Consider the following 56,004-nt stretch of genomic DNA (forward strand, 5'->3'; position numbering starts at 1 on the left):
AGAGAGGAGTAGGATATCCCTACCTCGAAGTTTGAGCCAAAAAGGAGATGAAGACTCGAAGACCAACGTGCTCCAAACCCAAACTTTTTCCAATTAAGTCGAAGCTCTCAACGCCCTCTATCTTTTTAAGAAAGACCCTAGGCTAGATTCACACTCTAGGGAGATCAAATCTTAGAGAGAGTGTAAGTTTAAAGAGAGAGAGTCTCGGATCTAGGGTTTGAAAGAAAAAGAAAGTGAAAAACTGATGTTCAAAAACGCTACTGTCCGCTGATATAAAACACGCTCTCTCGAGTGAAGACTTTGTCGCTCGAGCGACCAGACACAGAAAAATCTCGCTCGAGCCGAAAACTCAGAAGTGCGCTCAAGCGAAAGAATGCTCGCTCGAGCCAACAACTCAAACCCTCAGGTCTGCAACCAGAAGCACGCTCGAGCGACAGACTTCTCGCTCGAGCGAAGAACAAACCAGACCGCTCGAGCGAAGAAAGCTCGCTCGAGCCAAGAAATGCAGCTCTCAGGTCCAGAACCAGACGCAATCGCTCGCTCGAGCGAAGCCACTCTGGCTCGATCCACCAGACACGAACTCAACTCTCGCTCGAGCGACCAACTCCTCGCTCGAGCGAAGGTCCAAAAATCTGGGCAGCAGCACTAGGCTCCCAAACACAACCAACCTGTAACAAACCTACCCAACACATCCTATAACTCAATATACAAAGTAGTAATAGATGTAAACAAGACAATAATCAATTACTATCATCCACGGACACATGTCCGGATCACTGTACAACAAGGGTAAAACCGGGATCGCTATAGCTGAGGTGAGTAAGGAGCGATGGTTTGATGAATTATTCCATGTTCTTTACAAAACTCACCAAAAGGTGATTCATATTCACCACTTCTATTACTTCTTAATTTTTTAATTTTCTTACCAAGTTGATTTTCAACTTCATTCTTATATTGAATGAAAGTTTCCAAAACTTCATCCTTGGTTTGAATTAAATAAACATAACTATATCTAGTATAGTCATCTATAAAAGTGATAAAATATTTTTTCTCACCTCTAGTTTGAATTGATTTAAAATCACAAATGTCACTATGAATTAATTCAAGTGGTTCCGTACTTCTTTCAATTGAATGAAAAGGAGTTTCGGATAATTTTGCCTCAACGCAAATTTCACATTTATGATTTGAATCAATGTCAAATTTAGGTAAACATTCATATTAATTAATCTACATAAAGATCTACAATTAACATGTCATAGTCTACCATGCCATAAATTTGAAGATTCAAGCAAGTAAGAAGAAGATGTATTTTCATTAATAACTGAGGGTACAACGGTCATTACATTCATCTTGAAAAGACCATCAGACATGCAACCTTTCCCTACATACATCCCATTCTTAGTAAGTACAAATTTATCACTCTCAAACACTAGCCTAAACCCATTCTTACTCAACAAAGATCTGAAAACAAGATTCTTGCGAATGTCCGATACATGCAACACATTGTTGAGAGTGAGTTCCTTCCCAAATGTCATCTTATGTACAATCTTTCCTTGTCCTTCAACTTTGGAAGTTGAGGAGTTGCCCATAAAAAGTTGTTCACCATTGTCCACTGTAGTATTAGATATAGCGATCCCGGTATTCCCTATTGTTGTATATCTATAATCTGGACTCAGTTCCGTAGATTCGTTGTTGTCTTATCCTCATTTCTATCCCTTACTCTTTGTTTTAAAGTTTTGGGTTGTGTTGGGCAAGTTGGGAATTAGTTGGTTGTGTTTTAAAGCTTTGAAAATTTTGCCCAGGTTTTGGTCTCTCCGCTCGAGCGGCGGTTTTACGCTCGAGCGGGCTTTTGTTGCTGCCTTTCCGCTCGAGCGGCGGTTTTACGCTCGAGCGGGCTTTTGTTGCTGCCTTTCCGCTCGAGCGGCAGTTTGGACGCTCGAGCGTGATTTTCCATCTCCCAGTACTTTACTCTGCAGTTAGTCCGCTCGAGCGGTAGTTTTTACGCTCGAGCGTGATCCTTTGATTTTGTCCATACGCTCGAGCGGGGAGTTTTACGCTCGGGCGGAGAGTAGACTGCAAAACTTCTGGAAGTGTGCAATCAGCGCTCGAGCGGCTCTTTTCACGCTCGAGCGTGAGTCTGTGTCTTACGCTCGAGCGGGGTTTTCTACGCTCGAGCGGAGAGTCGACTACATCAGTCTGTGATTTCACTTTTTGGATCACTTTTTGACCTACTTTTCCTCTCTTAACTTTTAAAAACCGCCCCTTGAGAGTTTCTCTCTCTACTCTTACCTTCTCTCTAAGTTTTGATCTATTCTCGGTGGTCTTCTACCCTAGTTCCTTTGGAAGAAAGGTAGAGCTTCGCGAGAGCTTTGTTTTAATCTGAGAAACTTGGGATTTGGAGCACATGGGTCTTTGGTCTTCATCTCCGTCTTCTCTATTCGAGGTAGGGATTCTCCTTGTTCTTTTTCAATACTTCGTCTATAGATAGACATGTGGTAATTTTGTATTGCATAAAAATCATATCCATGTTGGATTTGTTTGAAATCATGGGAAGGAACCTAGGGTTGGGTATTTGAAAATGGTTATGTTATCATTGAGAGTTGTTTTGGGCTAATTGGAGTGTAAATTAGCATGTTGTAGTTGATAAAGGAAAAAGGCCTAAATCATATTTTGATTGATAAATTAAAATGGAGAATAATGAACCTAAATTGTAACTCTCTATTGTTGATGTGAGTGGGTGAAGGTGTTAATGCCTAAGGGGTTAACTTTGGCTTTGAAATGGGTTTGAAATGTATGTAGTGTACTAATGTGAGTTATGGCTTCCTTATTGGTAGAAATCGGTTTTTGTAAAATAAAAGGGATGGGTTTGGTTTTGTGACAACTAAAGAGACGGAGTTGGTTTTGTTAAAACAAAGAGGGAAGTGGAACTTGTTTTGTGAAATGGGAAAAGTGTTTTGAAATACGTATGAAAATTGGATTATTGTTTCATGAGTGTTGAACACACACATGTGTGGAATTGTATCTTGAACTACCATGTTAATGTTGTTGTCGGGTTTGTGGTCTCATAGTAATTGAGTCTTTAATAGGTGTACTAAATATTTGCATCTAGAGGTTTTATCCTTGGTCATCGGTGGAGGATGACGTGGTTGTGTTGAATTGCTGTGTATGTAATACACCATTGTTGATTGAACATTATATGTAATGAAATGCTGAATTACATTATATTTGTATACTGGTTTGGGAGAAGAGAGGGGTTGTACTCCAGTGTGTGTGAGAAGATAGGGGATGGACTCCACACACTTATGTGTTCAGCGCTTATAATCAAAGGTATCATACCCTTCCAGCTAGCGCCTGGAGAACTGACGCGCTGATAATCTAAGGTACCATACCTTTCCAGCTAGCGCCTGGTAAACTGGTAGATTGTGGTGAGAAGTGTATCTTTGGCTTACTACGCATATAGCTAGTAGTGCAGTGTTGTTTTGTTATTGTTTCAGTGTATCTGGAAACATTGTGGATTGTATTTGTTACAGTGTTGGAGGGACGAGTTGACTCATTGATTGATTTTATGTATGTAGTTGAGTTGTTATCTTTTTTATAGAGGTGTGCATGGATAATTATGATATAATTGGAATTGCATTGAAATGCCAAATATGTTTTGAAAAGGCACATCTGTTGTATGTGTGGCAAATGGAAGAGTAATGGGCTTAGTGAATCTATGTTTCTAAGTAGTTGTTAATGTTATAAAAGATTGGGAACGGGGGTTAATGAAAGGAAAAAGGGAGGATAAATCGCTTATAGCGGTGAATTAAATGATTATTTTCAAGAAAAGTTCATATATATATTTATATATATATTTTGTATAAACTGTCACATTATTATTCTAGTATGAGAATGGGTGTTCATGATCATAGCTATCTGTAATGTTGTTATTGTTAAGGAGCATGTTGAGTTCCCTACTGGACTATATGTTCATCCCACGTTGTTGAATCTTGTTCAGGTGTTTAGCAGGGTGTGCTACAAGATTTGGATCTTCTTATATGTTGGCCACGGGGCCTTAGTTATGTTGGCGGAATCCCATTGTTGTAAAGGGTTACACCCTTCTTCTTGTACTTTTAATGATGTAAGCCCAAGGGCAATTTATTAAGTTAGTTCATGTAATGTTTACTTTGCATACGAATGAGAGTATTGTTAATCATTTCTACGGATTGAATGTATGAGTTTATTTCCGCATGTTATCTCTGAAATTGGATTAAGTTAAAGAATTTGGTAATGACTCCGAGTAATAAAAAGTGGGGCGTGACATTAGATGTGAACATCTTTTTGTCAGCACAGATATAGCGAGTAGCACCAGTGTCCACCCACCATTCTTTAGGATTTCCGACAAGATTTGCCTCGGAAACAACTGCAAAAAGATTGATGTCATCTACACCATTGGAAATATTGTCCACTTCGGTCATATGGGCTTGAGCAGGCTTCTTACTTGTTCTTCTTTTGCTTTTGCCTTTGCTACGACAATTTTTGACCCGATGTCCCTCTTTGTCACAGATATAACACTTGTCATTAAACTTGTACTTTTTAATTCCCCCTCCTTTAGAAACTTGTGATGAACTTTCTCTAGAAAACTTCTGTTTCTTTACTTTTGGAGCATGTTCCACCACATTTGTCTTAGACTCTATAGGATGCTTACCAGCCCGCTTCTCTGAATTGCAGTTGTCCTCCTCAATCCTCAAACGCACAACTAATTCTTCTAAAGACATTTCTTTGTGTTTGTGTTTAAAGTAGTTCTTGAAATCCTTCAAGCCTTGTGGTAATTTTTCAATTAAGGCTACAACTTGGAAGGATTCACTGAGAGACATGCCTTCTGCGTGAATGTCATGCAAAATGAGTTGGAAATCTTGAACTTGGCTGATCACAGTCTTAGAATCAACCATCACAAAGTCCAGGAATTTGCCAACCACAAATTTCTTTGAGCCAGCATCTTTCGTTTTGTACTTTTTCTCCAAAGACTCTCAAAGTTCCTTTGCTGTCTTGATAGGACTGTAGACGTTGTATGATGTGTTGTCAAGTCCGTTCAAGATGTAGTTCCGGCAAAGGAAATCAGCATGTTTCCAGGCATCAATCGCAGCAACCACTTGGTGGTCGGTTTCATCCTCTTTCAAAATAGGAGCATCCTCATGTAGAAAACGAGTCAGGTTCAGAGTTGTAAGATAGAACAACATTTTATGTTGCCATCTTTTAAAATTAGTTCCTGAGAACTTCTCTGGCTTCTCACTATGATTTACCGGTACTGTCACAACAGGAGAGGGGGTTGGCGCAATTGCAGCCACCACACTAGTACTTGTTTGGACATTAGTTTCAGTAGCCATGAATTCTAAATTATAAAACAAAATTATAATTAGAATTTTATACTACACTACTACAAGTTGGGTCTTGAATGACGAAATTTTTTTGTCTCCAAAGAGCTAATTTCGTCACTATAGATATTTGTGAGGAAATATTTTCGTCACCGGTTTCGTCATTGAATGTTTGTCACTAAAAACCACCGTGACGAAAAATAATTTCGTCACCAATAAAATTACTTCAGTGACGAAATTTTGTCACCAATAAAACAACATTTTGTCGCTAAAAATTTTCATTTTCGTCACCAAATAGTTATTCAATACCATATTTATGACTTTAGTTGACGAATAAATTTGTCACACATGTTGATCATTGATGAGGAAATAATTTCGTCACAATAAAATGTAAAAGTGACGAAATTTTTCGTCTTCAAAAGTCATAATTTTTTGTCACCGATAAAACAACATTTTGTCGCCAAAAATTCTTATTTTCGTCACCAAATAGTTGTTCAGTACCATATTTATAACTTTAGTTGACGAATAAATTTGTCACGCATGTTGATCATTGATGAGGAAATAATTTCATCACAATAAGATGTAAAGGTGACGAAATTTTTCGTCTTCAAAAGTCATACATGGGTAACGAAATATATTTTGTCACAAATATATATATACGTGACGAAATTTTTAGTCACCAAACAACAAAATAAATAAAAACTTTCATATATAAACTGCAGTAAATTTTGTCACAAAAAAAGTTTATTAGTGACGAATAATCACTTTGTCATAAAACAAGTACAAATGACGAAAAAATTCGTCACTAAACTTGTTCCATATTTTATATTCAATTTAAATTATTATTTCACAAATATCTCTACTCATACTCCAATAGCCTTTTAATTGTACTAAGAAATCCACTAGCTATTATACATCACTCCACAAAAAAATTCACTAAATGATTTATATTATAAATCAAAATATATCCATCAAACAATTTTAATAATAATCCATTAAGTATCACAAAAAATCGTCAAAGCAAATCCCAAAATGAACTAACGTGGAGTCCACAAAAAAAATAAATAAATAAAAATCAACACTCAATCTTGATTTGCAACTACAACTAAGCATCAGTTTAGGGAAAAAAATTCAACAGTTGATCTTTATTTGCAAGTATGCTTCTGAACGTCATCAAAATCAATCTGCAAAGAAAATAAACAAGGCAAATATTAATATATTATCAATTACATCTAAACTCATATATGAATAATTTTATTTTATAAACCAATTTAGTAGAAATTCATATAACAATTCGAAACTTCAAAGAGTTGAGGTGATCCTTGATGATAAAGTAACACGGATAACATAAGATGACAAAAGATCGCAAGAATACTATACATCACTATCACTAATGGCAGAATATATATAATAGCTCCAAAATATAACGTAGCATTGAGGTACATTTGATTCACGACAATGGGCCAATGACTTCTTCAATGAGGTAAATTTGATTGGTGGAATTCAACACAAGAACCTTGTAAGACAACACAAGAACCATGTAAGACTTTTGAGTTGTACCATTGAAGCCCCTCAATGCCTTCTTATTTATGACAATTTGCATCCATGTATAAAGTAAAACAAACCCCTCAATCCTAGTCATTACAACAAAGTTGACAATGATGGATGCATTTCAACTAAAACTTATATGAATATGAAAAACAAACCTCATGTTTACAGTGTATGCATTTTCAACAAAAAGTTGGGATTAGAGAACCCCAAAGAAAGGATTACTACTTGTGTTGTTGGACATGGGTATTACTTATAGGAATGGACGCGGAGGAAGGAGATGGAGAGGTATGAAAATCTAAGTTCTTGAATTCTTTGACCATATTTTGCATCTCTCCAAGAAATTTCTGGCCTGAAAAATAAAAACACAAACTAATTTAGAAATCGTTAGAAGCATATGAATAAACTAACTATTTCTAAAGATTGTTCTAGTCTTATAAAAGGTAAAGTCGAACATTTTCTCATCACACTGACTTTTCATCTCCTGCATCAATAGAAAAGGAATAACCATTTTGATTGTTACTAGTATAAATGTTTGGATTACCATATAGATATGACACGTGCATAGAATCAACAAATCTAAAATGAAAATCTTCAGTGCATGGCCAGATATTTTAAAGTCATAAAACCAAAATAAAAGCCAACTATTATTTAAATATAAAAAGAACAAAGAAAAATATATCACATGGCATTAGAAACGATATAAGCCCAAGCAATGCTTGTGTGTAAGTCTAAGCCTTAAGGAATGCTTGCAGAGGTGTGAAGTGATTCGATCATCTGCCCTTGTTCGTCAGCTCTCGCTAGTAAAGTGATCTTGACAAGAGAAAAAGAAGGGGAGGGGATGTTAGGTAAAAATATGAACCCTGTTGTGATGATATCAATTTGTTTCAAATCTCGAAGGAGTAAACAAGGCATAACTTTTCTTTTCTTTTTCTTTTTTTTTTTATTAGTACAGCTAAACATGCATAACTATTATTGAGATAAGACAGCAAAAATGTCGACAGAGCATTTTTATCCCTTTTACAGGTAATTTGCGAGTGTGACGAGGAATAAATCTACACATTAGAGAGACGATCATACTTTTCAACAAGATGCAAATCCTCTCAATTAAAGAGACAAGACAAACTCCCTGTATCACCATTTTTTAGTTTCTCCATCACATGCATAAACAATAAACCAGCAGCAACCTGCAAAAAAAAAAAAAAAAATAAAAAAAAAAAATTAATGATAATAACATAATTTATTATTAAAAAAACTTGTTAGTAGTTAATCTAAATTCATTTAACTTAAAACTTCAGACAATACTAAAAAATTAAAACTTGTGTGATCATAGGATAGGTAATTTTTATAGTTCAATACATCATAACTACAAAAGAATACTGTCTTTGGCATAGAAGTATCTAGAAAAGCAGTTTGCTATAAAGAAATAACACCTGAAGCTCTAATCCGTTTAATCCATAAGATACCTATAACCATCCAATCTTCTGCTTCTTCTGCTGCTTTTTCCTTTTTCTTTTTTTATTTTTTATTTTTCTTTTTCAAACATGCATCACAGAAAGGGGAAGAAACAGAAAAATGCAAAGGAAAGAAAGATCAGTTTTTAACTACAAAAACCACATCTTCCATTTTTAGCTTTTATTCTAATTCCCCAACTTCAAGAAAAAGAAAGAAAGTCCTTTAGCAAAGATAGCTTAAAAAATTTTATCTTGGAAAATGGAAAAGATCGAATATTCAACTAGCTGAGCATGTATGAAGGTTTTGGCTCAAATAGAAGATAGTAACTAACAGAAGTAGAAATGAAACTAAAAGAATAAATGTAGAACTGAGCAAAGTCCACTAAAAGCAGATATATGACAAGCAATTGTGACTCGGGAAAACTTTTCTTCTGCAAAAATGTAGTTATCACATAGGCCCAAAAGCATGTGTCGAATTGCACTAACCTAGTATGAGCTTCTTGTTTCCCTGTACAATATCGTTTCCTGCTACATTCACAAGGGAGAAGTTCAATTCCTTCCAACTTTTTTAAAAGGCATCTTGATGGGAGGTTTCGTTGCTTGCTTCCAGTTACTGATCCTGGGTAAACTTTGTCAAGAACTTCCAATATAACCCATCTGCATGTAAAAGGGATAAAAATCAAACAAAATTATCAGGCACTCAAAAATAGGCCATGGAAATTATAACCTCACCCTGTTCTGACATCCTCACACAGATTATTGACATATGAATTGATTCCAACACAGTTGATCCACAATCAGAAGCATCTCTCTTCCCTAGAAGTTTGAGCATCATCCGTCATCATCTCAGCAAAAGACATATTTTTGGGTTCCATGGATAAGCCATTACTGCATTAAGAAATTCACAAACTAATTACAAAGAAATCCATGGTGATACTTCATGAAAAAAGCCAACATATTCACAAGCAATTAGTTTAACCTCTGCTGGAATAGTTGAGCAACAAATGCCAGATTTAGATTTGTCGATCCCTCAACAATGTCCTTTGAAGTGACATATCTTTTGCAATCCATTCTCTCTGCATGCTCAAGAATCAAATTCCCTCTTTCAGTAGGATCCTTAGTATCCAATGTGCTGGCATTACCATGTTTTGGTGCAAGAGCATTAAGCAAGTGAGCATAGGCTTTACCAGTACACAAAGCCTACAAGGTCATTTCAGTGAAAAAAAGAAAAAGAAAAAAAGGCGACTACTAATTCTAAAAAAGAAGAAGTTATAAGATTATAATATTCCGAAGGTATGTTTTGGCTCATTAATTGATGATTGATCAGCTGTGAAAGTTTCTCCTTAAAAAAAAAAAAATCATGAAACAGAAAGCAAAAAAAGAATACAACACCAAAATCCAGTTTTGGTCAGTAGTTCTTCATTAAAAACTATTTCACTCTCTATAGAAACCTCTCGCATTACGCTAAAGAATGGAGTTGCTGCTATTAAATAAGCCATGGTGGTGAACTGATCATTCAAGGAAAATAGCATGGAAAAAAATTATATAGGATCTCAATTATCCACCACCACCCTATATATATCTCAAAAGTGACAAAGCCACTTTTTTTTTCTTTGACTGAACATTTTTTGCCTGACAATGGTTCAAATTAATCCAAATTGCAAAAAATAAATTTAACTATTAAATTGTGCAAAAATTCATGAATCATGATGCATGAAGTAGTAAAGAGCAGTCCATAATAAAAGAGCCAAAATATAAATGTTGACCATGCTTTTGGTTTGATTTTTCCCCCCTTTAGAGGTGAAAGGGATACCTCCCTAATTTTGCTCCAATACCATACGTAGGACAACAATATTTTGGGTAGTATCATCAAAAAGTGCATACAAATCCATTTACCTATAATTATGTATTCTGATAAACAAACCAATACTACTATATTTTAAACAAGAGTGCTTCGTCATAAAGAAACTGGTGAACTTTTTCTTACCTTCAGATCAGATGAGAAATTTGAAAGCTATTACTTGTATCCTGCTTTCTTCAATTGGAAATTCATCCATTTGAGTAAAACCTTTTCTGGGGGTAAACCCATTAGTTTCTCAACATCCTGCAAATTTCATTTATGCATTTGGTATAATAACAAAATGTAAAACATAACACTCTATTTTTCATTAAAGTAACAATGAAAGGTAATAAACAATCAACATCTTGTGACCTTGTCGTCATCCACCAATTCCAAAAGTTGAGGAGTTTTCCTTAGATTGAGATCAGCTAACAGTTGAATGTGATGTTTCCACCAAATGAAAATACAAAAAGATTGAGAACTTTGGTGATTAAGATCTAAATATCTCTAGAACATATCCATTGAACAAAGTAAAGGTACCTTAATCATTTGAGAAATCAACCCCATTACTAGATGCAACTACAATAAACAAACAAACAAACAAAATGAAGAGACTACAACAATTTTCATATCAACAACAAAAAATATTCAAGAACATTTCCTTTTTTCAAAATTTTGTTACAATTCGTACCTAAATGTTCGTTCTAAACTTCAGTTTGAACTCTCTTTGTTGGAAAATTTTGCTTTGTTAGGGAATTTTGCTAACTTACTAATATACATTTCGATATCATACTGATATTTAGCATTCATGGGTATAGTTTCAAAGTGATCAATTCCTAGCCATGTTGGGTTCTGATGCCAGTGACAAGTCAAGGGATCAAATATGCAATGGTTTGATTCGTTTACAAAAAAAGAAAAAAAAAAACTTTCTGATATCTTGAAAGCCTCTGCATCAAAAAAAAAAAAAAAAAACCCTAAATGTAGATCAAAAATCATAACACATTTACTCATTTCCCATAAATCAAACCCATACAACATCAAAACACAAAAACAAACAAATCTTGGAGCTAGAGTCAAATAGGGAAATAGAGAAAATGAGAGAGATAAAGAGAGACAGAGAGAGAGAGAGAGAGAGAGAGAGAGAGAAATAGAAAAACCTGATTTAAAATTAATGGGCCTGAGACGGTGTACCAATTGTGGCGATGAGATGATGAGCGACGGTGGCCGATGGTTAGTCGATGAGAGGAGACCGATGGGCAGTCGACGAGAGTCAGAGCAAGAGACTGGGGTTGATTGGTATTTCCCCTGTGTATGTATCATTCGATACATACAGAGAAATAAAAAAATAAATAAAATAAATAAAATTAAACATAAAATAAAATTAGGCGGTAAATATTCTTCTCAAAAATTTTTTATCACACTTATTTAGAAGTTGTGATTAAAAAAATTATATATAATTACACTTATTTAGAAGGTGAGATTAAAAATATATATATATAATCACACTTAATTGAAAAATGATATAAAAAATAAATATTATCACACTCGACCAAATTAAGTGTGATTAAAATATCAATCTAATTTTTTTTTATCACACTTCTAATAAAAGTGAGATATTTCATTTGTCAAAGTGTGATCTTTAACTGTTTTTGTAGTAGTGACTCAACCCTTGTGTTTTGTTTTGAGAGGGAGAGACAGATAGAGATACAAATTGATACAAAGACTGATCCCAAAAAAAAAAAGGAGGGAAAAATAAACTGATCAAAAAAAAAGGAGGAAAAAATAATAGACTATTTTTTTTCATTATTGCTTAATATGTCAAAATTCTTCTATCAAAATTAGTGACAAAATAATTTTCTCACTAAAAGGCCTAAAAATATTAAAAAATATTAGTGACGAAAATATATTTCTCACCAAATGGTCTTAAAATATTTAAAATCAATTTTTTCAAAAAAAAAAAAGATTATTGGTGACGCAAATATATTCCTCATTAATAATTTTTTAATTGTTGAAAAAAAAAATTCTCACCAAAAGTTTCAAAATTTTGGCACTATCAAAAAAAATTAGTGGGAAAAATTTAGGTGACGAAGCTTATTTTTTTTCTCACCTAAAAGTAAGTATTTATTGACGGAAATAAATTTCGTCACCTATTATTTTTATATTTTTATTATACGTGACAAAATTTATAATTCCCCATGGATTATTCTTATTTAGTGACGAAATTTGTTTTCTTCACTAATTTTCGTCACCATACCAATACAGAGAATAAGAGAAAGAGACGCCAGAAAAAGAGAAAAGAGAAATCACGTACCAAATCACCGAGTGAATAAGATGTGGCGGTTACCGGCAAGGCTACTAGTGGCGGCGACGATCGGCAAGGCTAATAGAGGTGACAATGGCGATCGGTGTGGTGGAGGAGCAAGAGGTACGACAAATTAATACCCTATTTCGAGAGAGAGAGATAGAGATGATAAACAGAAAATGGGTAAAAAAAAATTAATACCCTATGTTTTTTTTAATTGCCGCTCAATATATCAAAAATTTCCCACCAAAATTGGTGACAATATTATTTCCTCACCAAAAGATATCAAAAATATTAAAACGTTTTGGTGACGAAAATATATTCCTCACAAATAATTTTATAATTAGTGACAACTTTTTTTCTCACCAAAAGTCCCAAAATTTTGGCGCCACCAAAAAAAAGTAGCGGGAAAATTTTTGGTGACGAAACTTAATTTTTCCTCACTTAATATGAAGTATTTATTGATGAAAATAAATTTTGTCACCTATCATTTTCATTTTTTTATTATATGTGACAAAATTTATAAATTCCTCACGAATTATTTTTATTTAGTGACGAATCTTATTTTCTTCACTAGTTTTCATCACCATAGGTTACTTTTGTTGTAGTGCTACATAGAAAATTAATCAAAATTCACAGAATTAAATTCTGTAAAAATAAAAGAAAAATAATAATGTAACTTTTATTTTTCAATTAATTTGGAAATAAAAGAAAATTTTATTTAACCAAATTAATTCCACACAGAAAATTAAATTTTTGTAACACTTCAATAATTAAAAAAAAAAAGAATTTATTTTTTTAATTAATGAACACTCAGAAATAAATTAAGAAAACCAAAATTAATTTCTGACAAACTTCACAAATAAATATTCTGAATTGTTAATGACACCAGTATATTACTACTAATTGTCAAAGAAAATAGACAGTTTATTACTACTATCTGTCAAATAATATATTACTACTATTTGTTTTTCAACCAGAATATTATTTTGTAAAATCACAGAAAATAATTTCTGTAAGAAGAAGAAAGAAGAAAGGAAATAAACGAAAAATTCTGTAAACAGAATAATTCAAATCTGTCTTAAGATTGTTGGAACAATCTTCTGTGTACAATAAATAAATTGAAATAAATCAAACAAATAAAATAAATTACGTACCGAATTTATTTTTACTGAACCGAATGAATAATTAAAAACTAAGTCTAGTGTGTGACACTCTGCCCTTAAGACAGATTCGCCCCACTACGGTGCTTACGGTTAAGTGGCTTCTATCTCCCAGGATACAATGATCTTCACAAATTTGTAGTAGCACTCCAAACAAATTTGTCCGGCAAACTAGAACCTTGTGTTCTAATACTCTCTTTAATTTTCTCTAACACTAGAATGAAGAATAAAATGCAAAAGAGAAATATGGACTGCAAAAATGAATTTTTTCTGACTATTTTTTTTTGGATATCAAGACTGCTAGAACAGATCTGAATTTATAGGCAAAAATGCTGTCCCGAACAGGTACATACAAGAAGTGAACAAGTGTGAAACAGATTTGAACAGATGCAATTTGAATTCAAACAGATCTGTAGCCAATATTCTGAATCTGTTTGGCAGTTACAGATTTGTAGCTGCTGGGCAGTTATTAACATTGTTCAAACAATTTAAAAAGCAGAATTCGGACAGAAGAGGCATCAAACGTAGACAGAAAAATTTAAATTCAAATTTGGTTCCAAATTTGAATTTAAGTTCATTTAGATTTTCCTGGAAAAAATTCAAATAAATTTTGTCCAAAAAAATAATATTAGAACTGACTCGACCCACAACCCACACCCGCGCCCGGCATGGCCCAACCCGGCCTGCCCGCGCGTGTGGGGTGGTTTGAGCCAAGGTTCTATTTGTCCATAACTCCTCCCTTCTACAAACTTGGGGTACCCCTTGGGGCCCAACCCAAGTGTTGCAATCTAGAGCTTATATACTCAACAAAGCTCTTTTAAAGTTTCATTGTGGGACAACCCATTTCAAGGAAACCCACATTTAATTCTTTAAATGTCCATTCCATGAACCCGAAAACGACGTCAAGTTCCTATTCATTCATAAATGGTTTTGACGAACCGTCTTCACCATGTGACTTGCCATGCGAAAAGGAACATGTCACCTCTTCAGATCTACCCCAAAAGACATTTGGGGCCCACTCCATTTTGGGCTCAAAGTTGGCCCAAAATAAGCCTTATAAACCAAATTTTCCAACACTGCCAAAGTGATTTATCCCAAATTTTGTTTTTGGTACATCACAGTTTTATCTCGACGAGCTAAATGAATAAAAATAGATGTTGTTAGGATCAGTGAGACCACTTTCAAATTAATTTTAATGATTCAAACCGTTAATTTTATAAGAGTTATTGAAAAAATTATTTATAAAAAATTAAATTAATTCGACATTGGTAACTGTCTACCACAAGTGTTCTGGTGCCAAAATTCAAACATGACAAATGGGAGCTTGTTAGACTTTTCTCTAATTGAGGCTGCTAGTCATACCGACCACTTGAAACTCTATATTCGTGTTTAATTAAGGATGTATTTGAATCTTATATTTCAGTATACGTATTCAAAGAGAGACAAAAAGAAAATTATAAGGAAAAAGTAATAAAATTTTAATTTATATTATTGTGAATATTTGTCTCTTCTTTTTCTTTTCTCTTAAATCACTATTATATAATTCAAAATTTAAACACTGTTTAAATATAGCGAGTTACCCCAGTCCGGTTAAGCTCGGGCCCGAATCCAGCCCGGAAGCTTGAGCTTGAACCATCATTTTAAAATCTGACCAGGCTCGGCCAGACCATTGAAATATTGTGTTTGGATACATATCTTGATTGGTTTAGTGTGAATATGCAGAATTGGAGGAGAAGAAAAAAATAATTTTGCTGTTGAAAAGCCTATTCAATAGTCCTATAATAATAGATGTCTTAGCGAGTGGACATCAATAAATCCAAGGGTAAAGAAAACCTTTCATAATAGACAAAAATAAGATAAATTCAACAAATATATATATATATATATATTGTTCACTCACCCTTTATATATATATGGATGCATATGCATATGCATATGTATGTAGATAAAAAGAGTTATAAAAGCTTCTTGTTGTTTGGAAAGTCCTCTCGTCTTGCTCTTGGTTTCTTAGGTGTCTCTAAGTGAATTGGTTGATATTTGGAGGCCTCTCCTTCCTGGTATGTTTGTCCACTTATTTATTTATTTGTTTATTTATATATATGTATATATATATATATATGAAAATCTAAGTGATTCGTGATTAGATCAAGATTAAAAATATTCCAAATCCCAAAAATCCAAAACACACAATCTAAATCAACAAGCACTTACGAAAGTGATTTAGATTGTTTGTTTTTCAGAATAATTAATAAATCGACACAAACGATTTTTACGTGGAAAAAACCACAATTGGACACCTCTAACTGTGATTAAAAAACCACGGGCGAAACGCCACTAACCAATCCACTACTGAAGTAAAAAGATTACAAAGATATCATACAAATTACCCAACTCAGTCAATCTATCTACGAATCTTCTGTAACTCTTTTTCCACGACTTCGTCTCGGAACTGATCAATCCTGAAGTTGATTCCACAACCTCACTTGTCGATTTAACGACTACGTATAGAATCAAACGCCTTTTGAAACGATACGTTTGAATCTTCGAAATCCACCGAAGAAAACTCTCTCTTGAATATAAAGTAACCAACTTCTTGATGTATGTATTTTAGATCATGAGTGAAGAACTCTTCTCAAAATATCAAGAAAAACTCACAAAAAATCTCTCCATAAGAAAACCTCAGAAAATCTCAAAGTAGATCTAAAAAGTAATCCTAAAGTTTGGAGAAACCAACTACTTATAGAATTCCGGATTCTGAAGCTCGCTCAAGCGAAGCTTATCTCGCGTGACTTCCATAAGTACCTTCGCTCGAGCCATAAAGTCTTCGCTCGAGCGAGGAATAAACTCTTTCAGGTTTGTATGCAGACGTAGTTCTTCGCTCGAGCCTCCAATGCTTCGCTCGAGCGCACAATGACCTCTTTCAGGTTTGCAGCCAGACACAGTCCTTCGCTCGATCGAGGACTTCGTCGTTCGAGCGAGAAACCCAAAACAGCACAGAAATTACAACTCGATTACACAAGTTTGTTCGTGGAATTGACAAGACTTAGGGACCTAACAATCTCCCCCTTTGTCAATACCCGGACAAAACTTCCTAACACAATTTCCTAAACAGACGAACTAGCTAAAACGATTACAACTCAAAGCAAACGAACTAGCTAAGACGATTACAACTCAAGGCAAACCAACTATGCAACCAATCTCAAAACAAACTGGAACTAACATCTTGAAACAATAAACCAAACTTGAGGAAAACCTGTAATGAAATCTAACTCCATCAAACCTGAAATGTAACATAACAAAACAAACCATCAAGATATAAAATAAAAACATATAGCGCCCAATATCCATATCAATAATATCAATAATAGCCACAACATATAAACCTCCAAATGCTTATCTGCAAAAAAAAAAAAAAAAAATCATGAGTACCCCAAAACTAAAACTACTCCCCCTTTTTGTCCGGTAGTGACCCAAAAACAACAACAGGCAGAGGCAGCATAAAATAAAACAAAAACACTATCCAAAGTAAGAACAAAAACTGTCCAAGAGAAGTATATGCCAAAAGCTAAGAAGGAGATGATGGTGGCTGCTGCAACTGAAGAAGAGAAAGAATCTGAGCAAGCATGGCACTCTGCTCATCAAGACGGCCATCAAAAGCATCAAGACGTGTAGCCAAAAGATCAAGGCGACGTGTAACAGACTGCTCAAAGTGCTGTAGCTGGCCACGAAATGAGCGAGGACGTAGCTCAGAAAGATCAGGGGCACTGGCATTGGCGGCCTCAAACTCCTCCTCCTCGGCAAGGGGATCATCATTACCTGCACCAGAACTCCCAACCCCTGACACACTCCCCCTCACATGAGCCTGACTCTGAGAGACTGTCAATTTAGTAATGGGTTTGATAGGGTAAGCAAACTCATCATCATCAAAAACAAGAACATCAAGGGCAGTGAGAAAACGAGTAAGCAAACACCCATAAGGAAGCCCCAAAGATTTTCTGCCCTCAGAGACCCCAATCATTTTTGAAACAATCATTTCTGGGAGGTCAATAGGTAGTCGGTGATGAATACAATACAGAACATAACCTTGGTCCTGAGTAATATGCGAGGAATGGGTGGTGACATAAAGATTCGCACACACGATGATATTCAAGAGACGGAACCGAGGAAGCAACTCATTTTGCTGAAGGAGATCCCCAGTGATCCAAGTCCGGTCAACACCACATAACTCAGAAGCAACACAATTAAAATCAACACCTGACCGGGTAAGAAACGGAAAATGACAATTACGAACTTCAGGAAGACCAAGTAAAACCCGAAACACATCCCCAGTGATAACAAGTGACTTCTTCCTAACCCAAGTCTCAAAGGATGCCGGAAGTTCTTTGCGAATGGAATGGATATTGCAATAGAATTCCCGGATGAGACTCAAATTTTGTGGCCCGGAGAAATGCAACACTTGATCTCCGCCTAACGAATCAAATAAAGACCGAATGGGAAGAACCTCAAAGGCATTTGGGAGGATATTGCGCTCTAAATGTACTTTACGAGATGCAAAAGACTCCCGAAACAACTTAGATTTTTCTTTAGATGGGAACTTTTCAGAGTTGAAGGAAGAACGAGAAACCGTAGCTTTACGGCGCTTGGATGACTCGGCCATGACTAATACAACCCAAGCAGAGCAACATAGACAAGAGCCCAGAAGGACAAGGAACATCCAATAAACTACACCAGAAAACCCCCAAAACAAAACACAAAGAGCCAGTCAAAACAAATTAGTCCAACAGGGGTTAGAAAAGCAGTGAAACTCGTAACAGTAGCATAAAAGAAATGAAATGATTAGCAGTGCTAAAGAGACAAACAATCAGCCACAGAGAAAACAAGATATTACAACCATTATAGAATCGAAACATCAATGTATGAAAAAATAGAGAGAAAACAGATTACAATCACATAATGGCAATATATGTATATGTAAAGAAAATCCCCAATGTTAAACTCTAACAAAACCCCAATGGTAAACCCTAAGCACAATGGAGAGTGCAATAGACAAAATCATGAACCCTAGATGCAAGAGTGAGGCTCGAAAATTAGAGGGAAGAACCACAACCAACAAAAATAAAACCTAGAGTCTAACAAAGAACAACTACAACCACATCTCAACCCAAGTATCATACGAACAAAAAAAGAAAATAAAACGAAGAAAGGAAAAAAAACTTACCAGAAACGGAGAGAGAAGATGAAGAAACAAAAAAAACTCCGAAATCAAGAGGGAAAAAAACAGAAGATCGCAGCAAAGATAACCACGAAAAACCCTAGGGGAGAGAGAGAGAGAAAAGACGAAAGGGGGGGGAAAGATGAACTGAATAGGCACAGATTCAGAATTTGAACTGCGACAGGTCGCTCGAGCGAATACTTTCTTGCTCGATCGAGAGCTAAAAATGCCCAGGCGGTCGCTCGAGCTAAGAATGGGTCGGTCAAGCCAAAAAAACATGTTCTCAGGTCTAAATGCAGTGGCAAAAGCACGCTCGAGCGAGGCAATTGTTGCTCGAGCCAAGAAAGAAAAAAAACAAGCCATAATATTTTTTTTATATATATAAAAACAACACTATACTCAAAATCAAGAGGTGAGACTGAAACAAAAATAGATGATCATACTTAGCCAAGTGAATACTAAGATGATATAATCCCTTAATTCATGAATCTTGTGAACTTGCAATTTTTTTTTTTTAAAAAAAACAATGACACTGGAAATCATGAGCAAAGCAGATAAAATATAATCAATGATCATAAGCTACATGAGAATGTACAACTCAAAATCCAATATGAGAGCTCACATAAAAAAGTGTGTGTGTGCAATCCATGAGAGGTCACTGAGCTAGAGTTAATCCTAGTAGTGATCGGATGGCTGGACCTCCATCAAGAGTAACTCAACAATACAGTGAAAAGTCAAACCACTAGGAATCACGGGGTATTTGTTGAGTAAATGCGGAGGCTCCCCCTCAATCAAAGAGTCCCTTTTTTTTTTTTTTTACATTTTCTTTCTTGTGGGCACTCACTGGTGGCTTTCACTCTCAAGAGTATGGAAACCAAACCAGAGAAGAATGAAATCATAAAGGATGGCCTGGTTGGTGCCTCTGAGGTAGCCTTTTCCTAATGCCCGGACTTCAAGGAACTGAGGGAGAAACCGTGGAAGTGAAAACAGATGGTAGATGGTTAAGAGACTCAACATCACCCATGATATGCTAGTATCGGTCAATTCCACTGTAAAAGTACAAGAAACACTGTTAGTGGTCCATAGAGAACTTTGATCACATGTGCGGAAACCCCTGCAACAATTAATCTCAAGGATGTGTACAGAATGAGATCATGAGGTTAATGAGCATGGGCATTCAAAATGAGCTATGACCACTGAACAATGAGATCTTGTAAGCAGCATGAGTAGTGTATATAAAAAGTTGGATGCAAGTACAGTAGATATCAATGATAATGAGATTATGACATCCAAGCATACATAAGGCAAAACACTTACACCTACTCAAGTAACAAGAGACACTCTAGTGATCGAGCATGACACCCAAGGTCTTTCTAAGGAACTCAAAACGAAGAAGATCAAGGGGTTTTGTAAAAATATCAGCTTTTTGATGCTCAGTGGGAATATGTTCAAGAACAACAAGGCCCTCTTCCACTAACTCTCGAATAAAATGATGACGAATGTCAATGTGTTTGGTGCGAGAGTGTTGGACAGGATTTTTTGAAATGTTTATGGCACTTGTGTTATCACAGAAAAGAGTAAGAGTGTTCTGTTCTATCCCATAATCATGAAGCATTTGCTTCATCCACAGCATTTGTGCACAACAACTCCCTGCAGCAATGTACTCAGCCTCAGCAGTTGAAAGAGAGATGGCATTTTGCTTTTTACTATGCCAGGAAACCAGATTATTCCCAAGGTAAAAACACCCCCCAAATGTACTTTTCCTATCATCAGCACACCCTGCCCAGTCGGCATCAGAAAAACCAGTAATCTCAGCTGTAGTATCAGTAGAAAACCAAACCCCATACCCCAAAGTCCCATTAACATATTTAATGATGCGTTTGACAGCAAGTAGATGAGACTCTTTAGGACTAGCTTGGTAACGGGCACAGACACCTACACTGAAAGCAATATCAGGACGACTGGCTGTGAGGTACAAAAGACTCCCTATCATACTCCTATAAAGGGTAGGATCAACATCAATACCAGAGGAATCTTTGGAGAGGTGAAGACTGGTGCTCATGGGAGTGCGTGCATGTTTGGCAGACTCAAGACCAAACTTAGACACAAGATTTTTCGCATACTTAGACTGAGACACAAATATACCTGAAGGAGACTGTTTAATTTGAAGACCTAAAAAATAAGACAACTCTCCCATCATGCTCATCTCAAACTCATGTGTCATGCAATCCGAAAAATATTTCACAAGATGTTCAACAGTGGATCCAAACACAATATCATCAACATAAATCTGAGCAACAAGAATATGAGACTTAGTATGTTTCACAAATAAAGTCTTATCCACACTACCCCTTTGAAAATCATTATCAAGAAGAAATGTAGTGAGTCTATCATACCAAGCTCGAGGGGCTTGTTTCAATCCATACAAAGCCTTGTCTAACTTGTAGACATGATTAGGACATTTAGGGTCCTCAAACCCTTTTGGTTGCTCAACATATGCCTCTTCTTTCAAGTACCCATTCAGAAAAGCACTTTTCACATCCATTTGAAACAATTTAAAGCCAAGAAAACATGCAACACCAAGTAAAATACGAATGGATTCGAGACATGCAACTGGGGCAAACGTCTCATCATAGTCAACACCCTCTACTTGTGTGTAGCCTTGAGCAACCAACCTAGCTTTGTTCCTAACAACTGTACCATTCTCATCAGATTTATTTTTAAAGATCCACTTGGTACCTATCACATTCATGTCTCTAGGTCTGGGAACTAGAGTCCAAACTTTGTTCCGTTCAAATTGACCTAATTCTTCATGCATAGCATTGACCCAACTATCATCTAGCAAGGCCTCTTTAAAATTCTTAGGTTCAATTAAAGAAACATAACACATATGTGATACCTCATCCCGAATCTGTCTTCGGGTTTTCATTCGATCCGAGACACTTCCAATCACCTATTGAGCTGGATGATTCAGTTTCACCCTAGCTGATGGTTTAAGCTCAGGACTTGTGGTGACAGGGGAAACAGGAGTGATGTCTCTTGGAGCACTCTTTGGACTTGACCTTACCTGTGAGGATGGTTCGGTAACCATTTCTTGTGATGGGTCTGCACATTCTCCTTGATTTTGTGATTCCATATCCAAGATTGGAGACTCATCATTATCATCCTCATTTGTTGCTGGAGCAGGTGCACCTGTGTCATCTATAACCACATTGATAGATTCCATTAAAGATGAAGTTCGCAGGTTATAGACTCTAAAAGCCCTACTAGTGGTTGAATACCCTAGAAAAATACCTTCATCACTTCGGGAGTCAAATTTGCCCAAAGGCTCTCTATCTTTGAAGATGTAACACTTACTCCCAAAAGTTTTGAAGTATTTTACATTAGGTTTCAGGCCCTTCCACAATTCATATGGAGTTTGTAAAGTGCTGGGCCTTAAATACACGCGATTTATGACATAAACAGCAGTATTTATGGCTTCGGCCCAAAATTTTGGAGGAAGTTTCTTACTAAGGAGCATGACCCTAGCCATTTCTTGAACAACCCTGTTCTTCCTCTCAACAACTCCATTTTGTTGTGGAGTAATGGGTGCTGAAAATTCATGCTTAATTCCATGTATATCACAAAAATCCGAAAACGAACTATTTTCAAACTCACGACCATGATCGGTTCGGATTCTTATGATACGATCAGTGGAAATACCTTGTTCATTCTGGATTTTAAAGACTAAGGCCTGGAAAGCATCAAACGTATCAGATTTTTCCTTTAAAAAATTTACCCATGAAAATCGAGTAAAATCATCAACAGTTAAAAAAATGTATCTTTTACCTCCGATGCTTTCAGTGCGAGTAGGACCCATTAAATCCATGTGAACCAATTCGAGAGGACGTTTGGTTGTAAAGCTATTCACCTTTTGATAAGGGCCACGGGTTTGCTTTCCAAGTTGACATGGTCCACACACATGGCTCAAATTCTTACCCAGTTTAGGTATTCCCCTCACAAGCTCTTTGTTGGCTATCTTAGTTAGGTCATTGAAGTTCATGTGACCTAATCTTTGATGCCACAGGTCAATGTTGCTAATGATGGCAGAGTGACAAGTGAGATCATTAGTAGTAACAATCCCATAGCAGTTATCAGATGTGCGAACCCCATGTAAGACAGTATTTCCCTTTTTATCCAAAATTTCACATTTATTTTTTGAAAACAATACTTCATGATGGGAATCACACATTTGACTAATGCTTAAAAGATTTGCTTTAAGACCATCAACTAGTAGAACATTATCTAGCTTGGGAAGACCAGCAACACTTATAGAGCCCTTACCAATGACTCTCGAAGTGCCGCCATCTCCAAAGGTAACAATTCCTCCTTCATAGTTTTCAAGGGAGGTGAAGTAGGATTTGTTACCGGACATATGACGAGAACCCCCACTATCAAGATACCACATGTGTGAATCACGTGCTTTTAGAGCAGTGTGAACAACTAAACAAGTCAAATCATCTTTTCTCACCCAAATCTTTTTAGTCTTGGTATTCCGCCTAGACATGTAAGGTTGTCTCCTAGCCCAAAAAGTATTTGAATTTCTACTCTTTTGAGACACCTTACCAAACAATTCATAGCAATAAGGACGAATGTGGCCATACCTACCACAGTGATGACAAATAAAAACCGGTTTTACCTCCTTTTTGTTGATCTTACCAGCTTTAGGTAGACGAAGAGAGAGATCAGCCTGGTCTACCTTCAATTTTCCCTTTGCTTGAGTCTTCTTGTCATGTGAAGTAGAGGCCTGTCCCTTGTGAGCTGTTGCACCATAGCCTAACCCGCTTTTGTCGCAACCCATTTGTTGAGACCTGAGGATGTCTTCTAAAGATTTGGAACCTTTGTTCCACATGGCAATAGTGGCTCTAGCAACATGAAGCTCTTCATCCTTTTGACAGACTATCTCTTCCAATCTGGCTTGTGACAGCTCAAGACTTTCAAGCTTTTCTTCATATGTGGAATACACCTTCAGAAGTTCATTCCTTTCAGTTTCACAGGATAGTAATTTTCCACATAAGTCTTGCCTGTCACTCAAGATCTTGACGATATTCTGCTTTGCTGCTACAAGTTCTCCTTTCAGCCTGATATTCTCACTCTCACATGTTTTGATCTTGAGAGAGAGTTTGTCGTTGGTTTTGGATAAATTCAGAGATTCCTCGTATAGCTTTTCGTAAGCTTGTTGTAGTTCATCGCCATTGATCTCATCATTGTTATCAGATGTTTCATCATCCTCTTTTTGCTCTTTATTTTCTTTTGCCTCTTCCAATCTAGCAACTAAGACTGAAAAGTTGCTGGATGGTGGTGAATGTGAATTTCCTCCTTCATGGAATTGGCTCAAAATTTCCCATGCCTCTTTAGCCTTTGTGCAACGAACAACCCGTTGCTGTTCTTCAGTAGAAATTGCTCTACGAATAGTGATCAGGGCTCTCTGATTGCTCGGATTGTCAGCCCTGTCTGTATCTTCTTCAATGGCCTGCCAGCCTTCTGGATCAAAAGCTCTCAGAAAAGCTCTCATTCTGATTTTCCAAAACAGGTAGTTACTCCCATCAAAGGTGGGAGGAAGATGCAAGTTCTGACCACGAGCTAACTCTGCTGGCTTTGGAGGAGGTGGTTTCAAAGTAGACCAAAATGCCATGAAAGCACTATCCCCGTCTTCTCCAGATTCAGGTTCTTCGGGTTCTTGCTCCGACCCGCTTTCATCATCCCAAGTTACAGTGTAGACTTTCTTTCGATTCTTTTTCGAAGGGCATTCAAGGGCAATGTGACCAAAACCTTGACATTCATAGCACTTGACCCCTTGCCCCTTTACAATCTTCTTTTCAGTTTTTGAAGCAAGTTCTGGTGGAAAAGTTTTGGGTTTTTCATTACTCTTGTCTTTTGAAATAGGGTCTCTGAAATTAGGCTTCTTTTTCTTCAAAATTTTTTAAAATTGTTTAGTAAACATAGCCGTCATCTCAGACTCTAAATCAAATTCAGCCTTCGGAGTTTTTGCAGACTCATGAGCACTAGTGAAAGCCACACTTTCTTTTTGTTTTTTCTTTGAAATCTGGTGTGCTTCATAAGTCTGCAAGTTTCCAACCAATTGATCAAGCTTGAGGGTATCAACATTCTGAGCCTCCTCAATGGCTGTCACTTTTGGTTGGAACCTCTCGGGTAAAGACCTCAAAATTTTTCCAACAATTTTAGCTTCCGGGATTTTTTCCCCGAGTGTGAAACAGGAATTCACGATATCACTAAGTTTTGCATAGAAATCATCAAACGTCTCCTCATCGCGCATAAAAAGGGTTTCAAAAGCGGAGGTGAGACGTTGAAGTTTTGACCTTTTGACAGAAGTTGTACCTTCGTGAATCGTTTCCAAAATGTCCCAAGCCTCTTTTGCTACCTCACACGTGCAGATACGTCGAAACTCTTCAGGTGTGACGGAGCAAAATAGGGAATTGAGAGCCTTACTGTTCCAACTCGAGTTTTGGTAATCAATTATGTCCCATTTATCAAGGGGTTTAGGAATATTAACACCATCAATGGTGATAGTAGGTTCACTCCATCCATAGATCACGGAGTGCCAGACTTTCTCATCGATGGATTTTAAAAATGCTCTCATACGAGCTTTCCAGTAAGAATAGTTTGTACCATCGAGTAAAGGTGGTCTATGGGTCGAGTTACCTTCACGAATAGAATCCATAATACTAGTCACACAAAATCACACTCCTATATTTTTTAAAAAAAGAGTGACCCGCTCTGATACCAATTGAAAATCCTAAGTGATTCGTGATTAGATCAAGATTAAAAATATTCCAAATCCCAAAAATCCAAAACACACAATCTAAATCAACAAGCACTTACGAAAGTGATTTGGATTGTTTGTTTTTCAGAATAATTAATAAATCGACACAAACGATTTTTACGTGGAAAAAACCACAATTGGACACCTCCAACTGTGATTAAAAAACCACGAGCGAAACGCCACTAATCAATCCACTACTGAAGTAAAACGATTACAAAGATATCATACAAATTACCCAACTCAGTCAATCTGTCTACGAATCTTCTGTAACTCTTTTTCCACGACTTCGTCTCGGAACTGATCAATCCTGAAGTTTATTCCACAACCTCACTTGTCGATTTAACGACTACGTATAGAATCAAACGCCTTTTGAAACTATACGTTTGAATCTTCGAAATCCACCGAAGAAAACTCTCTCTTGAATATAAAGTAACCAACTTCTTGATGTATGTATTTTAGATCATGAGTGAAGAACTCTTCTCAAAATATCAAGAAAAACTCACAAAAAATCTCTCCATAAGAAAACCTCAGAAAATCTCAAAGTAGATCTAAAAAGTAATCCTAAAGTTTGGAGAAACCAACTACTTATAGAATTCCGGATTCTGAAGCTCGCTCGAGCGAAGCTTATCTCGCTCGAGCGAGAAGCTTATCTCGCGTGACTTCCATAAGTACCTTCGCTCGAGCCATAAAGTCTTCGCTCGAGCGAGGAATAAACTCTTTCAGGTTTGTATGCAGACGCAGTTCTTCGCTCGAGCCTCCAATGCTTCGCTCGAGCGCACAATGACCTCTTTCAGGTTTGCAGCCAGACACAGTCCTTCGCTCGATCGAGGACTTCGTCGCTCGAGCGAGAAACCCAAAACAGCACAGAAATTACAACTCGATTACACAAGTTTGTTCGTGGAATTGACAAGACTTAGGGACCTAACAATATATATTAACAATTGGTAGCTGGAAGGGAAAAAATGAAAGAAATCAAAATTTCCATAAGACATTGTTGTGAAGTATGGATATTTTTCTCCGATATTTCAAAAAGAGAGATGTATCTGTATTATGTTTGTATTAGATATCTACTTTTTGGATATTCACAGATATTTCAAAAAGAGAGATGTATCTGTATTATGTTTGTATTAGATATCTACTTTTTGGATAGTCACAGATATGTGTCAGATACACTAAATCACATAATACTTCTTTTACAAAATTAAAATTGTAGTATTTCTTGCATAATAATATAATATAAATAATTGTAAGGATAAATATAAGAATATTTTTCTAATACTTTATTTAGTTATTTGATAAGAAGAATATAGTGAATTAAAGTAATTAAATTTGTCAAAATGATATATCTTTTTTTTTCATGCATGTCCCATATAATTATATAGAAAGTAAGTATTAATAAGAGAATATAATAATAGTATAATTAAAATTAAATATCAACATATAAATAAGCAAGTAAACTTGAAAACAATATTCTTTACCTGTGCCAAAAGGAAAAATGCAGGGACAAGTTGTAAATTGTTTTATCATTGTTATACAAACATATTAGATATTGAAATAAAATATTTGCAAGATCTATTGAAAATTAAAAAGTAAACAAGCTACTATCTTAAATTAATATCTAATTCTTAAATGTTAATATTTTGTATTATAAAATTATAGTATGATTTTTCAACATTCTTGATTTTATGCGCAACTCGTCAATAATAATTTTAAAAAATAATTTATTTATTTTTAAAAAAAACATATCCTGATCGTATTGGTTTCATATTTTTTTAATTTTTGTTCTATAGTTGTATCCGTATCGTATTATATCTAGTATCCTACTTCCTAGACACAATGATAAGATTTGAACTAAATATCACACCTGATAAGGGCACAAGAAGAGGGGGATTAGGAGGGGCATTGGCCTGGAAACGTTTTAAGAAACACATGCATATGTATATAGGTTTAGTAGTTTTATCTAAGAGTAATGTTATATATAATTATATTTTTTATTTTAGTTTCTCACTCTTGAACACAAAGTAACCCTAGGCCTTTATATTCATAAATGCATATAAAATCTGCTTCCTTGCTTGTGTTTTGGAGTGAGAAAAAGATATGAGGAATAAGATTATAGGTAGCATTTTGTTTCATCTAATGTTATCTATCCCTGAAATTCTTAAGGGTTGAGTTCCTTTCCAAGGGTGATTCCACTAGATAAATTTTGTTGTCCAATTTTATAAGATAAATGTGATACGATCATGTAATTGTCAATATTCAATTAATTTAATTTTTTAAATAAATTAACTTATCTACGTATCCTATAAATTGAAAGGTTCCAATCAATTAGGTGGTCCTAAAGTGAACCGAGTAGCCCAACCCAATAGCACCACGCCAATTAGATCACAAACTTTAAAAAAAATAAAAAAAATAAAAAATAAAATAAAATAAAATTTCTTCAGACAATTTGCCAAAAAATTAGATATAGGAGATAGGCTTTGAAGCATTTCAAGGGTGTTCCATTTTTTTTAGATAACTAAAAAAATGTACTAGCCATGGTCAATCTGTAATGTGAGCTTCAAAATTTATGAAAAAACCTTTTTGGAAAACTCTTTTAGAGCAGTCTGTGATCTTTTAAGTTTGGCTTCATTCACCTAATATATCCTATGTTCTTTCTTTTTTTCTTTTTTTATATATATATAACAAATTTGGTAATTTCTTTAGATAGGATTTCCACTAATTTTACAAGATATGTTGTCGAATGCAACTGTTGATCCTGTCTCCCTTCACTTAGATAAAAAGCTTACACTCCTATCCAGTACAGACTCCGAGTGTTATATCTACAAAATGCATGATTGACTACGTTGGCAAAATGAAAAGTTATATGAACCAGAAATAATGGCTATAGGACCATATCACCATGGTAAAGACAACCTACAATGGATGGAAGAACACAAATTACGGTATCTGCGATTGCCTCTTAAACGAAGAAATGAGACTAGTATGGATAGATACATAGTAGCCATGAGAGATTTGCAAGAACAAGCACTTAGATGTTATGCAAACTCTGTATGGCTTAACAAAGACGAGTTTGTGAAAATGATGCTTCTTGACAGCTGCTTTCTCGTTGAGTTGTTTCGCAAATTTACCATAACAAGTATGAGAGATAGAAATGACCCGCTCTTCAAAATTGATTGGATACTTCCAAGTATATTGCGCGACTTATATTTATTTGAAAATCAATTGCCATTCTTTGTTCTTGTGCAGTTGTTCGATATGACCAAAGTTCTCGACCCTCATGACAATATCACTGATTTAGCCATTCGATACTGTTGTTGTGTTAGTCAATATTTATTTTATAGTGCATCGCCAGGTCTTGAAATGATTTTATATACTTATAATTGTAACACCCTAGAATTTCCTCACAACAATAGATCAAAACAAACACAAGAATGTTCCCAAAAGTCATCTCTTTCATTGAACTAAAGGTTGTAGGATCACAATTCATCATGTACAATCTCACAAGATTTCAATACTCAAATACTGTTCAATGAACTAGATAACCATACAAAATATAGGCCTCAAGGGCTTACAATAATTACAAAACAATTTGATGGACTTGTTACAAAAGTTCTAATTCAAAATATCAAAACACTCATGAGTTACTTCTTCCCAAAAAGTGCTACCGCTGGATCCCGTCCATCAAGGGGGTAACACTTCATCAATTCCTGAAAAATAATATAGGGTTGAGCTATTTGCCCAGCAGGAATACATTTAACCAGTATTTAATCTTTTCAAAATGGCATCATGTTATTCTTGTGACAAAACAGAACAAGGAATAAATCTCCACAAGTAAACTTAATCAATCATAGCGAGACATCGAAATTCAAGAGTGATAGATTATAATTTAGATCATTAAGGGCCAAGCAATTCATGTCACCAAGTATTGCACATAAACAATCACAACCATGGATGGCAAACCATGAGTCCACATGTAAGAGTCCAACACAAATTACCCTTTACTGTTGTGTAAAACCATTCCCACATTTGCCGGCTATTATACGGTAGAGAGTGAGCACCCAAAGAAAATCATCTGTTTTTCCAGTTTTGCCGGCTATTATACGGCGGGACTATGTGGACACCCAAAAACCATTTTTCCCACATTCGTCCAGCGATAAGCCTAGACAAGGCAATTAGGCACCTTTCAAACTCCCCACGCGGGTACCAACACAACACCACACCACATTTTAAAAAGTGACTCCTACTCGGACTCATGCACAATCAACAATCCAATCATATTTTACTTCAATCAACAAGCATTCAACATAGCCAAGGAATGGAACACAACACCACATTTTAAAGAAATTAACATCCAAACCTCAATTCATCTACTATAACAATTTCCTCATATATCACCCTTTTTATTATCACAACATTCTAAGAATTTAAGTAAATTTTATTTAATTAAAGGGTTTTCAACTTAATTGAAAGTTTAGGGTTTCACCAAATTTGGAGGTTAGTCTTGTTTATCATAGAAATGGGTTTCAATAATATTCATATACATGTTAGACAGGAGGGTATAAGAAATTATAAACAAGAAGCAATTATAAGGGTTTCTTATATAGAAATTGGGGATAATCCAACAATGTTCTCAAGTTGGTTTGTAAATTACAATCACACCATGAAATCCATTCAAAGCAAAGAAATACAAGGATAAAAGTATCCCTACCTTTTCAAGAGGGCAAAAATGGAGCCACCTAGAAGAATCCTTTGCCAAATCAAGATCAAACCAAGATCCAATTGGTGGAAAGTATGATCTCTAAGTATTCTTCACTTTTTGCTAGGAGATCTAAGCCAAATCCTAGTAGAATGGGAGGTATTTTAGAGTGAGAAACTAGGGTTTTCGAGTAAGAGAGGAGGGGAGGGAAGGTAGAAAAGAAAGAGTAGAAGAGAAGATCTAGAATCGTGTTTTTAAGCTGCTGAATTTGCGCAGCCCGCTCGAGCGCCGCTTACCCCGCTCGAGCGTAAGACATAAACTAAAGAGCCCGCTCGAGCAACAATTCCCTCGCTCGAGCATGGAATGACATGACTCAAAAGTTTTGCAGAGCTACAGGAAAACAACTGAGAGCCAACATTCCCCGGTCGAGCGCCAATTCCTACGCTCGAGCGTCCCGCCTGTAAACTCAAAAGATACTAGGAGTTAAGATTTTCCGCTCGAGCGTGCCTTTCCCCTCTCAAGCGGACCCAGAACAAAAATGTCACAATAATGGAATTTCAACTTGCCCGGTGAAGCATTTTCTTGGCCTGGCACACCAAATTACCTTTTTCACTTTCAAAATCAATACCTCTAACAAGTGTCATCGCAGACAAGAAAAAGATATGGAAACACATGCATTGTGCCACAGAGCTGCATGAAGTTGGGATCAAGTTCAAGAAATCTAAGCATGATACAATCTTTTATGATGTAAAATTTAAAAATGGGGTATTAGAAATCCCAACATTCGTCATACATGAGAAGATAGAATGTCTTTTTAGAAATGTAATTGCATACGAGCAACATCATCTCGAGGAGGACATTGGCCTCAAATATATCACTGATTATTTAACTTTCTTGTGTTGCCTCATTAACTCGTCACAAGATGTCTCCTTGCTTTGTCGCTCTGGTATTCTCAAAAACATGCTAGGTGGTGATAAAGCGGTTGTGTCAATTCTTAACAAGATTTCTACTTGTGCCTTTGCACCTCATGACAATTTTTATTACTCTCAAGTATTTAACGACGTAAGCGAGTATAGTAAGCAACGTCGGAACAAATGGACAACGATGTTAAGGCGTAATTATTTCAACAGCCCATGGACAATCATCTCATTTCTCGCAGCTATTATGTTGCTTTTACTCACTTTGACACAGACAATGTTTTCTATTTTTGCTTACTTCTGTAATAGAGGTTGTTGAGCCCATGGAAAAACTTTTAAGTGAGATTATTTGAAATCTTGAACTATATTCTTAAGAAAGTTCGAAGAAGGTGTTTGATAAAATTTTCCAAAATTACACAAAATGATGTTGCATAATTATAGATTTAGCATTTAAAAACAATTAGGCCCATAAGATGATTGGAATCGTTTATCTCATAAACCTTATAATGAAGACTGTAGCAAGTGGAAACTTAAAAGTATGAAATTCAAATCTCCTGCCCAAACTTTGAAGGCTGGAAGTGGTACAAAGAGTTTAGATCACGAAACTCTCGGGACAAACTTTTGGACTTGAAACGATTCAGAACAATGGATCCAAATATCCTTTGCAACCGAACTCAAAAATGTTTAGAGCATAAACCCAAAGATCTGAGTACTTGGCTTCGAAAATATTTCGAGAACCCAGAAGTTACTCCATTAAGAATCCCAGAACACTTGTGAACTTGGAGCCTAATTGACATGTTAGAACTATGATGTGACGAGTTTGAAAATGAACCTTCTCTTGAAGATGGAGAACTCAAAGATAAATTCATTCATCACTCAAATTAGTCTTTACTCAAAGTCAAGGTAGCGCGACTTGGGAAGTCCCTTTGGACTTGGTATCATATGGCAGGAAGTTCCTTGGACCACACCTGACCTTTATCTTGGGATGGTGGGAATTGTTGGTTTAGTGGCTAAAATCAAAGGTTCGTCGAGATAATTTATAAAACCCTCAGGCATCTTATTGTTCTCGGGGATACCTGAGGAGAAAACACTGGTTGGGGATCGCAATTATCTCGACCAGGCAGTTAGGAAGGGAATCTTTCTCATGTGGTCACATGGCAACACATGGCATCACCATAATCAATTGCTTAGACTTCAAGCCAATCTTGGGAATGTATACACCCATCCATAGCTCATGATTCAGAACCAACATAGTAGCAAAGTTGGAGATTTGGAATGAAAGAGTGAAAGTAGGAGTTTTATGGGATGCTCTGTTATTTATTTTTTATGTTTCCTCTCTCACTAGTTTTCTTTCTTTGATCTTTCATCCAAGCACCATTTCTCTCAATCTCTTCTTGAATCTAGTTTGATTATTAACAAATCGAGCCTCTCTCTTTCATTTCCAGAAAAAATCATCTCTTTCAGCAAAATTCATCTTCTCCGACCGGTTTCTGGTGAAATCCATCATCTCCGGTGAGCTTACTAGAACCCATCTCATATCAAGACTGACTGTACAAAGAATCAGTTTCGTCATATATCAATCAATATATGAACAATTTATATTTTATTTTATAAAATAGATTGTTTAAGTTTAAATTTATAGTTGGCATCTATTTTAAAAATTGTAATTGTTCATGTGCCTAATAATGTCCAATAAAACTAAATTTTTAGACAACTTATCTTTACACCCTCCACGTCATTATATTACTAAAAAAAAGGGATTCTCATTACACCTATTATACTATCAAAACTAACCCTAAACTAAAACTCTTCAAAACCCTTTCAGTTTTGTCTCTTTACACCGATAGCTTTTGGTAATACAATGCTAAAGAATTTGAATTACTCCAGTGTCATATTACCAGACAAACTAATTTTTTCAGCAATTTGTTGTCGTTCGATTGGATGATTTTACTTTACTTCAACAATAAATTAGTTGAAGCCCATTTGTTAAGTGCCTGTTTGGTGATATATTACTACATAAATTAGATTAATCTAGTGTTATGTTGCCAAACTAAAATAAATCCAGCCACCTGTCACTTTACATGCATTCTAGATTATAGCGATCCCGGGTTTACCCTTGTTGTACAGTGATCCGGACATGTGTCCGTAGATGTTGGTTGTTGTTTATTATCGTGGTTGCATCCTTTGTACCTTGTATATTGAGTTATGGGATGTGTTGGGCAGGTTTGTCACAGGTTGGTTGTGTCTGGGAGCCTAGTGTTGCTGCCCAGATTTTTGGTCCTTCGCTCGAGCGAGGAGTTTGTCGCTCGAGCGAGAGTAGTGTTGCACCGGTTCTGGACCTGAGAGCTGTCTTTCTTGGCTCGAGCGAGCTTCCTTCGCTCGAGCGGTCTGGGTTTTTCTTCGCTCAATCGAGAACTTCTTGGCTCGAGCGAGAGTTTTCTGTGCCTGGTCGCTCGAGCGAGAGTGTTTTATATCAGCGCACAGCAACGTCTAAAACATCACTTTTTCACTTTCTTTTTGATCCAAAACCCTTAATCCGACACTCTCTCTCCCTACACTTGCACTCTCTCTAAGATTTGATCTCCCTAGGGTGTGAATCTAGCCTAGGGCCTTTGTTAAAAAGATAGAGGGCGTTGAGAGCTTCGATTTAATCTGAAAAAGTTTGGATTTGGAGCACGTTGATCTTCGAGTCTTCATCTCCTTTTTGGCTAAAACTTCAAGGTAGGGATAACCTACTCCTCTCTATGGGTTTTGTCTTTGAATTTTGGTATTTTGAGATGTTGGGCTTGGTTTGGTAATTTTGTGAAAGTTTGGGGTTTTTGTGTAATTTTACAAAAGTTGGGGTTTTATTCATAATAAACCTAGATGCATGTTTGGCATAGAAAAATGGAATGATTGTTGAATCATTGATGAAAATGGGACCTAAGGGTTGAAATGTTAATTATGGGAATTGACCTAATTACATTGTTTAATTAATTGGGATAATTAATTGAGAAGAATGAAGAAATGAAATGTTGATTGAATATCCATTGTGCATTTATTTTCTGTTTAGAAATAACTGCTTTGGGCTATCGGTGGAGGATAGTCGTGATTGTTGTAGACAATGCATGATGATTAGGCAAACTGAAACTAATCAATGAAATGTGTCATGGAACTTGACGATTGATAGAATACATTAATTGTATGTATTGGGTGATTGTATATAGAACCAATGTGTTTGTATACGTTATGTGTAGAGGAGGAGATAGGGGATGTACTCCGCGGTTTAGGGGAAGATAGGGGATGTACCTCTAAACCGGATAGTGTTGGGAGAAGATAGGGGATGAACTCCGTAGATACAGCTCATATGCTTGTCTAGAAGTGAAGATAGAGCTTATATGCTTATCTTTGTGATGTGTGGATATAGCTCATATGCTTATCTGTGGATATTGTGGTTATACATATCTGTTGAGCATGTGGTTAGTGCTTATATGCCTATCCGTTGAAAAAGGGAAAATGAAAGGAAACTTGGACTTGTAAGTCGTTTGACATAAATATGTGATTTATGTGATTGTATCAGTGTTGGCCATCTATCAATTGCTAATATTTTAGGCATTGTTCATGGTTGGTTTAGTGTATTTCTACTGGGCTGTGGCTCACCCTATATGGGAATATCATTTTCAGGTGCAGGTAGCATGCCACCTCCAAGGACATAGCTGGGAGGCTAGTGGCGGGCATACTTTTGTTGCTTAACTGTTGATGTATTACATGTAACTTCAAGCCAAGGGCTTTTTGTGTAAACGAGTTAGTACTCTTTGTTTGTAACCAAGTGTTAGCTTGGAAAGCTGTAAGCCTGTAAGGCATTTTGTTTTGATGTTAACATGTAATACTTATGTAATGGAACTCTAATGAATAAAAGAATGTGGTTTGTTTATATGTAAATGCATGTCTTATCTGATGGGTTTATTGTTATTATTTTGAGGGCATTACAACTTGGTATCAGAGCGTACCGGGTTCGAATACTTTGGGTACGTGGGAAGTGATTAGTATCACAATGGGTTTGTCTCGCTTGATAGAGACTTAAATGTAGTATCATATGCTATGTGCTTAATTGATAACATGCTTATGTGACTATGTGGGTATGGGATTTAATTTCTGGGATGTTGATTGGATCCTTGAGTTTCTGGGAGTCTTGTTGGAAAAGCACTTGATCAATGCTGTTTCTAACCGGAACTCTAGTAACGTCTCGGGACTATCATTATCCGGAAATGAAATTCGTAAGTGCTTATGTGTTTATGTGCTTATGTGGAGTGAATTACAGTTGTCCATGCATTAGGACGTGAGTGTTTAGTTTCGGCACATTTATGAATGTGCTAACGTTCTGTGTTGCCTTTATTAGGATGTCAGGACGAGGAAGAGGTGCTAGGCGTGGTAGACCTGCGAGGCAGGAAGTACCGTTACCGGGTGAGATTCCGGCAGTGCAGGAGGGAGTTGGGCAGGCCAATGTGGTCGAGCCAGTAGGTCAGCAGGCTATGGGTGCCTTGGCCAGAGAGATAGCAGGAGCTTTGGGTATTCTTAGAGCTGGGAATCAGGCAGCTGAGACAGAGCCTTCTTTCTTGAATAGGGAGTTCTTCCGGTCTAATCCGGATGAGTTTATCAGGGATCCGAAGGAGCCATTGAAGGCTGATGAGTGGTTAGAACAGATGAGTAAGACGTTCGAGATGCTTGGCATTGAGGACGGAGCACTGAAAGTGACCTTGGCATCCTTCCAGCTGAAGGGAGATGCGGGTCAATGGTGGAAGTACGAGAAGGCTCGTGTGGGCGGTACTTGGGAGGCGTTTATAAATGCTTTTCAGGAGAGGTTTTTGTCAGCAGCAGCTAGGGAGAAGCTGAGGGATCAGTTTAGCCGGCTTAAACAGCAGGGCTTGTCAGTGGCCGAGTTTGAGGCTACTTTTACCAGTCTATCCAGGTTTGCACCGGAACTGGTGGCGTCTGAGGAACGCCGTTGCTATGAGTTTGAGCGGAAGTTGAGGCGGGGCCTCAAGTTGAGAGTTGGTGGATCTTACATCCGAGAGTATAGACACCTAGTTGATGCCGCTGCTCATATGGAGATTATGATGCAGGAGGAGGAGGAAGAACAGAGGGGCTCCAAGAGGAGCCAGGATAGTCAAAGTGATGGCAGGAGACAGAAGGGTTATAACCCTCAGCAGTCTCAGTGTGCGGTCTCTAGATTGACCTTTCCAGTGCCGAGTGTAGGCTCGGGGAGAGGCAGTCAGAGGGAATTCACGTGTTACAGGTGTGGCCAGCTGGGTCATAAGGTTTCAATTTGCCCGCAGAAGGGTGGGGGTCAGAAAGCTGCTTCTTCTTCAGCTAGACCGCAGAGTCAGAGTTTGGGCAGGGGGCAGCCCTTGACTTGTTATCAGTGTGGACAGCCTGGGCACCTGAAGAGGTTTTGCCCACAGTTGAGTGCCACTTCGGGAACGTCTGGTTCTAGGCAGACGCAGGGTTTTCAGCTAGCTCAGTCTGTGCAGGCCTCGAGGGCCAATCCGGGAGTTTCGTCATCCCAGTCTGTGCAGCAGTCTTTTGCTCCGAGAGGTGAGCAGGTAGACCAGGGGCCTACGGGGCGCGTGTATGCTGTTACCGCGCAGGATTTAGTACCGGCTCCATCAGTAGTGAGAGGTACTTTTCTGTTTTGCAACTCGGTTGCTAATGTGTTGATAGACACGGGTGCATCTCATTCTTTTGTATCTGCTGCATTTGCATCTGTTTTGGAATTGGAGTTAGCACAGTTAGCATCTCCTATTTGTGTGGTATCGCCTTTGGGTGGTGAGTTGATTCTGAAACAGGGTGTTAGAGGATGTGATATAGAGGTCGCCGACTATAGGCTTCCTTTTCCGTTTGTTGTCATGCCCATGAAGGGTTTTGATGTTATTTTGGGTATGGACTGGTTATCGTCATACCGGGCTGTTATTGATTGCTACCGCCAGAGGGTCACGTTATGTATCTTGAGCGGGGAGTGGTTCCATTTCTTGGGAGACCGGGTTGGTAGTGTTTTGCCACCGGGGTATGATTCGCGAGGGCGAAGTGAGCTTAGTAGTCTACTTGCTAGCTTTGAGAGTGGTGAGAGTGGTGAGACCCAGCATGTATTGCCAAGGGTGGTTTGTGAGTATTCGGATGTCTTACCCGAAGATCTTGTTAGTTTGCCACCTCACCGAGAGATAGAGTTCTCTATTGATTTAGTGCCTGGTACGGCGCCGATTTCTATGGCACCTTACCGTTTTGCTCCAGCAGAGTTGGTTGAGTTGAAAGTTCAGCTCCAGGAATTGCTAGATAAGGGCTTTGTTCGCCCTAGTGTTTCACCGTGGGGAGCACCGGCACTCTTTGTTAAAAAGAAAGATGGTGCCTTGAGATTGTGTATAGACTACCGGAAGTTGAATCGGGCTACGGTTAAGAATAAGTACCCTATGCCCCGTATAGATGATTTGTTTGACCAGTTGAAGGGTTCCCGTTGTTTCTCTAAGATAGACTTGAGATCGGGTTACCATCAGTTGAGGGTCAGGGAGGAAGATATTCCTAAGACGGCATTCCGTACGCGGTATGGCCATTACGAGTTTCTGGTGATGCCATTCGGGCTTACCAATGCACCGGCAGTCTTTATGGACTTGATGAACCAGATTTTCCGGGAGTTCTTAGACCGGTTTGTGGTTGTCTTCGTGGACGACATCCTTATCTATTCGTCTTCTGAGGAGGAGCACGAGGAACACTTGAGAGTGGTGCTTGAGTTGCTTAGAGCCCATAGGCTGTATGCCAAGTTTGGGAAGTGTGAGTTCTGGCTGGGGGAAGTCAAATTCTTAGGCCACGTGGTATCCGGGGAAGGGGTGTCTGTTGATACATCCAAGGTAGAGGCAGTGCAGGATTGGGCACAGCCTAAGAGTGTGTTTGAGATCCGCAGTTTTCTGGGATTAGCTGGGTATTACCGTCGGTTTGTGAAAGATTTCTCCAGGTTAGCGTCACCGTTGACTAGACTGACTCGGAAGGGAGTCAAGTTTGTGTGGAGTGAGACTTGTGAAAAGTCGTTTCAAGAATTGAAAGTTAGATTGACCACCGCTCCGGTGTTGATTATTCCGGAGAGAGGGTTGAGTTATGCGGTTTATTGTGATGCCTCACGAGAGGGTTTGGGTTATGTGTTAATGCAAGAAGGGAAAGTGGTAGCTTATGGCTCACGTCAGTTGAAAATACACGAGAAGAATTACCCCACACACGACCTAGAGTTAGCAGCAGTAATCTTTGCCTTGAAAATCTGGAGGCACTACCTTTATGGTGAGAGGTTCGAGGTATTCTCGGATCATAAGAGTTTGAAGTATTTGTTTACACAGAGAGACTTGAATCTGAGGCAGAGGAGATGGATGGAGTTCATCGAGGATTATGATTTTGAGTTGCATTATCATCCGGGAAAGGCCAATGTTGTGGCCGATGCCCTTAGTAGGAAAACCATTAGTGATGTAGCTTGTATAGCCATCCGGGAATGGGAAATGTTGGGAATGCTTGGCGAGTTTGATTTGCTACTGGGCGAATCTGTTGAGGCTGCGGCCTTGTTTTCTGTTGTTGCGCAACCTACACTTGTGATTAGAGTATTAGAGGCACAGAGAAGTGACCTTGAGGTAGAATCCCTCCGAGAGAAGATCTCCAGTGGGAAAGTTGAGAAGGGTTTGACGGTGTATCCCGACTTGAGTGTGAGATACCGAGACCGCTTGTTTGTACCGGAGTCTTGCCGAGAGGAAGTACTCCGAGAGTTTCACCATTCGCGCCTTGCGGTGCATCCGGGAGGTACTAAGATGTATCAGGATTTGGGTCGCCAGTTTTGGTGGCGGGGTATGAAGAGAGATGTGGCTGTTTTCGTATCGAAGTGCCTTACTTGCCAGCAAGTGAAGGCCGAGCATCAGAGGCCAGCGGGTTTGTTGCAACCCTTGCCAATTGCTGAGTGGAAGTGGGAGCATGTCACTATGGACTTCGTTGTGGGTCTTCCGAGGACTCAGCGGGGTGGTGATGCTATTTGGGTGGTTGTAGACCGATTGACTAAGTCGGCGCACTTTATTCCTATGCGCGTGAGAGATTCGGTAGATCATCTTGCCGACTTATATATTCGGGACGTAGTGAGATTGCACGGGGTCCCAGTGACGATCGTCTCAGATAGAGATCCTCGTTTTACTGCTAGGTTGTGGCAGAGTTTGCAGAGTGCCTTGGGCACTAAGTTGACCTTCAGTACGGCTTATCATCCTCAGACTGACGGGCAGTCCGAGCGTACTATTCAGATCCTCGAGGATATGCTTCGGGGTTGTGTCCTGGATTTCAGTGGGACGTGGGAGAGGCACTTGCCATTGGTAGAGTTTGCCTACAACAACAGTTTTCAGGCTAGCATCGGTATGGCACCATTTGAGGCCTTGTATGGCCGACCGTGTAGATCTCCAGTGTGTTGGGCCGAGGTGGGTGATGCACCTTTGTTGGGTCCGGAGTTGGTTAGGGAGACGACGGAGAAAGTTGAGCTTATCCGTAGGAGGCTTGTTACAGCCTAGAGTCGGCAGAAATCTTATGCTGACCGTAGGAGGAGACCTTTGGCGTTTGAGGTAGGTGATCATGTCTTTCTGAAGATATCACCTAGGCGAGGTCTGATGAGGTTTGGGAAGAGTGGGAAGTTATCCCCTCGGTTTATTGGTCCTTTTGAGATCCTTGAGAGGATTGGTGAGGTTGCTTATCGATTGGCCTTACCGCCGCAGTTGTCCGGAGTGCATGACGTGTTTCATGTGAGTATGCTTCGGAAGTATGAGCCAGATCCATCACATGTATTGGATTGGACTGATTTAGAGGTAGATGAGGATGCCTCGTATGAGGAGAGACCGGTTCGGGTCTTGGATAGGCGGGATCAGGTCCTGCGTGGCAAGACCATTCCTTTGGTGAAAGTCTTGTGGAAACATCACGGAGTGGAGGAAGCCACTTGGGAACGTGAGTTGGGAGTCCGTGAGAAATATCCGGACTTGTTTGTTGATGTGTGATCTTGTATTTAAATTTTACAATTTGTTGAACTTAAGAGCTTTTATATATGTCTTAAGTTGAGAAACATTGAAAATGTTTTGGTTATTTGAAGTATGTTTTGGAACTTGCCTCATATGGAAGTTGAATGTAACATTATATGTGTTAAATATATTGTTGACATTGGAAAGTTAGTGCATAATGTTGGTGCATGTTAATAATACATATGTTGTTTACATATTGTGATATGTCTCTTGTTAAAGGGATGGGATGACCGGTAATGGGTCGAATTGTTGAATGTTCAATTGTAGCATTGTCTAAAATGGAGAAAAACTTGTTTTTGAAAACTTGTGCTTAATTTCGGGGGTGAAATTCTTTAAGGGGGGGAGGTTATAGCGATCCCGGGTTTACCCTTGTTGTACAGTGATCCGGACATGTGTCCGTGGATGTTGGTTGTTGTTTATTATCGTGGTTGCATCCTTTGTACCTTGTATATTGAGTTATGGGATGTGTTGGGCAGGTTTGTCACAGGTTGGTTGTGTCTGGGAGCCTAGTGTTGCTGCCCAGATTTTTGGTCCTTCGCTCGAGCGAGGAGTTTGTCGCTCGAGCGAGAGTAGTGTTGCACCGGTTCTGGACCTGAGAGCTGTCTTTCTTGGCTCGAGCGAGCTTCCTTCGCTCGAGCGGTCTGGGTTTTCCTTCGCTCAATCGAGAACTTCTTGGCTCGAGCGAGAGTTTTCTATGCCTGGTCGCTCGAGCGACGAAACCTTCGCTCGAGCGAGAGTGTTTTATATCAGCGCACAGCAGCGTCTAAAACATCACTTTTTCACTTTCTTTTTGATCCAAAACCCTTAATCTGACACTCTCTCTCCCTACACTTGCACTCTCTCTAAGATGTGATCTCCCTAGGGTGTGAATCTAGCCTAGGGCCTTTGTTAAAAAGATAGAGGGCGTTGAGAGCTTCGATTTAATCTGAAAACGTTTGGATTTAGAGCACGTTGATCTTCGAGTCTTCATCCCCTTTTTGGCTAAAACTTCAAGGTAGGGATAACCTACTCCTCTCTATGGGTTTTGTCTTTGAATTTTGGTATTTTGAGATGTTGGGCTTGGTTTGGTAATTTTGTGAAATTTTGGGGTTTTTGTGTAATTTTACAAAAGTTGGGGTTTTATTCATAATAAACCTAGATGCATGTTTGGCATAGAAAAATGGAATGATTGTTGAATCATTGATGAAAATGGGACCTAAGGGTTGAAATGTTAATTATGGGAATTGACCTAATTACATTGTTTAATTAATTGGGATAATTAATTGAGAAGAATGAAGAAATGAAATGTTGATTGAATATCCATTGTGCATTTATTTTCTGTTTAGAAATAACTGCTTTGGGCTATCGGTGGAGGATAGTCGTGATTGTTGTAGACAATGCATGATGATTAGGCAAACTGAAACTAATCAATGAAATGTGTCATGGAACTTGACGATTGATAGAATACATTAATTGTATGTATTGGGTGATTGTATATAGAACCAATGTGTTTGTATACGTTATGTGTAGAGGAGGAGATAGGGGATGTACTCCGCGGTTTAGGGGAAGATAGGGGATGTACCTCTAAACCGGATAGTGTTGGGAGAAGATAGGGGATGAACTCCGTAGATACAGCTCATATGCTTGTCTAGAAGTGAAGATAGAGCTTATATGCTTATCTTTGTGATGTGTGGATATAGCTCATATGCTTATCTGTGGATATTGTGGTTATACATATCTGTTGAGCATGTGGTTAGTGCTTATATGCCTATCCGTTGAAAAAGGGAAAATGAAAGGAAACTTGGACTTGTAAGTCGTTTGACATAAATATGTGATTTATGTGATTGTATCAGTGTTGGCCATCTATCAATTGCTAATATTTTAGGCATTGTTCATGGTTGGTTTAGTGTATTTCTACTGGGCTGTGGCTCACCCTATATGGGAATATCATTTTCAGGTGCAGGTAGCATGCCACCTCCAAGGACATAGCTGGGAGGCTAGTGGCGGGCATACTTTTGTTGCTTAACTGTTGATGTATTACATGTAACTTCAAGCCAAGGGCTTTTTGTGTAAACGAGTTAGTACTCTTTGTTTGTAACCAAGTGTTAGCTTGGAAAGCTGTAAGCCTGTAAGGCATTTTGTTTTGATGTTAACATGTAATACTTATGTAATGGAACTCTAATGAATAAAAGAATGTGGTTTGTTTATATGTAAATGCATGTCTTATCTGATGGGTTTATTGTTATTATTTTGAGGGCGTTACATAGATTGTCTTTATTGTTGTCACATTACAGGCATCATTTCGTTTCAATGCAATCAATATCTCTTTTGGTCGCATCATACTCTTTGACATGTCAAGTAATAAGGATGTTTCCTCCTCAGATAATCTACCAGCAAATGAATGCCTTTCAAGATGTTCAACAGCCAGACAATTGTACTTGCATGGCTGCAATGAATAGGAACATAATCCTTCCAAGCAAATAACAAAAATATTATAAAAAAAATGAAACGGAAATGCACAGTAGTGAGTAACCGAACAAATTAAAAACGTTCGGCCTTGGATTACCAGAAATGTGTATTTTATTCGGCAATGGATTAGTGGACATATATTTTTCGTTTGGCAATGTGATTTCGGAATATTTTATTTTATTCGATTTTGACACACTGAACAAAAATCGAAGAATTCTCTCAAAAAACTAAACGAAAACTTACCAAACAAATCAAAAAAAACTCACCATTTTGTTTTTTTTATGGTTCGTCACCATCGTTTCTTTATCCACAACTTTTTTCTATAATCAAAATACTATTGATTCTCACTTTTTGAAAAGAGAATGTGTAACGCCCTCAAAATAATAACATTAAACCCATCAAATAAGACATGCATTTACATTTAAACTAACCGCATTCCTTTCATTCATTAGAATTCCATTACATAAGTATTACATATTAACATCATAACAAAATGCCCTACGGGCTTACAGCTTTCCAAGTTAACACTTGGTTACAATAAAAGAGTACTAACTCGATTACACATTAAGCCCTGGGCTTGAAGTTACATGTAATACATCAGAAGTTAAGCGACAAAAGTATGTCCGCCACTAGCCTCCCAGCTATGTCCTTGGGGGTGGCATGCTTCCTGCACCTGAAAATGATATTCCCATATAGGGTGAGCCACAGCCCAGTAGAAATACACTAAACCAACCATGGACAATGACTAAAACATTAGCAATTGATAGTTGGTCAACACTGATACAATCACATAAATTACATATTTATGTCAACGACTTACAAGTCCCAATTACTTTTCATTTTCCCTTTTTCAACAGATAAGCATGCTAGCTCTATCATCATTTCCACAGATATGTATAAAAACTATATCTCACATTCAGATAAGCATAAAAACTATATCCACATTCTCAACAGATATGTATAACAACAATATCCACAGATAAGCATACAAGCTGTATCCACACTTCACAACAGATATGTATATCAACAATATCCACAGATAAGCATACAAGCTGTATCCACACTTCACAAAGATAAGCATATGAGCTCTATCTTCACTTCTCTAGACAAGCATATGAGCTGTGTCTACGGAGTTCATCCCCTATCTCCTCCCAATTCCTATCCGGTTTAGAGGTACATCCCCTATCTTCCCCTAAACCGCGGAGTACATCCCCTATCTCCTCCTCTACACATAACGTATATAAACACAATGGTTCTATATACAATCACCCAATACATACAGTTAATGTATTCTATCAACCGTCAAGTTCCATGACACATTTCATTGATTAGTTTCAGTTTACCTAATCATTATGCATTGTCTACAACAATCACGACTATCCTCTACCGATAGCCCAAAGCAGTTATTTCTAAACAGAAAATAAATGCACAAATGGATATTCAATCAACATTTCATTTCCTCATTTCTCACCAATTAATTATCCCAATTAATTAAACAATGTAATTAGGCCATTTTCCATAATTACCATTTCAACCCTTAGGTCCCATTTTCATCAATGATTCAACAATCATTCCATTTTTCTATGCCAAACATGCATCTAGGTTTATTATGAATAAAACCCCAACCTTTGTAAAATTACACAAAAGCCCCAAACCTTTACAAGATTACCAAACCAAGCCCAACATCTCAAAATACCAAAATTTAAAGACAAAACCCATAGAGAGGAGTAGGTTATCCCTACCTCAAATTCGGAGTCCCAAAGGAGAAGACGACAAAACCCAACGTGCTCCAAAACCCGTGATTTTCAGATTAAAAAGAAGCCCTCGACGATCAACAACTTTTTTGTAAAGGCCAAAGGTGAGCAAATCACTCCTACTAGATCAAAACCTAGAGAGAAGGTAGTATCTAGAGAGAGAGACTCAACAATGGTGTTTTTGGAAAAGTAAGAGAGAGAAGAGAAAGTAAAAAGTGATTTGGAAAGTCACAATTTCGGGACTTAAACCCAGTCGTCCGCTCGAGCGTAAAACACCCCGCTCGAGCGGCCACTCACAGACTTCCGCTCGAGCGGCCAACCTCCCGCTCGAGCGCAGAATGCACTCGCCCAGCACTTTTGCAGAACCAGGCCTCCGCTCGAGCTCCCAACCCTACGCTCGAGCGGCCAATCACACAGCTCCGCTCGAGCGGCCAACTCCACGCTCGAGCGTACAACACTGCTCAACAATTACTGGATGGGTGTATTCCCCGCTCGAGCGCCAACACCTACGCTCGAGCGGACAGGCCAAAAATCTGGGCAACTAGTTTTGGTTTCTAAACTCAACCAACCTGAAACAAATCCGCCCAACACATCCCATAACTCAAATACTAAGTAAAAAGGATGTAAACAAAATAATAAACAACTACCAACATCCACGGACACATGTCCGGATCACTGTACAACAAGGGTAAACCCGGGATCGCTATAGAATGTAGTAGAGAAAAAAATTTGAGAAGGAAAGAAGAGCAGTAGGGATTGAAGAGCAGTGGGTATAAAGAGATAATAAAATATATTTAATTTTAGTTTTTTGTCCTTAAAAGTAATTTCACACATGGGAAAAATTAGAATGAAAAAAAAAATCTCATATGAAAGGTGTAAAGAGATAAACTAGTGGTATAAGTAAAATCACTTATTTTTAAAATGAATGATTCAAATTATAATTATGAGTTAAGATAATAATGCCCACAAAATAAAATAGGAAGGATAATACAGAATAGCCACTTGAATTATGGTTGTAGGCCCGGAAAGCCATTACCAAATCACTAGATAAAGTGAATTTTTTCCAAAAATAAAAATACTCTACTTGTATTTGAAATTTAAGGTTGTATTTGGTTGAAAGATTTGAGAAGAAATTTGAAAAAAAAAAAAAAAGGAAAAGGTGTGTGAAACTAAGTGAAATGTAGATATATTTTATTCACATTTTACTTACCTTTTCTCTTTCCCTTTTCAAATCATATCCCAAATCTCCAACCAAACACAATCTAACACTCTGTTTTGATAGAGTAAATAAGAGAAAATAAACAAAATTGTTGTATTTCATTTTATCAAAATAATCTTCCATATTAATAAGTTATGTTTTTTTGTAAGGGTAATTTTAGTACTTTAAAAACCTTTCATTAAATCCAATTCATTTCTCACCAAATTTCACCACTTTTGGTGAGAAACAAAATACAGGTTTGGTGAGAATTTTTTTTTACCATCTCTCATTATTTCTCACATATTTAACCATACAAAAAAGTGAAGGGATTTCCTATTCTCACCATTTCTTTTCTTTTCTCACCAAACCCGTCCATCAAAACAGAGTGTAAGAGCATCTTCAATGGCAAGCTAGTGGAGCTGCCATTGCCAAAATTTGGCAAGAGTCTCCAAAAACCTTGCTCCAGTGGGCTACTACAACCCCTCTCAAATTTGGCAATTGCCAAACTTGCCATATCATTCAAATAAACAACATTTGAGTCCAAATTCCCATGGAACAAACAAACAAAGTGAGAAAAATCTAGCAACAATACAATAATATAAAAAATTATTATCTTTCAAATTTTTGGAGATGGAGGCAAAACCCCCCAAACATAATATATATATATATATATATTAACAAAATCAAAAAAACAACAACAACAACAATCACTACAAAAACAATAATCACAAATAATAATCATAACAACAATAATCAAACAATTTCAGAGAAATTTCAATTAATTTCTCACAAATTTCAAGCAATCTCAAACAAAGCAAAAGGAATCTCAACTAATTTCAAGCAATTTCACAAATGTAATTTCACAAAAATAAATACTTGGAAAGGGGTTTGAAGTTTCTTCATCTTCTTCACTCAATTTCGTCCTCTTTATCTTCTTCAGATTGAGATTTTGTTAAACTTCTAAAATGAAAGAGATGAACATAAATGATGAAGATTCGAATAAACCTTGATGGATCGAACAAACTCCTATCCCCTTTTGGCCCTTGATGGATTCGAATGAACGCAGATCGAATGAACTCTAACCTAAACACACACAATCGTTGAAGGAGAGAGATGGACAATAGAGAGAGAGAGAGAGAGAGAGAGAGAGAGAGAGAGAGAGAGAGAGCTGAGATGAATTGAGAGATGAGAGAGAGAAAATAGAAGAAGTTTATGGAGAAAGAGAGCGGGAGAGAGCCCTGGAGCTAAAAGAGAGAGAGAACTTGGAAGTCTCTAGAATTTCTAGAAAGAGTGAAAGAGAGAGAGAGACAATATAATTTATTTTTCACTCTAATTTTAATTTTTCGAACTTTTAATATTTTTAGTATTTCTAGTATTTGTAATTTTTAGTATTTCTTTTTCAATATAATTTTTATTTTTCAATTTTTAATGTAGTTAATAATTTTTTTAAAAAAATTTGTAGTGGTATCGAATGGTAGGGTGAATTATATTTATTTTTTTATCCTTTTTAAATTTTTTTATACTTGTCTAGTCGGATAGAATGTAAATATTTAATTTTTTTTAAAAAAAAAATTAAAAGGTCATAAAAGGCAAAAATATAAATAATAAAAAAATCACTCAAAAACTTATATCTAAACATCATCTACAAAATTGAAGGAAAAATTAGTTAAAATTTGTGAAAATAGCATGTAGCCTTTGGAACGTTATTGTTATAATTTGATAATTTACTATTATATAAATTGTCAAATTATATTTTTGACCATGCCATTATAACATTTGCCAATTGGAAATGGTCTAAGAGTATCTCCAACATTTATTATCTTTTTTCATTAAATTTGAATAAAAACTTCATCTGATATTACGTGTTCCAACAGAGTAATCTGAAATTTTATCAAATCACTGGTCGATGTAACGCCCCGAAAATTGGGCAGGGTATATTTATTTATGTTACAAAATCTACCTGATAGACAAACACATATTTATAGCTAACTATTTCATACATTCATTTCCATTAAATTCCAAATGTCAAATACATGCTATTCACATCTCAATGCCCTAGTTCCAATCCCAAGCATACATTTTACAACATGTATGAAATGGAAGCCAAACAGATAATAAGTGCCCTACAGGCTTACAAATTTATCCAAGAACATTCTTAGTTACACAAAATGAAGTTTCAACTCAATGCAAATATAGCCTTGGGCTTACATTCACACAAATAACAATAAAACAAAAATGAAGCCTCAGCTCCGAATCGTTCCAAGTCAATGCCTTGGCGGAGGCATAGTACCTGTACTTGAAATGGTTTCCCTTATAGGGTGAGCCACAACCCAGTAGAGATATACTGCACAACATATGAACCATGACAAGACTAAAGAGGAGTATGCTCATGCCATGTCCATGATAAAACAATTTCTCTCTCTTTTTATAAAGCATGCAAATGCTGAGATGCAACAACAGATATAAAACCATTTCCATTTTAAATCATATCTGTTACATAAATACAGGCTCTGTGAATCTCTAGGTAAGTGTCTGCAAGTAGGCCCTAATGCACTACCACTGTCATTTTTACCAGTAAACTGGAAGGCTCGACACCTAACCGCGCGGTTCCACACCTCCTACCTAGATTCAGCAAGTATTCATCTTTTCACAAACAAATACATTTCCAAACATTTCTCAAAAACAGATACATTTCCAATGAAATGAATGTAAAGCAATGTCCAATGCAACAAATGAGGAATGTAGTTCAATTTACCTAAGTCTCATGCATTTCTACAACAATCATGGCTATCCTTCACCAATAGCTCAAAACAGATATTTCTAAATAGATGCTTAAACAATTAAATTCTAAAAATTCTGATAAGTACAATCTATTCCACATCTCTTCAAATATGAATAACTACACTAGTTTTCATATCACAATCACGTACGGTAACCTCTCAAGGTCCATTTCTAACCTTGTCGATTTTATTCCAACAGATACATTAAGTAGAATAATACCGTTAATGCCCAAGAAAACATCATTTTCTTTCCAAACTCATTCTCCAATCATTATTCAACTATGACATCCTATTTTGATCAAAAGCCCCAAAAGTTAAACATAATTCCTTTGTTTTCTTTAAAAATGCTCTTTTGGTCATAAACCGGTAAAAATTTCAAAACCGATCGAATCAAAGTCCTAAATTTAAAACATAGCTCTTTCATAATCTTACAAACATATTCCAAGTTTACACTTTCGCAATTTGGGCATCAACTCTTTATTTTTCTCAAAATTCCCCTTTTAAGCAAATAAATCACAAATTTTCCAAAAATTTGAATTAAATTATATACAACTCTAAGCTTCATATAATCAAGTAAAAGTGCATAAAGAAGTGTAGGAAAAATCCCTACCTCAAAAGCTAGAAGAGGAAACAAGCAAAAATCCCAATTTTCAACTTTGTCAAATTTTGATCTCCACCGATCAAAACGTTGCTCTCACTAAGCTCTTCACTTTGGTCTCAAGAACATGGGTCTAAAATCTAATAGATTTTGGTGGATCATAGATTTTGTGTGATGAATGTTAAGAAAAAAAAATTGAGAGAGACAGAGAGCAAGAGAAAACTGAAGGAGATGAGAGAGGGTAGGGAGTCTGTTGCTTCAAATCAAATGAAGAAAAGAAATGGACAGGGGGGGTTAGAGGAGTAGCCCCACGTGGGCTCCTCTCATCATTGACATTATAATAATTAATTTTTTTTGTTCAAATATCTACACACACACACACACATATATTAATTAGAATTGCTGAATTTGTAGAAATTTTAAAGCCATATAATTATTTCCTCACCACAAAATATATTTCGTTTGATGGTACACACCATTAATATTTGTAACTCTCTCAAGATTATAAAATAAATAATAGTAATAATAACAACAATAATACATGGTTACAAACGAGTTATGATTCAATCAATTGGGTCCAAAATGAATAGAGTTTAATAATCTAAAATAAATCTCCAACTGAGATTAAAATATAAACAAATTTTAAAAGACCTAAGGTGGTCCCCACCATTCACATAATTAAACATGAACCAAAATGATTAAATATGGGTTAATCAAATAAGTCCCACAAATTAAATTTAAGGAAAATTAGTCTAGGGTCCCTCTTCCGGATTGGGGGTCCCTGCTGTGGAGAATTCACAGCCGTGACTGCTATGACGTAAAACGCCACCGTTTTAAATTTTTTTTTTTAATTAATGTGAGGGTTTATTAATTCTTCTCTCACTATAACAAACAAAACAATAAACCTAGGGCCGCCGCCGTCTAATCCGTAAGCAAAAGGTCTCTATTGACATGGATTGAAAGGTTAGTTTTTATTTATTTATTTTTTATTTGTCTGCCAAAACATTTTTGTACAAGGCCGCCGCCGTCTTCACGGTAAGCAAAAGTCTCTATTGACATGGATTGAAAAGTTAGTTTTTATTTTTTATTTTTTTCTTTTCTAACATTTTTGTCTTCTCTCAAACAGATTGAACAGTGTTCTCTATTTTTGCTTCATTGTTCTTCTGCTGGATTTACAGACCATTATTGTTCAACAAACTGGTATGTATATCTATATATATATTGTTGGACAATCTTCACTGTATTTAAATAGATTAAATTCTGTTGTGTACAAAACAACAACAAGAATAAAAGAAATAGATAAAATGAGAGAATTTGTTTGATTACAAAAATCAAACTCGAAATAATAATAAATAAATAAAACCACAGATTTTATTTTGTTACAAAAACAAAAATAAAATCTGATTAAATAAACAAATAAAAAACAGAATAAAATTAAACAACTTACTTGGTTAATTTATTTGAATAACTTTTCTGATCAAGTCCAGTGTTTAACACTGTGTCCTTAAGACAGATTCGTCCTCTCCACGGTGCTTTCAGAATTTGGACGTCTATCTCCCAGGATGAAATGATCTTACCACAAACAATAGCAGCACTATAAATTGTTTGCCTTACGAACACACTAAGTGTTTACACTCTTTCTTTCGGAAATAAAATGCAGCAAGATGAAGAATATAATTAGCAGAAGTGAAATACGAAATTTTTGAATGGAAAACATCAAATGAGGGTGGTCCTATTTATAGATGTGAAGGTGGCTCTTGGTTTTGAATTGAACAGGTATGATACCTGTTGGTTTTGAATTGAACAGGTATGATACCTGTTGGTTTTGAATTCAAACAGATAGCAAAACGGGAAGGGCTCTGTTTGGATGAGCAATAAATCCAAATCAGTTTAATTCTGTTTGAAAACGGGAAGGGCTCTGTTTGGATGAGCAATAAATCCAAATCCGTTTAATTCTGTTTGAAAACGGGAAGGGCCCTGTTTGGATGAACAAAAAATCCAAACCAATTTAATTTGAATTCTGGATTTTATTTTAATAAAAAATAAAATTAAATTCAAATGTTTTTGGCCCAAAAAGATTAGAAGCCCAACCCAACCACGCCCAAGCCCAGCCCAGCCCGCCCGACCGGACGGCGACGGCGGTGCGCGTGTGGTGATTTTTGGGACCAATGGGTCTAGCCCATAACCTCTCCCTCTAAAACACTTGGGTACCCCTTGGGGCACACCCCAAGTATCTCACCCTAAGCCTTATAAACCCTTTCAAAACTTCCCACAAAATCAATGTGGGACAAGCCAATTTACAACCTTAAGGAATTTCCACCAAAACTCCATTTCCATGGAGCACACTTTGGCTTCAATTTCCCATTCACTCGGTAATGGTTTTGAGCAACCAAATATACCACGTGAATCACAACGCGGCATAGAACGCGTTACCACTTTGACCCGAGTAAATCGACACTCGGGGCCCACCTAAAAAATAGACCAAACTTGAGGAAAAATTCTGGTTTTACCCAGAATTTTTTCCACCATTTCCAACAATCCCCCACATGAATGGAATTTGATGACAACGGAAATGCAACAATATGCAGACTTAACGAAAGAGTATAAGTTGAAAATATCTTGCATCAGGATAGGTAGTTTTCGGCCTTGAACCTTCCCTAGTGATAACCTATCGGACTTACTGGCTAACCAATGGACGCGATCCCTTGAATTGTTCAGCCGTTTGTGTAAGCCAAGACAATAGATTTCACACAAAATATCTTCTAACACATCGTGGTTCTCACTGTTGTGTTCATTTTGGCCTTGAACGCACCTGGTTTTCATAAGTGTTTCTAGAGAATTTAGCCTCTTCATTCTCATAGAACCGGCCCCAGTTCAACACTCATATAGGTGATTCTTATTGTGAGTATCTCCTTATACTCATCTTGATTTTATGTCTTAATCAAGATATAAGTAATCATTAAAAGCAAAGCTTATCCTTATACCCCTGTAGACAACATATGTTGCAGATATCACTCTCACCATAGGAATGGGTAGGAATTTTAATCCCTTGGTGATTTCTGGCGAGCCATACATAACTTAGTTGTCCCTTTGAACTTAGTTCTTGGGATCTCCAGTCATATAAGTAGGGTTACCATTATGACGACTCTTATGTAATAGGCTTTAATCCCATCCCCTTCGATGAACTATACACTAGCTCTTTTGTCAAACCTTTTGTTAACGGATCCGCAATATTCTCTTTAGATTTTATATAATCTATTGAGATTATTCCATTTGACAACAATTGCCTTACGGTATTATGTCGACGACGAATATGTCGTGACTTACCGTTATACATGTGATTCTGTGCCCTGCCTATTGCAGATTGACTATCACAATGAATGCAAATAGCTGGCACAGGTTTTGGCCATATTGGAATGTCTTCTAAGAAGTGACGAAGCCATTCTGCTTCTTCACCTGCTTTGTCTAAAGCAATGAACTCGGATTCTATTGTGGATTGTGCGATGCAAGTTTGTTTCGTGGACTTCCAAGAAACAGCAGCGCCTCCTAGAGTAAAGACATATCCACTAGTGGATTTTGAATCTTTAGTATCCGATATCCAATTGGCATCACAATAACCTTCGAGTACTGCTGGATATCGAGTAAAGTTCAAACCATGATCACGAGTAAATCTTAGATATCTAAGAACTCGAATGATCGCTTTCCAATAGTCTTCTCCAGGGTTACTAGTGTACCTACTCAATTTACTGATAGCATAAGCTATATCAGGACGAGTACAATTCATTAGGTACATTAGGCTTCCAATGATTTGGGAGTATTTTAACTGAGACACTGCATCACCTTTATTTTTTGATAAATAAAGACTGATGTCTACAGGTGTTCTAGCTAAATTCAAATCATCCTTGATAAATTTATCAAGAATTTTCTCAATATAATGAGATTGAGATAATGCATATCCGTCAGATGTTTTAGTAATTTTCATTCCTAATATAACATCTGCGACCCCCATATCTTTCATATCAAATCTTTTGTTAAGCATCTGCTTAGTTGATTTGATCATGTTTTGACTGCTTCCAATGATAAGCATGTCATCCACATAAAGACAAACTATGACATATCCTTGGTCAGTGTTTTTAACATAGACGCATTTGTCACAATCGTTTATCTTAAACCCATTAGTAAGCATTGCATGATCAAAATTTTCATGCCATTGCTTAGGTGCTTGTTTTAATCCATAAAGGGATTTTACAAGTCGACAAACTTTCTTTTCTTGCCCTGATACTACAAACCCTTCGGGTTGTTCCATATAGATCTCTTCATTTAGATCACCGTTTAAGAAAGCTGTCTTAACATCCATTTGATGTATTTCTAAATTAAACAACGCTGCTATAGCAATAAGCATGCGAATGGATGTTATTCTTGTCACAGGGGAATATGTATCAAAATAATCCAGACCTTCCTTTTGTCTGTAACCTTTAACAACAAGTCTTGCTTTATACTTGTCAATTGAACCATCTGCTTTCATTTTTCTCTTGAATATCCATTTATATCCAAGAGGTTTAGAACCTGGTGGAAGATCCACCAATTCCCAAGTATGATTTTGCATAATGGATTCAATTTCATTATTAACAGTCTCTTTCCACAAAGGTGCTTCAGGACCTGTCATTGCTGCCTTAAAGCTTTGAGGTTCATTTTCTAACAAGTATGTCAGAAAATCTGGACCAAAGGATTTTGATGTTCTTGCTCTCTTACTTCGTCTAGGTTCATCATTAGTTAAATCCTGTTGGTCAAGACTATTACTAGTCTCTTGTGTTTGATTGTCATTAGTCTCTTGACTTTGTGTACAATCATAAGTTCTTTTCTGTGAACTTAATTCCTGTCCTTTCTTGTAAGGAAAGACATGTTCAAAAAACACAGCATTCCTTGACTCTATAATAGTGTTCACATTTATATCAGGTATATCTGATTTATAAGTCAGAAACCGATATGCACTACTATTCTGAGCATAACCAATAAACACACAATCTACTATTTTTGGTCCAATCTTAGTCTTTTTAGGAACAGGTACTTCAACTTTTGCCAAACACCCCCACACTTTTAAGTATTTGTAGGAAGGTGGTCGACCTTTCCACAATTCATAAGGAATGCTTTTGGTTTTCTTGTGGGGTATTCTATTAAGAACATAATTAGCAGACAATATTGCTTCCCCCCACAAGTTCTGTGGTAAGCCTGAACTTAGTAACATGGCATTCATCATTTCTTTTAGGGTTCTATTCTTCCTTTCAGCAATTCCATTTTGCTGTGGAGAATAAGGGGCTGTAGTTTGGTGAATAATGCCATGTTGTGCACAAAATTCATTTAATGGTGCATCATATTCACCACCCCTATCACTTCTAACCATTTTAATGGTTTTACCAAGTTGATTTTCAACTTCTGTTTTGTAGAGTTTAAACTTTTCTAAGGCTTCATCTTTACTTCTAAGTAAATAAACATAACAATATCTTGTGCAATCATCGATAAATGTTATGAAATATTTTTTGCCTCCTCTAGTTTGAATAAATTTTAAATCACATACATCAGTATGAATTAATTCTAGAGGTTCGGTTTTTCTTTCAACCGATTTAAATGGAGCCTTAGTTAGTTTTGCTTCTACACAAATTTCACATTTATGATTAGGATTAATTTCAAACTTTGGTATATGATCTAAACCAATTAATCTACGCAAAGCATCAAAATTCACATGTCCTAATCTACCATGCCATAAATTTGACTCAAGAATATAAACAAAAGATGTGTTATTCTTATTCATAGCAACTTTCGATACAACTGTCATTACATTCAACTTAAAGAGACCATCACTCATGTATCCCTTACCAACATACATACCACTCTTTGCTAATACAAATTTATCAGACTCAAATACAAGCCTAAAACCATTTTTACTTAACAAAGACCCAGAAACTAAATTCTTCCGGATGTCAAGTACATGCAGTACGTTGTTGAGGGTCAGTTCTTTCCCTGATGTCATCTTCAAGATTACTTTCCCTTGTCCAGCCACAGTAGAAGTAGAAGAATTTCCCATGAAAAGTTGTTCACCATTTGCAGCCTCATTGTAGGTAGTGAACATCTTCTTGTCCGCACAAATGTGACGAGTTGCTCCAGTGTCAACCCACCACTCTTTGGGATTTCCAACCAAGTTAGCCTCAGACACCACAGCAGAAAGGTTGATGTCATTCACTCCGTCAGAGATGTAATCCAATTCTGTTACATTGGCCTGATTGGTGGTCTTCTTACTTGTACTTCCATGATTCTTTTTAGGGCGGCGGCAGTCAGAAGCTCGATGTCCAGTTTTGCCACAGTTATAGCATTTTCCTTTGAACTTCTTGCTACTATCGCCTTGTTTAGGACCATCTCCAGTAAACTTCCTCTTTTTGTTATGTGGTTTATGAACTTGTTCAACCACATTAGCCTTGGACTCAATGGGATTTTTTCCATTCCTCTTTTCAGCCTTTCGGTTATCTTCTTCAATTCTTAATCTTACAATCAATTCATCCATAGTCATCTCTTTGCGTTTATGTTTTAAATAATTTTTGAAATCTTTCCAAGCCGGTGGTAACTTTTCCACTAAAGCAGCGACTTGGAATGACTCGCTAAGAGACATACCTTCTGAATGAATATCATGCAAAATTATTTGAAAACTTTGAACTTGAGATATTACTGTTTGGGAGTCTACCATAACAAAGTCCAGAAATTTACCAACGACAAATTTTTTCGTGCCGGCATCTTCTGTCTTGTATTTCTTCTCCAAAGAATCCCACAATTCTTTTGCTGTTTTCAGAGGACTGTATACATTATACAGCATATTGT

The 56,004-nt window shown here is 37.0% G+C and overlaps 1 protein-coding gene and 1 long non-coding RNA gene across 2 annotated transcripts; one reads left to right on the forward strand and one right to left on the reverse strand.

Annotated features, from left to right (window-relative positions):
- Positions 1-7,071: 7,071 nt before the first annotated feature.
- Positions 7,072-8,915, reverse strand: LOC145794647 (uncharacterized). Its single transcript, XR_014334579.1, has 3 exons — positions 8,843-8,915; positions 7,983-8,089; positions 7,072-7,715 (listed from the first exon to the last, which is right to left on the reverse strand). It is a non-coding gene; the product is annotated as an uncharacterized LOC145794647 (long non-coding RNA).
- A 19,566-nt stretch (positions 8,916-28,481) lies between these two features.
- LOC145795800 (UPF0481 protein At3g47200-like) lies at positions 28,482-31,628 on the forward strand. The gene is made up of 2 exons (XM_082880704.1): positions 28,482-29,078; positions 31,042-31,628. Exons 1-2 carry the CDS (start codon positions 28,574-28,576, stop codon positions 31,626-31,628), a joined length of 1,092 nt encoding a protein of 363 aa, XP_082736830.1. The 5' UTR covers positions 28,482-28,573.
- The last annotated feature ends 24,376 nt before the right edge of the window (positions 31,629-56,004 follow it).

Source organism: Camellia sinensis, chromosome 7 (assembly GCF_055761805.1).
Source record: "Camellia sinensis isolate YWXY chromosome 7, ASM5576180v1, whole genome shotgun sequence".
NCBI classification, from domain to species: Eukaryota; Viridiplantae; Streptophyta; class Magnoliopsida; order Ericales; family Theaceae; genus Camellia; species Camellia sinensis.

Excerpts from the sequence above, each read along its gene's own strand:
- LOC145795800 (XM_082880704.1), top strand. The coding sequence starts at position 28,574 with ATGGCTATAGGACCATATCACCATGGTAAAGACAACCTACAATGGATG. Across the intron at positions 29,079-31,041 it reads GATTTTATATACTTATAATT|ACAAGAAAAAGATATGGAAA; the intron begins GTAACACCCTAG and ends GTGTCATCGCAG.